The sequence below is a fragment of the Myotis daubentonii genome, chromosome 3 (assembly GCF_963259705.1).
Source record: "Myotis daubentonii chromosome 3, mMyoDau2.1, whole genome shotgun sequence".
Taxonomy (NCBI): domain Eukaryota; kingdom Metazoa; phylum Chordata; class Mammalia; order Chiroptera; family Vespertilionidae; genus Myotis; species Myotis daubentonii.
Genome location: NC_081842.1, coordinates 125,080,300 through 125,141,247, shown reverse-complemented (window position 1 = coordinate 125,141,247; position 60,948 = coordinate 125,080,300). Strand labels below are relative to the sequence as shown.

The 60,948-nt window shown below is 43.2% G+C and overlaps 3 protein-coding genes across 7 annotated transcripts; all 3 read left to right on the top strand.

Moving 5' to 3' along the window:
- The first annotated feature begins 4,337 nt into the window (after positions 1-4,337).
- Positions 4,338-29,328, top strand: LOC132230655 (leukocyte elastase inhibitor-like). 2 transcript variants are annotated; one of them, XM_059688430.1, is made up of 9 exons: positions 4,349-4,495; positions 5,043-5,116; positions 5,681-5,855; positions 9,010-9,147; positions 9,706-9,823; positions 13,643-13,785; positions 13,872-14,039; positions 15,482-15,904; positions 28,813-29,328. In XM_059688430.1, exons 3-8 carry the CDS (start codon positions 5,688-5,690, stop codon positions 15,884-15,886), a joined length of 1,140 nt encoding a protein of 379 aa, XP_059544413.1. In that variant the 5' UTR covers positions 4,349-4,495; positions 5,043-5,116; positions 5,681-5,687; the 3' UTR covers positions 15,887-15,904; positions 28,813-29,328. The 2 variants fall into 2 exon arrangements, with proteins under 2 accessions (XP_059544414.1, XP_059544413.1); XM_059688431.1 differs by lacking the exon at positions 5,043-5,116 and having other exon boundaries at positions 4,338-4,495.
- On the top strand, positions 20,573-28,893 carry LOC132230656 (leukocyte elastase inhibitor-like). 3 transcript variants are annotated; one of them, XM_059688432.1, is made up of 8 exons: positions 20,677-20,725; positions 21,274-21,347; positions 21,916-22,090; positions 23,767-23,904; positions 24,462-24,579; positions 26,551-26,693; positions 26,780-26,947; positions 28,393-28,893. In XM_059688432.1, exons 3-8 carry the CDS (start codon positions 21,923-21,925, stop codon positions 28,792-28,794), a joined length of 1,137 nt encoding a protein of 378 aa, XP_059544415.1. In that variant the 5' UTR covers positions 20,677-20,725; positions 21,274-21,347; positions 21,916-21,922; the 3' UTR covers positions 28,795-28,893. The 3 variants fall into 3 exon arrangements, with proteins under 3 accessions (XP_059544416.1, XP_059544415.1, XP_059544417.1); XM_059688433.1 differs by lacking the exon at positions 21,274-21,347 and having other exon boundaries at positions 20,573-20,725; XM_059688434.1 differs by lacking the exons at positions 20,677-20,725; positions 21,274-21,347 and having other exon boundaries at positions 21,896-22,090.
- An 11,136-nt stretch (positions 29,329-40,464) lies between the features above and the next one.
- Positions 40,465-50,012, top strand: LOC132230657 (leukocyte elastase inhibitor-like). Of its 2 annotated transcripts, none has more exons than XM_059688436.1 (7): positions 40,465-40,564; positions 41,726-41,900; positions 43,702-43,839; positions 44,380-44,497; positions 46,171-46,313; positions 46,400-46,567; positions 49,059-50,012. In XM_059688436.1, exons 2-7 carry the CDS (start codon positions 41,733-41,735, stop codon positions 49,458-49,460), a joined length of 1,137 nt encoding a protein of 378 aa, XP_059544419.1. In that variant the 5' UTR covers positions 40,465-40,564; positions 41,726-41,732; the 3' UTR covers positions 49,461-50,012. The 2 variants fall into 2 exon arrangements, with proteins under 2 accessions (XP_059544419.1, XP_059544418.1); XM_059688435.1 differs by lacking the exon at positions 40,465-40,564 and adding an exon at positions 41,139-41,157.
- The last annotated feature ends 10,936 nt before the right edge of the window (positions 50,013-60,948 follow it).

Sequence of the window (60,948 nt, the reverse complement as noted above, 5' to 3'; positions counted from 1 at the left end):
GTGCCACATCAACGGAAAGAAAGACAAATGGAAAACCAAAAACTCGTCAGTAAAAGGTTGCTTCAATGCCACGAAAGAAAGTCTTTTTTGCATCGAATTGTGACTGGCGATGAAAAGTGGATTTCTTTTGAGAATCCGAAATGCACAAAATCATGGGTTGATCCAGGGCAACCGTCAACATGGACTGCAAGGAGAAATCGCTTAGGAAAAAACACAATGCTCTGCCTTCGGTGGGATCAGGAAGGTGTGGTGTATTATGAGCTTCTAAAACCAGGTGAAACTGTTAATACTGATCGCTACCAACAACAAATAATCAATTCGAACCATGCTTTGATCATGAAATGACCAGAATGGGCCAGAAGACACGGCAAAGTAATTTGCTTCATGATAACGCACCATCACACACTTCAAAACCAGTTAAAGACACGTTAAAAGATCGTGCCTGGGGAGTATTAACCCGCCCGCCATTTTCACCAGAACTTGCTCCTTCAGATTACCACTTGTTCTGATCAATGGCACATGCACTTTCTGAGCAGCACTTCAAAACATATGCAGAAGTGGAAAATTGGGTCTCTGAATGGTTTGCCTCAAAACAAGATGAGTTCTATTGGGACGGTATCCACAAATTACCTGAAAGATGGGGGAAATGTTTAGCTAGTGATGGACATTACTTTGAATAAAGCACTGTTGATGTTTCTCTTCAAATTATTGTGCTTTCTTTGATTACAAAATCCTCATTATTAACTGATACAAATCCCTAGAAATCGGAAGCATTTGACACCACACCACACGGGACCTGGGAAGCACCCAGTCTGCCAGGAGGCACACAGGGGTGAAGGCGAAGCCTTCTGAAATTCTTACAGGAAGGAATGAGCAAGGCAGGATAGGTATATTATGATTAAATTAGACAGTTTAAATAATTTGGGGGCTGTGAGCTGGCTACAAAAGCAGTCTCAGGTTTTAACCAGTTTGCCTCAGTGGATAGAACATTGGCCTGCCAACTGAAGGGTCCCAGGTTTGATCTGGTCAAGGGCACATGACCAGGTTGTGGGCTCAACTCCCAGGAGGCAGCCGATCCATGATTCTTTCTCATCATTCATGGTTCTATCTCTCTTTCCCTCTACCCTTCCTCTCTGAAATCATTAAAAAAAATATTTTTTTAAAGCAGTCTCTAGTGGTTTAGTACCTGTGTGGGGGTAGTTTAGAGTAGGGGGACTATTGGCTGGGCCTGTCAGAGTTTGATAAAGGAGCTATTTGAGAGTGTGGTCACTGAATTTATATCAAAGGTACACTCCCAGGGGCATCAGGGGGCCATTCGCTGTCTCTGGGAAATAGCGCTGGTAGAAGCACTCTCTCTAGGATCAAGGCCCTGACTACCAGAACATGGAGAACACAGAAAATAAGAAAAACAGTCAGTACAATCCCCCTTGCTTTCCAAAGAGAACACTCCCCTGACTTCAAACCCTATAGCAGGAGTAGGGCAACCCCTGGCACGCCTGCCAAACATGGCACGCCAGTAACTTTTGCTGGCACGCGAAACCCTCTCTTATAATCTTCCATTTACAATTGTGAATCTTTGTTCTCAGTGATGAATTTTGTTAAGTCTCATAATACAAGTAGCCTGATGGATGAAAGTAGTAGCTCGTGCATATCTCTGAAGGTCATGAAATATAAACCTGATGTAAAATCTTTGTCATCAGTGATGCAGCAGCAAAAGTCCCACTGACAATATCAAACGGAGTCATAAAGTTTTCTGTCCGACTATCAGTGTACATGTATACATTAAAAAATAAATGTATTTTTCATCATCATATACTGTGTTTTTGTTGTTCAAATGAATTTTATTATTTCTTCAAGGTTCTTCACATTTCTTAAGAGATATCAAGTAGGCGTAACATTTTCTCCAAAAATTAGGGTTGGCACGCAGAAGAATTTCGAGTCAGAGATTGTACTGGCTTTGGCACGCACTCACAAAAAGGTTGCCCACCCCTGCCCTATAGGTTAATTCTGACTGTTTTGAACTTTCTATAACAAAACTACACAGCTTTCTGTGTCTGTTCTTTCATTCAAGAGTGCAGCTGTGAGCTGCATCCGTGTTGCTGTGAATTGCTGTAGTTTGCTCATTTTTCTTACTGTATATTATTCTGTTGTATTTATTAGTCTGTTCTTCTGCTGATGGGCATTTATGTGGTTTCCAAATGCGGGTCTAATACATAGCACGCTGCTATGCACATTCCTGTACATGTCTGCAGGTGCACGTGCTCACACACATTTCACTCTGGGGGAGATTCCTGGATGGGAGCTCGGGTAAGCTTGTGCTCATTTGGTAGATATAAGAAACACCGTACCTTCCTGAGTGTGTAAGTATCTCTGAGCTTTTATTGTGGCCATTTATATTTTAAATTCACAAGGAGAACACTCCAATGTTATTTGACAGAACAGTTACTTTGCCTCCACATTAGGGAGTAAATGTATTGCTTGATTGATGTATAATGATCAATTTTGTCTGAACCTTATATACAGTATACACATTGATTTAGGAAATGGATTTGTTTTCTATTTAACCCAGATTGCCTACTCCAGGTGAGCACAAATACAACATGGCAGGAGAAAAAATAAAATTCAGAAAACTTTTTCTTCAACTACTGTGTCTCATATTTTTATTTAACAACTTCTCAGAGCAGCCTCTCTTTCCTGACTTTCTCACATTGACCTCTTTGAAGAAACCAGTGAGTGGTGCTCTGGTTCTGTGAGAAATGGTGGAGAGCTTACCAGATCTGATCAAACCACTTGAATTTAGCAATAAGTGGCTTTCAATAAGTGTTGGTTTCTTTATTTAATATACTATAAATCAGTCTAAAATCTTCATTATTAAACTCTTCCTGCTTAAGAAAAAAACCTATGAGGAGTATTTTTATCACTCATTATTGGGCCTTCCTAGACCCTTTTCATGATGAACAAGTTCTCAGAGTAAATAACAAACAAACAAAAATCTACAATCCCTTTCACACTATATTATCCATACTAACACACACACACAAACACACACACACACACACACACACACACACGGGCTTTTTCTTGGTTGCTCTTTCATGTTGAGATTTGTAAGAAAACAGGGGACAAGTTCAATGAATGCAGAATTATTTCAGACCCTCAACCACTACAAATTTTGGTGAAGTTACATTCCCAGACATTTAAAGTGGGAAACCAACAAACGACCCACAGAAATAGTGGTGTTGCCATCACCTTGAGAAGAATATGGGCTAAATTCATTTTGGTTTTAAAGATAGTGACATCAAGGTTGTTGTTTGGAACTGGGGAACCTGAGAAAGAAGATACCTACCAAAGACTCTTGGTGGCTAAATAGACTCAAATTTATAGGACAGACCCTTGCAGCCATTTCTATAGGAGGAGAGGAGCAGGGGGTGTGCGGGCTCACCAGGAGGGCACTTCAAGGAGAAGATTGCACTGAGCTGCCTGCCTGCACTGTGTTCCTGCATCTGAGCCAGCCCTTAGAAAGGAGTCCTGAGAATATATTTCAATCTTTAAGACTGAGGCTTTCCCATTCAACTGGAACTGTGCACTTCTATCCTTATCAGCATTTTCACTAACCAATCAGAGCAGCTCCATTCTGACCAATCAGGACAGTGCTTTTTGGAGCAATGAAACTTTGAGAACTTGGAGTCTTCCTTTGCATGAGGATGGACCAATCAGAGACCAGGTGTGGGGACTTCTCTCTATTTAAGCCAGCTTCCTTCTGGCTCTGGGAGCACACTTTCTCTTTCCACTCAAGATTGTTTCCTGGAGAAACAGGAAGAGGGAGATGGGAATGGAGCAGGTGGAGCAGACCAGAGCAGAGCAGACCAGAGCAGAGCAGAGCTGGCTAGCCAGAGCCACCTTGCCACCTGCTGCTTCATGCTAGTAACTGAGCTGTATCACAATAGAACTGTTTGCACTGAATAACGTTTCCTTCTTCACTGCACCCTAAATTGGGGATTCCTGGTGACATTGAACTGGCACCAATGACCATCAGCTGACAAAACAGAAACACAGAAAACAAAACCGATTTGGAGTATATAGATGAGATTCAGAGGGGCTACTTTGCCCTGTAAGAGGGGATCCATTATGTCATCTCAGTGATTCACACTTAGGCAGGACCTAAGCCACAAGGTCCTTGCCAGACGTCTGAGTTCGCCCAGACTCGAAAAAGGTGCTCATCTCCCCCTGCTCACCCTCATCTAGGCTTCTACTGGCAGTGCCCAGACTCCTGCTGGGCCCGCCCTGCTCTTTCTGCAGCTCCGCCCCTGCTCCCAGCCACCCAGCACCGCCCTTCTCTCCCTCCCCTTTCCCCCTTCACCCAACCCCTGGGGCCACCGCCAGGTTCCTCCTCCCGCTGGCGCAGAGCTGCACCCACCTCAGGGACTATATAAGGGCGGTGCTTGAGCTGTGGGCATTGTCAGATCCCCAGCACCTCCCAGGCAGCGAGCAACGGGTGAGGTCCGGGCACCAGGCCCATTAGGGAAGTGGGACAGAGCCAGTGGGGCTTGCTCAGGACTGGGATATGCCAGCTGCCTACTCCTGGCTCCGCCCTGGCCTTCGGTGGCCTGGGTACCCGCCGCCCCTGCGCTTTTGCTGGGATTGCTGCCTGCACCTCTGGGACTGGTGTCTGCACTGCTCATCTGAGTGGGAGTCGACCCGGAAACAGCCCCCAACCAACACCCTAATCGGGGGCTCTAGGGCTGCCTCGCTTGCGAAATACTGGGCGCCGCCTTGTGGCTGAAAGCCAGAGCCAAGCCTGAGATCAAAATATTTTTATTCCTTTCTCAACTCCCTGCCTCCCTGAGCAGTTTGGGACAGTTTTTAGGCAGCACCAGGGGGCATAGCTTTTCAGTGCTGCAGAGGGGGAAGGGAAGGAAGGAGGGAGCGTAGAAGAGGGAGGAAAGGAGGGATGGAGGGAGGGAGGGAGGGAGGACAGGACGATGTGATCCTAGAGGTTACTTTCCAATAACAACAGTGATAATTCAATGTATTACTTACAGGGAAGCAGCTAGCACCACTATTATTCTTCCTTGCCCATCTCTGTGGAAACAAGCTCTGAGAGGAGTCAGGATTGGTAAGTGGGCTTCTGATCTGAGGTGGAAAGCCAGTCACCTGCCCCTGAGGGGTGGGTGTCAGAGAGGAATCTTGGCCCCTGCTCCTGGTGGGCTGCACCCCAACCCTAAGGCCTGTTCTGGGTTTTCAAACTCTCACATCATCTACCACCCTCAGGACTTGGGACACTTCACCTCTCTAAACGTTAGCAACTGAATCTTGAAAATGAGGAAAATTGATCACTGCTGAAATTTGCTTTAATGTGGAGTGGGTAGCTATGATTTTCTAATAGAAAATTATCATTTCAGGGAAAGGGTGGGAATGTGTGTGCTCCCCAACTAGTAGGAAAGGCCCAGTCCTGGCTGCTGAGTCTGCAAGTCAGAGCCCTCTCGGCTCCCTGGGTCCTGGCCCTGGGTCGCTGATGGATCCTTGTCCAGTTCCCACTTGTGTGCTCATGAGACAGTGCTCTTTCCTCCTGAGAAAAGAAAAGGAAGTACAAGTTTCCGGGTGTTTCAGGGTGAGGGAGACGTGGAGAAATGTCGCTGCCATATTTGCTGGTGTGCTAGGCCTCTGTCCTGTGTTGTAGCCTCACCATGGAGCAGCTGAGCTTGGCCAACACCCGGTTCGCAGTGGACCTCTTCCGCACCCTGAAGGACAGCAACCCCTCTGGGAACATCTTCATCTCCCCCATGGGCATTTCCTCAGCGCTGGCCATGGTCTTTCTGGGGGCCAGAGGCACTACCGAGGCACAGATGTCCAAGGTCAGCAGAAACTAACAAAAGGAGTCTGGGTTCCCTGCAAGTCCCTCCTAAAATGGTGTGCCTCTGAGCTCTTAAAGGGAGCTTTAACACTGTGCTTGTGTATTCCACAACTACACACGATGAGGCCAGACTTTCAGAAAAGCTCCAAGAGCAGTTCATTCATATGCAGGCTTTCACTCATGATTGAGCTTTTACTGAGCACGTACTATGCGCCAGGCACTGTTTTCTGTTTGGCTGAGGATACAGCGGTGAAGAAAGCTATGAGAGCCCTGGTGGTGTGCTGCTTCTCTTGCAGTGGGCAAATCTTTGAAGGCATCTCCTCTCACTTCAGATTTTTCACTTTCTGTTTTGCATGCAACTCGCTACTCATTAATAGATGCCTGCTATGTAATGTTACCTTTCAGCACAAAATAACACAGGGAATGCACCACACTGGAGAAGTTGGCGGTGTTTCCTTTTTGAGGGAACAGGCCCCCATGTGGTTATACACTGTTGAGACCTAACCCTGTGACTGGCACAAGTGCCTTTGTGGGTAGGAAGCACTGAAGCAGAGGAAAGAAGTGAGGTATGGGCACTGCAGGAGCAGGGCCAAGCCCTGGGTGGTATGGCAGGTCCCTGTTACAGGGAGAAGAAGCAATAATGCCTGGCCTTCCACCTGGTCTTCATGGGTACTGAGTGCATCACTTTGTTGAATTCTGAGAGGGCAACTCTAGCTCTCCTTGAAGTAGGGGAAAGATTACAAGGTGCCAGTAACTGGTCAAGGTCCGGCCTTGAATTCAAGTTTATCCATCTTTTCCAGCTGCAAATCTTTTATTTCAGCATTTTATGAATAATCAGTGGTCTTTACCGCTGCACACATGAAAGCACTTTTTTATTTCCCAAAACCCACTTTTTATCTTACCCCCTGGGAATAATGATTAGTTGCTTCTTGCAGGGCAATGTCAGCTTCTATTGTGAGGTTTATCCAGGGACTCTATTATCTCAGCAAAAAATAGTTTTAAGGGTTCCCATGCTTTTCCATTAAAGCAGATCTATCATCACAACTTTGCAAACATTCCCTATCTTGGTGAGTAACTGGACTTTATATATTGTGTAGGTTTATTCTTTGTGTGTTAAAATAAGGACCCAGCCCAGGACTCATAAAACCATGAAGGGATTCTTGATTTGTAATACGAAAAGTAAACTTTTGCTGAATGTTAAGTTTATAGATGTTATTTTTAAGTTACTGAAGCTGTTAGTGTAGTTTAAAAATCCCCTCAATTCTGTAATATCTTTGTGCTCCCACATAGGGGATGATTCTTAATTTTACTGTTTATTTCTGAGAACTTGCAGTAAAACACTAATTGATACAGAATTTATATATGAAGATACCAGTTATGATTTTCTTTGGAGTAAAAGCAGACATAGATAAATATTTAGCCTATTGACCACTTACATTCAAAGTAATCCTATCTAATAAAAGAGAAACATGGTAATTGACGTACAACCGCTACCCTTCCTATTGGCTAATCAGGGCGATATGCAAATTAACTGCCAGTCAAGATGGCGGCTGGCATCCAGGCAGATTAAACTGAACATGAGGCTTGCTTGCTTCAGTGACGGAGGACTGCAACAATCCACGCCTGCCTTGCCGGCCTCTAAGCCTGCAGTTTAAGAAACATAGTTACAAATATAGAAGCTAAACAAAACCCAAGAAACCAGCTTTCAGCGAGCTGGGATCTCAGAGCTGGAGTTGATACAGAGTTTCGATTATAGAACCTAAACTAACCAGATACCTGCTTTCAGCAACTGAGGCCTCAGAGCTGGATCCAGGCTAAAGCTGGCCCAGAATAAATTTAAAAAAAAAGAAAAAAAGGAACAGTTGGGAGCTTCTGTAACCCACCAGCCTGAAAACAGCCCTCAGCCCCTCACCCAGACTGGCCAGGCACCCCAGTGGGGACCCCCAACCTGATCCAGGACACCCTTCAGGGCAAACCAGCCAGCCCCACCCATGCACGAGGCCTCTATTCTATATAGTAAAAGGGTAATATGCCTCCCAGCACCGGGATCAGTGGAGCTGAGAGGCCTCCTGCTACCGGGATCAGCGATACGGGGTGCAGCGCCCAAACACCCTTAATTCCATGTGGCTCTGTGTGTGACAGGAGGCGGGGCCACAACCTCCCTATAGGCCCTGCTCTTTTTCCTGACAGGGGAAGGTGCCCCAACCCCCTGATCGGCCCTGCTCTGTGCCTGATAGGGGGGAGCTCCCCACATCCCTGATCGCCCTGCGGCTCTGTGTGTGACAGGGTGCGGCACCCCAACCCCCCCACCCCACGGGCCCTGCTCTGTGTGTGATGGGGTAGAGCCATAACCTCCCCATCGACCATGCCCTGAGTGTGACAGTGGCGGCACCCCAACCCCCTGATCGGCCCTGCTCTGTGTATGACAGGGGGCGGTGCCCCAACTCCCCTATCGGCCCTACTCTGTGAGTGACAGGGGGGAGCTCCCCAACCCCCTAATGGGCCCTGCTCTGTGCATGACAGCTGGGAGCTCCCCAACCCCCTGATTGGCCCTGCTCTGTGCGTGACAGGGGGTGGCGCCGCAACCTCCCCTTTGACCCTGCCTTGAGTGTGACATGGGGCGGTGCCCCAACCCCCGAATCGGCCCTACCCTGAGCGTGACTGAGGGTGGCATGGCAACCTCCCAATCCGCCCTGCTCTGTGCATGGTAGGGGGTGGCGCCCCAACTTCCCAATCGGCCCTGCTCTGAGCCCGACCAGGGGCTGCACCTAGGGATTAGTCCTGCCCTCTGCCACCCGGGAGCAGGCCTAAGCCAGCAGGTCGTTATCTCTTGAGGGGTCCTAGACTGCGAGAGGGCACAGGCCGGCCTGAGGGACCCCCGCCCCCTACCCCGAGTGCACAAATTTTTGTGCACCGGGCCTTTAGTATAATTATAAAAAGTGAAATAAAAAGAGCTTTTAATGTATTTATGTCTCACAAAGTGATACATTTTAGATTCTTTATTTTTTTGTTCTCCAATGAAAGTTTAATAAAATATTGGGCTGGGAATTATTGATAATTAGTAATAAAAGCATTAATTTAATTTGATAGAAGCAAATGTCAAGGAATTCGTTTCAAAATAAATGGCTATAGAAAGAATGCTTTCTCTATTTTAGACGCTTCACTTCGATGCAGTTAAGGAGATTCATTCAAGTTTTCAGAGTCTGAATGCTGATATCAACAAGCGCGGAGCTCCCCATATTCTGAAACTTGCTAATAGGTTGTACGGAGAGAAAACCTATGAGTTCCTCCCGGTGAGTACTTTACATTCACATTCTAAAACTGACGAAACAGTGCAGACATTTTCCAGCACAATCAAGTCACAGAAGTCAGTTTTTATTTTTATAAACATTCAGAAAAAGGTACAGAATTTAAACAGATGGCAGTATCTCCATTAATGATTTGATTTCATTTGATAGTCTTCACAGGAAAAGATTGACCCCGGCTCTGTTACCAACTCAAGAATGAATTCTGTAATTCACTTCCAAGAACAATCAGTGTATACTTATTTATGAAAATGTTAGGCAAAGGTCAGAAAAGAATTGGTAAATTTCTTTTCTGTACACCAAAACTACTGAACTGTACACTTAAAATGATTAAGGTGGTAAATTTAGTGTTATGTGTTTTTTTTACCATAATGTAAAAAGTATAAGGGTTAGAATATTTTTGTCACAATGAAATTTATGTCTTTTAGGACAATTTGTACTGCTGTTAAGGAATTTAGAAAACCATTTCTGTATGTAGTAGGAGTTACTCCTGTTTTGTGTTTTTTTTTTAAATGTTTTTTTTTTAACCTTCTTTATTTTAAACAGGAGTTCTTAGCTTCAACCCAGAAAATGTATGGTGCTGAACTGGCCAGTGTAGATTTTCAGCGAGCCTCTGAAGATGCAAGAAAGTTGATAAACGAGTGGGTCAAAGGGCAGACTGAAGGTGAGAGAGCGGGCCGAATGTAGGCATTCATTACACACTGGCTGTTCCTTTCCTCCTTCTACTTTCCCGGCCTGCAGATGATTCCCTGCCCTTTTCCTCTGCCCTCACCCTCTCGCTGGGGCTGAACTCTGCCACTGCCCAGTGCCAGACAGCCTTTAAATGTGGGAATTCCTCAAAGTAGGAACTTCAACATGCTTTCACTGAAGCAGCTAAATATTTTCCCATAATTTCACCAAACCACATTTTAAAATTAAAACTAACATTGAATGTAGGATAAAAAAGATAAAGCTTTGAGAAAAATCCATCCTGGCCCAGATTATGGAAAAGAATCCTATATAATAAAAGTATAATATGCTAAGTGTCGGGTCATCTGGTCAGTTGTCTGTTCAACCAATCAGAGGGCAATATACTACTGATATGCTAAGGCAACTCAACCACTCACTATGATGTGCACTGTTCACCAGGGGGCAGACAGTCAACCAGTCAACCAGTCACTATGATATGCACTGACCACCAGGGGGTAGACACTCCAGCCAGTAGGTTAGCTTGCTGCTGGGGTCTGGCCAATCTCGACTGAGCGAGATGGGACAGACATGTCCTGGCACCCTCCCACGGTCCCTTCCTGGCTGGCAAACCTCCCTCATCACTCCCGTCCGCGATCATGCACCAGTGGGGTCCCTTGCCCAGGCCTACACCCTCTCAGAATCTGGGATCACTCAGGGAATGTCGGAGAGCCACTTTTGGCGCGAGCCTGCTCAACCCAGGAGCTTCCCCTTGGTGGTCAGTGCACTCCAACAGGGGAAACACCCCTCAGCCAGAAGCCGGGCTCACAGCTGGCAAGCACAGCAGTGGTAGCAGGAGCCTCTTCCGCCTCCGCAGCAGTGCTAGGGATGTCCCACTGACGACTTAGGCTGGCTCCTCACTGAAAGTCGGTGGTCCCTAAGCCACCAGTCAGACATCCCCCAAGGGCTCCCAGACTATGAGAGGGTGCAGGCCGGGCTGAGGGCCCCCCCCACCTCGTGCACAAATTTCATGCACTGGACCTCTAGTCTATAAAAATAAAAGCATAATATGTAATTAGACTGGACACCTTCTAGACAATCTTCAGGACGAAACCGTGGTGGCTGAGGCTGAGCCCCTGGCACGAATTTCATACATCGGGCCTCTAATATTCTCATACTTGTGACACAAACTGCTGTGGCCATAAGTATTTTGGGAAATGCTTTGTCCAAGCTGTCAGGGGTGCCTCCATCTCAGGTGTTTCTCCACCCCACTGCTTCTAACCTTGTCTAGGTCTGAATCAAGGCACCTACCCAACACCTGTCTCCCATCCAAGGCATTATTCATGGCCCTGCTGTGGTCACAGGGGTACTGGCGTTTTGAGGATTAACTGTCCTAGTCTTTGGTTATCTGTTAAAATGTTTTCTGTGAGAGCAGCTTCCACTTTGAGGCTTTGAAGAAGTGACTTATTGAAAACTAGATGGCCAAGATAGGAAATTCGTGCACGGGGTGTAGGGTCCCTCAGCCCAGCCTACACCCTCATCAATCCAGGACCCCTCTGGGGATGTCCAACTGCCGGTTTAGCCAGATCCCTGCAGCAATCAGACATCCTTCTCACAATCAAGGACTACTGGCTCCTAACCGCTCACCTGCCTGCTGCCCTGATCGCCCTAACTGCTCTCCCCTGCTGGCCTGATCCCTCTAATTGCTCTCTCCTGCCTGCCTAATCCCCCAAACTTCTCTCCCCTGCCTCCCTGATCCCCTAACTGCTCTCCCAGGCCTGCCTGATAGCCACTAACTGCCTCTGCCTTGGCCCTGCCACCATGGTTTTGTCCCGAAGAACATCCTAAAGGTCATCCGGAAGATGTTCGGTCTAATTAGCATATTACCCTTTTATTAGTATAGACTAGAGGCCCGGTGCATGAAATTCGTGCACTGGAGGGTGGGATTCCCTCAGCCCAGCCTGCCCCTCTCACAGTCCATGAGCCCTCAGGGGATGTCCTACTGATGGCCACAGTCTGGCAGCAGAGGCTTGGAGCAGGTGTCCTGTGTGTGCGTGTTTGTGTCTGTCTGCTAGGGCCTGCCCCCAGCCATGCCAAGTAGGCTTGAAGCAGTTGCCGTGTGTGTGTGTGTGTGTGTGTGTGTGTGTGTGTGTGTGTGTCTGCTGGGGGCCTGTCCCCAGTCACACGATGGAGGCTTGGAGCAGGAGCCCCTCTGTGTTGATCTCTCCAGCTCCTGGCCTCCACTGCATGTTGTACTCTCCCTTGAGCTATGGCCAGGATGGGGGTGCTGCTTGCAAGCCGGGCTTTCTTGCTCCCAGATCGCCATAGTGACCCAGGAGCAGGCCCAGCTTGGAGCTTCCCACAGGCTGGGCTTGCTCTCCTGCCCCCAGATCCCCATGGCGACCAGGGAGCAGGTCCAGCTGGGGGCTGCCGGCAGGCCAGGCTTTCCTGCTCCCGGATCACCATGGCGACTGGGGAGCAGGGAAATTTGGGGGCTGCCCACAGACCGGGTTTGCTTTCCTGCTCCCGGATCAGGCCCAGCTGGAAGCTGCCCTTAGGCCAGGCTTGCTTTCCTGTCCCGGATCACCATGGCAACTGGGGAGCAGGCAAAGTTTGGGTATGCCTGCAGGCTTTTCTTGCTTTCCTGTTCCAGAATCAGGCGCAGCTAGGGGCTGCCTACAGGCTGCTCTTTTCTACTTACCAATGGTTGGATCATCACAGCGACCCAGGGCCCAGCAGCACTTTCCTGCTCTCCAATAGTCATAGGGTCCCAGCTGGGGGTGGGGCTTAGCAGTGTGGGGCTTAAGCAGCACGGGGGTCCCGGCTGGGGGCTCAGGTGGCACACAGGGGTCCCGGCTGGGGGCGGAGCTTATGCCCCACTGCCCAGGGCTGCACATGGGGCCTGGATGGCAGCTCGCACTGTCCCACCCTGCCTGTAGTATAAGATAGAGGCCAGGTGCACGGGCAGGGGCTGGCTGATTTGCCCTGAAAGTGTCCCGGATCAGGGTGGGGGTCCCCACTAGGGTACCTGGCCAGTCTGGGTGAGGGCCTGAGAGCCATTTTCAGGCTGGAGGGCAACTTAAACTCCCAGCCTCTCCTTTTTTTCTTTTCTTTTTTTTTTTTTTAATTCTGGGATTTATTTACCTTTTATAGCTGTCACTGGAGCTGAGAGCCAGCTCCAGCTCTGAGGGCTGAAAGCAGGTTTCTGGGTCTGTTTGGCTTCTATAATTGAAACTCTGTTGCCATCACAGTAGCTCTAAGCTCTGAGGCCAAAGTAAGCTGAAAGCAGGTCTCTGGAGCTTGTTTAGCTTCTATAGTTGCAACATAGTTGCTTAGAGTGCAAGCTCAGAGCCCAGCAGCGGCAGGGGGGGAACGTTGGCTTCCTCCATCACTGGTGCAAGCAAGCCTCCTGTTCGCTTCAGCTGCGTGGCGGCCGGCCGCCATCTTGGTTGGCAGTTAATTTGCATATCGCCCTGATTAGCCAATGGGAAGGGTGTCAGGGTTATGGTCAATTTGCATGTTTCTCTTTTATTAGATAGGATCATTTTCATGAAAAAATATCTTTTATGCCTGCCAAAGAATAGCCATTCAAAGAGAAGGCTCATTGTTTCTCATACAATGCAAAAAAGATTGTCCTGTTTTTAGCTTTTAAACCTTTTAGTTTTATTTACAGTCAAAACATACTGGTAGGGCTTCCCAAACTTAACACATTAATGGGTATTAAATAAAAAATATGAATTTGAATTGCATTTCAATGCAGTTCAAGAATGGGATGCTAATATGTGAATTTTTTAAAAAACTTACTTTATTTCTTTAGGGAAAATTCCAGAATTGTTGTCTGCAGGCATGGTTGATAATACAACCAAACTTGTGCTAGTTAATGCCATCTATTTCCAAGGAAACTGGGAGGAGACATTCAGTAAAGAGGCCACAACTGATACACCATTCAGATTGAATAAGGTGAGGTGATATAATTATAAAATTGCTCCTTGCTCTAAGAGAATGCAGATAATACTGTGAGTGACTTGGTTTTTTCAACTGTTCAGAAAGACACAAAAACAGTGAAAATGATGTATCAGAAAAGCAAATTTCCATTTGGCTACATCAAGGACCTTAAGTGCCGGGTGCTGGAGCTGCCTTACCAAGGCAGGGACCTCAGCATGGTCATCCTGCTGCCAGATGACATCGAGGACGAGGCCACAGGTCTGAAGAAGGTAACGGCTCCCACTCTCATGCTTCATGTTTCCTTCTAACAGGTCGGTTCAGACTGTGTGTATGTGGTGTGGTAGTAGGTCATCAATGTTTGCTACTCTGAAGCCCTAAGATTAACTTTCCAGGGACTGTCAGTGAACAGTTGTGGTGGAGACATAAGAATCTATATGAAATTTAACATGTCAGCAGCAGCTCACAGGAATTTTCTTAAATGAACTTTAGAGGAAAGTGCAGTAAAATTAGAATCGTTTTATTAAAACAAATTTATTAAAATTAAAAATCCCAAAACATTTATACTAGGTAGCTTCAACTTGTACAATGGGATCCCATTATTACACTGCTCCTTCTCATCACAATTCATATAGACTGTGAATTAAATTTCTAACGGCTACGTGGTAGAAAAGACCCATATGACACATTAGCTTGAAAGCTAAGCCTATTTTTTCATATGAACTTTGTATGATGTTTCTATTCTATTTCAGTTAAAGACAAAGTATTTCTTGTCAGGCTAGGACTAGGTAAAACTGTGAAGATTATGGTTTTTCTTTAGTGTCTCTAGCCTGCTGTGTGCTTTTTCTCTACCCTCTCCCTAACCAAACTTGTTATCAGGAAGAGGTCCAATATTAATTATTGGCATGTATAAAGTATCTAATAAAATCAGTATGATCCTTCCTTTAATTGTATTTTATTATTTGTCTCTTCTCTGATTATAAAGAGAAATTCTCCAGCCTCATAAAGGAGATAATCAGCATCAGTAGAACAAGGGGAATGATGGGCCCATTCTAGTCCAATAGTAGTAGTAATATGCTAATGATAATAGTTGACATTCTTGTGGCTCTTACTAGTACTCTGTGACAAGTGCTTTGCATACATTAAATCATTTATTGCTCACAACAAGGCTATAAGGAAGCTACTATTATTAACCCTCTCCCAATTTTAGATGAGGAACTAGTCCCTTTTCTTTTTTTAGCCAGAAGCTAAATCTATTAGAGATTACTTCAGCACAGTGAGTTCACATATAACCACAGTGATCAGTAGGGTTCAGAATAAAAGAAATAGAAGAAAAATTTTGAGTTTTACCTTGCATCAATCAACCAGTTAAAGCTTTAACAGCCATCATGGCCTACCACAGTAATCCAGTGTGGCAGGGGTTTAGGAAAGCCTGGGTGGATGGATGGTTGGGTGGGTGGATGGATGTGTATTAAAGCATCTGATGTCCAAAGTCCCTGTTTCTTGGGCCTTTGATGGCTTGGACCACAGCTCTGTTCTATTATCACCAATTGCTGAAAAGAAATGAAATCCTCCGAATGGAATCTATTTTGGCACAAAACATGAAGGACACTGATTAGGAACTGATAACATGAGTCCATTCATGTAAATAATGTGTATTGCCTTGCTTACGTGGAATAGTTCTCACCTCTTCTTTTGCCCTTTCTCCTTTCAGATCGAAAAACAATTGACTCTGAAAAAACTGCATAAGTGGACCAAACCTGATAATCTGCGTTCCATTGAAGTCAACGTGCACCTGCCCAGGTTCAAGCTGGAAGACACCTACAACCTCAACTCTCACCTGAAAAGCCTGGGTATAGAGGATCTCTTTAATCCCAAGGCTGATCTGTCTGGCATATCAAGAGCCAGAGATCTTTTTATATCAGAAATTATCCACAAGTCTTTTGTGGAAGTTAATGAGGAGGGCACAGAGGCAGCGGCTGCCACAGCCGTAATTGGATGCGGTTGTGCGCTTATGCCAAAAACTGAAAATTTTGTGGCCGACCATCCATTCATTTTTTTCATTCGACACAATCCCTCAGCTAACATCCTGTTCTTAGGCAGACTTTCTTCCCCTTAGAAACTGTGGAAACCCAAGGTCAAGCTCAGAGATGTATCTCTGGCCCTTTCAAAGATATATGAAAATTATATATCTTCTACAATAAATGTACCACCCCTCCCCCCCAAAAAATCTGTAACTTCCTTTCTAATGTCAGCTCTGTTGGCTGTTTACACCCATTAACTTTGGTATAGGTATCTATTTTCCTTTCTTTATATTGAAAAATTGAGTGATTGCTTTTGAATCCACCAAGCAGATATGTAGACTCTTGACACTATACTAAACGAAGAAACTGCTGTACTCTCGATAGCCATGAGAAAAATTACAGTACTGTAGTTTGTTTCACAGATAGACTTCTGGAAGCTATGATAGAGAGAGACTGTCATTGTTGAAGGGAGGCTTAAAAACAGACATTCAATTGAAATATAGGAGAGCAGCCCAATTAAGAGTTGGATTATGAAGATAAATTTGCCTTGGCCAGTGTTTCTGATCCTTTGTTTTACAGGACTAGTATTCTATTATAGCCCCTCTGATTTCAAATGATTAAAGAGCTTCTTTTCCTTTATCCACTTGGTTTGTAGTTTGTGTGGGGTCACAAGGAGTGAAGAAGTGTCTTATCTTAAAAGATGCCATGAAAGTACAAAAGAGAAGTGAAGTAGGAGGGACTGTTAAGCTAGACAGGGTGTAAAAATCATACTGTTACCTGTTTCTTGTGTGTGTTCTGATAAGAGCTCTTGATTTCCATCGTCTAGTCCAGATTGTGATAGCAATGGGATGGCTTTATGCAATACTGGATCGGGGAGGGTCTCTGTGATCATTACAAACCTTAATTAAATGCACTCCTTGGAATGGGGCTTGAAATGCTGCATTTTCTTGCTCCCACAAAGCTGGTGGGCTGGCTAATAATGTTTCCCAAGATTCTGCTAGCCAGACTGACCTCAGTCCTCTTCTTGTTTCTATCTGATCTCCGAAAAGAGAGGACTAATGGGGCTCTTGGACTGACAATACTGACATCCATGATGATAGTCAGTGACTCAATGAAAGAAAAAGAAGATTTTAGCAAATCTGTTAGCAAGCTTTCCTTCCTTTTTTCCTTTGAAATGCCCACTGGCACCTTCAATTTTGAAGGTTCTCTCATGTATAGGAAAAACAAGAAAAGCAAGTCACTGCATTCTGTAATCCTTCTCTTTAAAATCTTAGGCTAAAATCTACTCTGTGATTTAGAGTAAATTGTGCTAATCAGGTAGAAACTGAACTGCAGGGCCCCATGCAACTCTGCTCAAATCCTTTTCATATATAAGGGAGCAGGCTCATGGACTACAAATACATCATTGAAGGTTAAAACAAGTAGTAAATTTCAGAGCAGAAACTAGAATTCAATAAATATTTTATGTGGAGAACATCTAATTTTTTACTGCAATGTGAACTAGGTAACTCAGATCTTTTAACACACACACACACACACACACACACACACACACACACACACAAAACAAACCAAGCAAGCATGCGCTCAAAGGCAGGGGAGCTGCCATGATTATGAAGTACTCAGAAATCCTGAGGTGGTAGTTTAGAGTAGGGGCACTATTGGCTGGGCCTGTCCGAGTTTGATAAAGGAGCTATTTGAGAGTGTGGTCACTGAATTTATATCAAAGGTACACTCCCAGGGGCATCAGGGGGCCATTCGCTGTCTCTGGGAAATAGCGCTGGTAGAAGCACTCTCTCCAGGATCAAGGCCCCGACTACCAGAACATGGAGAACACAGAAAATAAGAAAAACAGTCAGTACAATCCCCCTTGCTTTCCAAAGAGAACACTCCCCTGACTTCAAACCCTATAGCAGGGGTAGGGCAACTCCTGGCACGCCTGCCAAACATGGCACGCCAGTAACTTTTGCTGGCACGCGAAACCCTCTCTTATAATCTTCCATTTACAATTGTGAATCTTTGTTCTCAGTGATGAATTTTGTTAAGTCTCATAATACAAGTAGCCTGATGGATGAAAGTAGTAGCTCGTGCATATCTCTGAAGGTCACGAAATATAAACCTGATGTAAAATCTTTGTCATCAGTGATGCAGCAGCAAAAGTCCCATTGACAATATCAAACGGAGTCAGAAAGTTTTCTGTCGGACTATCAGTGTACATGTATACATTAAAAAATAAACGTATTTTTTATCATCATATACTGTGTTTTTGTTGTTCAAATGAATTTTATTATTTCTTCAAGGTTCTTCACATTTCTTAAGAGATATCAAGTAGGCATAACATTTTCTCCAAAAATTAGGGTTGGCAACCAGAAGAATTTTGAGTCAGAGATTGTACTGGTTTTGGCACGCACTCACAGGTTGCCCACCCCTGCCCTATAGGTTAGTTCTGCCTGTTTTGAACTTTCTATAACCAAACTACACAGCTTTCTGTGTCTGTTCTTTCATTCAAGAGTGCAGCTGTGAGCTGCATCCGTGTTGCTGTGAATTGCTGTAGTTTGCTCATTTTTCTTACTGTATATTATTCTGTTGTATTTATTAGTCTGTTCTTCTGCTGATGGGCATTTATGTGGTTTCCAAATGCGGGTCTAATACATAGCATGTTGTTATGCACATTCCTGTACATGTCTGCAGGTGCACGTGCTCACATACATTTCATTCCTGGATGGGAGCTCGGGTAAGCTTGTGCTCATTTGGTAGATATACCAAACACTGTACCTTCCTGAGTGTGTAAGTATCTCTGAGCTTTTATTGTGGCCATTTATATTTTAAATTCACAAGGAGAACACTCCAATGTTATTTGACAGAACAGTTACTTTGCCTCCACATTAGGGAGTAAATGTATTGCTTGATTGATGTATAATGATTAATTTTGTCTGAACCTTATATACAGTATACACATTGACTTAGGAAATGGCTTTATTTTCTATTTAACCCAGATTGCCTACTCCAGGTGAGCACAAATACAACATGGCAGGAGAAAAAATAAAATTCAGAAAACTTTTTCTTCAACTACTGTGTCTCATATTTTTATTTAACAACTTCTCAGAGCAGCCTCTCTTTCCTGACTTTCTCACATTGACCTCTTTGAAGAAACCAGTGAGTGGTGCTCTGGTTCTGTGAGAAATGGTGGAGAGCTTACCAGATCTGACCAAACCACTTGAATTTAGCAATAAGTGGCTTTCAATAAGTGTTGGTTTCTTTATTTAATATACTATAAGTCAGTCTAAAATCTTCATTATTAAACTCTTCCTGCTTAAGAAAAAAACCTATGAGGAGTATTTTTATCACTCATTATTGGGCCTTCCTAGACCCTTTTCATGATGAACAAGTTCTCAGAGTAAATAACAAACAAACAAAAATCTACAATCCCTTTCACACTATATTATCCATACTAACACACACACACACACACACACACACACACACACACACACACACTAGGGCTTTTTCTTGGTTGCTCTTTCATGTTGAGATTTGTAAGAAAACAGGGGACAAGTTCAATGAATGCAGAATTATTTCAGACCCTCAACCACTACAAATTTTGGTGAAGTTACATTCCCAGACATTTAAAGTGGGAAACCAACAAACGACCCACAGAAATAGTGGTGTTGCCATCACTGTGAGAAGAATATGGGCTAAATTCATTTTGGTTTTAAAGATAGTGACATCAAGGTTGTTGTTTGGAACTGGGGAACCTGAGAAAGAAGATACCTACCAAAGACTCTTGGTGGCTAAATAGACTCAAATTTATAGGACAGACCCTTGCAGCCATTTCTATAGGAGGAGAGGAGCAGGGGGTGTGCGGGCTCACCAGGAGGGCACTTCAAGGAGAAGATTGCGCTGAGCTGCCTGCCTGCACTGTGTTCCTGCATCTGAGCCAGCCCTTAGAAAGGAGTCCTGAGAATATATTTCAATCTTTAAGACTGAGGCTTTCCCATTCAACTGGAACTGTGCACTTCTATCCTTATCAGCATTTTCACTAACCAATCAGAGCAGCTCCATTCTGACCAATCAGGACAGTGCTTCTCAGAGCAATGAAACTTTGAGAACTTGGAGTCTTCCTTTGCATGAGGATGGACCAACCAGAGACCAGGTGTGGGGACTTCTCTCTATTTAAGCCAGCTTCTTTCTGGCTCTGGGAGCACACTTTCTCTTTCCATTCAAGATTGTTTCCTGGAGAAACAGGAAGAGGGAGATGGGAATGGAGCAGGTGGAGCAGACCAGAGCAGAGCAGACCAGAGCGGAGCAGAGAGCAGAGCTGGCTAGCCAGAGGGCCACCTTGCCACCTGCTGCTTCATGCTAGTAACTGAGCTGTATCACAATTGAACTGTTTGCACTGAATAACGTTTCCTTCTTCACTGCACCCTAAATTGGGGATTTCTGGTGACATTGAACTGGCACCAATGACCATCAGCTGACAAAACAGAAACACAGAAAAACAAAACCGATTGGGAGTATATAGATGAGATTCAGAGGGGCTAGTTTGCCCTGTAAGAGGTGCTACATTACGTCATCTCAGTGATTCACACTTAGGCAGGACCTAAGCCACAAGGTCCTTGCCAGACGTCTGAGTTCGCCCAGACTCGAAAAAGGTGCTCATCTCCCCCTGCTCACCCTCATCTAGGCTTCTACTGGCAGTGCCCAGACTCCTGCTGGGCCCGCCCTGCTCTTTCTGCAGCTCCGCCCCTGCTCCCAGCCACCCAGCACCGCCCTTCTCTCCCTCCCCTTTCCCCCTTCACCCAACCCCTGGGGCCACCGCCAGGTTCCTCCTCCCGCTGGCGCAGAGCTGCACCCACCTCAGGGACTATATAAGGGCGGTGCTTGAGCTGTGGGCATTGTCAGATCCCCAGCACCTCCCAGGCAGCGAGCAACGGGTGAGGTCCGGGCACCAGGCCCATTAGGGAAGTGGGACAGAGCCGGTGGGGCTTGCTCAGGACTGGGATATGCCAGCTGCCTACTCCTGGCTCCGCCCTGGCCTTCGGTGGCCTGGGTACCCGCCGCCCCTGCGCTTTTGCTGGGATTGCTGCCTGCACCTCTGGGACTGGTGTCTGCACTGCTCATCTGAGTGGGAGTCGACCCGGAAACAGCCCCCAACCAACACCCTAATGGGGAGCTCTAGGGCTGCCTCGCTTGCGAAATACTGGGCGCCGCCTTGTGGCTGAAAGCCAGAGCCAAGCCTGAGATCAAAATATTTTTATTCCTTTCTCAACTCCCTGCCTCCCTGAGCAGTTTGGGACAGTTTTTAGGCAGCACCAGGGGGCATAGCTTTTCAGTGCTGCAGACGGGAAAGGGAAGGAAGGAGGGAGCGTAAAAGAGGGAGGAAGGGAGGGATGGAGGGAGGAAGGGAGGGAGGGACAGGACGATGGGATCCTAGAGGTTACTTTCCAATAACAACAGTGATAATTCAATGTATTACTTACAGGGAAGCAGCTAGCATCACTATTATTCTTCCTTGCCCATCTCTGTGGAAACAAGCTCTGAGAGGAGTCAGGATTGGTAAGTGGGCTTCTGATCTGAGGTGGAAGGCCAATCACCTGCCCCTGAGGGGTGGGTGTCAGAGAGGATGCTTGGCCCCTGCTCCTGGTGGGCTGCACCCCAACCCTAAGGCCTGTGCTGGGTTTTCAAACTCTCACATCCTATACCAGCCTCAGGAATTGGGACACTTCACCTCTCTAAAAGTTAGCAACTGAATCTTGAAAATGAGGAAAATCAACGACTTCACTGAAATTTGCTATAATGCGGAGTAGGCAACTACGATTTTCTAATAGAAAATTATCATTTCAGGTGAAGGGTGGGAAATGTGTGTGCTCCCCAAGTGAGTAGGAAAGGCCCAGTCCTGGCTGCAGAGTCTGCAAGTCAGAGCCGTCTCGGCTCCCTGGGTCCTGGCCCTGGGTCGCTGATGGATCCTTTTCCAATTCCCACCTGTGTGCTCATGAGACAGTGCTCTTTCCTCCTGAGAAAAGAAAAGGAAGTACAAGTTTCCGGGTGTTTCAGGGTGAGGGAGACGTGGAGAAATGTTGCTGCCATATTTGCTGGTGTGCTAGGCCTCTGTCCTGTGTTGTAGCCTCACCATGGAGCAGCTGAGCTTGGCCAACACCCGGTTCGCAGTGGACCTCTTCCGCACCCTGAAGGACAGCAACCCCTCTGGGAACATCTTCATCTCCCCCATGAGCATTTCCTCAGCGCTGGCCATGGTCTTCCTGGGGGCCAGAGGCACTACCGAGGCACAGATGTCCAAGGTCAGCAGAAACTAACAAAAGGAGTCTGGGTTCCCTGCAAGTCCCTCCTAAAATGGTGTGCCTCTGAGCTCTTACAGGGAGCTTTAAACACTGTGCTTGTGTGTTCCACAACTACACACGATGAGTCCAGACTTTCAGAAAAGCTCCAAGAGCAGTTCATTTATATGCAGGCTTTCACTCATGATTGAGCTTTTACTGAGCACGTACTATGCGCCAGGCACTGTTTTCTGTTTGGCTGAGGATACAGCGGTGAAGAAAGCTATGAGAGCCCTGGTGGTGTGCTGCTTCTCTTGCAGTGGGCAAATCTTTGAAGGCATCTCCTCTCACTTCAGATTTTTCACTTTCTGTTTTGCATGCAACTCGCTACTCATTAATAGATGCCTGCTATGTAATGTTACCTTTCAGTACAAAATGACACAGGAATGCACCACACTGGAGAAGTTGGCGGTGTTGCCTTTTTGAGGGAAGAGGCCCCCATGTGGTTATACACTGTTGAAACGTAGCCCTGTGCCTGGCACAAGTGCCTGTGTGGGTAGGAAGGCCTGGAGGAGAGGAAGGAAGTGAGGTATGGGCACTGCAGGAGCAGGGCCAAGCCCTGGGTGGTATGGCAGGTCCCTGTTACAGGGAGAAGAAGCAGTAATGCCTGGCCTTCCACCTGGCCTTCATGGGTACTGGGTGCATCACTTTGTTGAATTCTGAGAGGGCAACTCTAGCTCTCCTTGAAGTAGGGGGAAAGATTACAAGGTGCCAGTAACTGGTCAAGGTCCGGCCTTGAATTCAAGTTTATCCATCTCTTCCAGCTGCAAATCTTTTATTTCAGCATTTTATGAATAATCAGTGGTCTTTACCGCTGCACACATGAAAGCACTTTTTTATTTCCCAAAACCCACTTTTTATCTTACCCCCTGGGAATAATGATTAGTTGCTTCTTGCAGGGCAATGTCAGCTTCTATTGTGAGGTTTATCCAGGGACTCTATTATCTCAGCAAAAAATAGTTTTAAGGGTTCCCATGCTTTTCCATTAAAGCAGATCTATCATCACAACTTTGCAAACATTCCCTATCTTGGTGAGTAACTGGACTTTATATATTGTGTAGGTTTATTCTTTGTGTGTTAAAATAAGGAACCAGCCCAGGACTCATAAAACCATGAAGGGATTCTTGATTTGTAATACGAAAAGTAAACTTTTGCTGAATGTTAAGTTTATAGATGTTATTTTTAAGTTACTGAAGCTGTTAGTGTAGTTTAAAAATCCCCTCAATTCTGTAATATCTTTGTGTTCCCACGTAGGGGATGATTCTTAATTTTACTGTTTATTTCTGAGAACTTGCAGTAAAACACTAATTGATACAGAATTTATATATGAAGATACCAGTTATGATTTTCTTTGGAGTAAAAGCAGACATAGATAAATATTTAGCCTATTAACCACTTACATTCAAAGGAATATAATTATAAAAATTGAAATAAAAGAGCTTTTAATGTAATTATGTCTCACAAAGTGATACATTTTAGATTCTTTATTTTTTTGTTCTCCTATGAATGTTTAATAAAGCACTGGGCTGGGAATTATTGATAATTAGTAATAAATGCATTAATTTAATTTGATAGAAGCAAATGTCAAGGAATTCGTTTCAAAATAAATGGCTATAGAAAGAATGCTTTCTCTATTTTAGACGCTTCACTTCGATGCAGTTAAGGAGATTCATTCAAGTTTTCAGAGTCTGAATGCTGATATCAACAAGCGCGGAGCTCCCTATATTCTGAAACTTGCTAATAGGTTGTACGGAGAGAAAACCTATGAGTTCCTCCCGGTGAGTACTTTACATTCACATTCTAAAACTGACGAAACAGTGCAGACATTTTCCAGCACAATCAAGTCACAGAAGTCAGTTTTTATTTTTATAAACATTCAGAAAAAGATACAGAATTTGAACAGATGGCAGTATCCCCAGTAATGATTCAATTTCATTTGACCGTCTTCACAGGAAAATATTGTCCCTGTCTGTGTAACTAAAGCAAGAGTGAATTCCATAATTCACTTCCAGGAACAATCAGTGTATACTTATTTATGAAAATGTCAGCCGAAGGTCAGAAAAGAATTGGTAAATTTAATGTGACACCAAAACTACTGAACTGTACACTTAAAATGATTAAGGTGGTAAATTTAGTGTTATGTGTTTTTTTTACCATAATGTAAAAAGTATAAGGGTTAGAATATTTTTGTCACAATGAAATTTATGTCTTTTAGGACAATTTGTACTGCTGTTAAGGAATTTAGAAAACCATTTCTGTATGTAGTAGGAGTTACTCCTGTTTTGTGTGGTTTTTTTTTAATGTTTTTTTTTTTAACCTTCTTTATTTTAAACAGGAGTTCTTGGCTTCAACCCAGAAAATGTATGGTGCTGAACTGGCCAGTGTAGATTTTCAGCGAGCCTCTGAAGATGCAAGAAAGGTGATAAACGAGTGGGTCAAAGGGCACACTGAAGGTGAGAGAGCGGGCCGAATGTAGGCATTCATTACACACTGGCCGTTCCTTTTCTCCTTCCACTCTCCCGGCCTGCAGATGATTCCCTGCCCTTTTCCTCTGCCCTCACCTTCTCGCTGGGGCTAAACTCTGCCACTGCCCAGTGCCAGACAGCCTTTAAATGTGGGAATTCCTCAAAGTAGGAAGTTCAACATGCTTTCACTGAAGCAGCTAAATATTTTCCCCATAAATTCACAAAATCACATTTTAAAATTAAATCTAACATTGAATGTAGGATAAAAAGGATAAGCCTTTGAGGGAAATCCATCCTGGCCCAGATTATGGCCCAGATTATTATATTAATAAAAGGGTAATATGCTAATTCGACCAGATGTCTTCTGGACGTCCTTCCGGACTAAGCTGCAGTGGCTGTGAGGGCTGAGGAGGGCTGGCAGCCATGGCGGCTGTAGTAGCAGCCTCAGCAGCAGGGTTATGGGGGTGGCGCCTTTCCCTGATTGGCCTGGTTGCCTCCCACAGGAAGCGGGCCTAAGCCATCAGTAGGACAACCCCTGAGGGCTCCCGGACTGTGAGTGGGGGCAGGCTGGGCTGAGGGGACTGCCCAGTGCATGAATTTTCATGCACCAGGCCTCTAGTCCTATATAAAAGCCTAATATGCTAAGCGTTGGGTCATCAGGTCGGTCGTCTCTTCAACCAAAGCATAATATGCTAGTGATATGCTAAGGCCACCCAATTGCTCCTTATGCTATGCACTGTCCACCAGGGGGCAGACGCTATGACCAGAAAGTTAGCTTGCTGTTGGTGTATGGCCAATCAGGATTGAGCATAACAGGCTGGACACGCTCTGGTGCCTTCTCCTGGTCCCTTCCTGGCAGGCCAACCTCCCGCATCTCTCCCCTGCCCCAATCGTACACCTGTGGGGTCCCTCGGCCTTCCGTATGCCCTCTTACAATCCAGCACCCCTTGGGGGATGTTGGAGAGCTGGTTTTGGCCCGATCCCACTCAATGCAGGAGCTGCTCCATGGTGGTCAGTGCATTCCCACAGGGGGAGTGCCACTCAGCCAGAAGCCGAGCTCACAGCTAGCAGTGCTGCGGCGGTGGCAGGAGACTCTCCCGCCTCTGTGGCAGTGCTAGGGATGTCTGACTGACAGCTTAGTCCCACTCTCTGGATTGTGAGAAGGCGCTGGCCAGGCTGTGGGACACCACGTCCCTCCTGCCAGTGCACGAATTTTGTGCACGGGTTCTCTAGTCTATAATAATAAAAGCGTAATATGCTAATTAGACCAGATGACCTTCCAGATGAAGCTGCAGTGGCAGTCACCGAGGTAGCCGCGGCAGCAGGCACTGAGCCCCTTGCACGATTTTCGAGCATTAGGCCTCTACTATTCTCATACATGTGACACAAACTGCTGTGGCCATTAGTATTTTCGCAAATGTCTTGTCTAAGCTGTCAGGGGTGGCTCCATCTCAGCTGTTTCTCCATTACAACTTTCTCTAACCTTGTCAAGATCTGCTTCAAGGCACCTACCCAACACCTATCTCCCATCCAAGGCATTCTTCATGGCCATGCTGCGGTCACAGGGTAACTGGTGTTTCAGAGGACTAACTGTCCTAGCCTTCGGATATCTGTGAAAATATTTTCTGTGAGAGCAGCTTCCACTTAGAGGCTTTGAAGAAGTAATTTATTTAAAAATCATTTTCATCAAGAAATATTTTTTATGCCTCCTAAAGAATGGCCATTCAGAAAAGAAGGCTCATTGTTTCTCATACAATGCAGAAAAGATTGTCCTGTTTTTAACTTTTAAACCCTTTAGTTCGTTTACTTACAATCAAAACACACTGGAAGGGCTTCCCTAACTTAATACATTAATGGGAATTAAATAAAAACTATGAATTTAAATTGCATTTCAATGCAATTGAAAAATGGGATGCTGATATGTGAATTTAAAAAAAAAAACTTACTTTATTTCTTTAGGGAAAATTCCAGAATTGTTGGCTGCAGGCATGGTTGATGATATGACCAAACTTGTGCTAGTTAATGCCATCTATTTCAAAGGAAACTGGCAGGAGAAATTCAGTGAAGAGGCCACAACCGATACTCCTTTCAGATTGAATAAGGTGAGGTGATGTAATTATAAAATTGCTCCTTGCTCTAAGAGAATGCAGATAATACTGTGAGTGACTTGGTTTTTTCAACTGTTTAGAAAGACACAAAAACAGTGAAAATGATGTATCAGAAAAGCAAATTTCCATTTGGCTACATCGAGGACCTTAAGTGCCGGGTGCTGGAGCTGCCTTACCAAGGCAGGGACCTCAGCATGGTCATCCTGCTGCCAGATGACATCGAGGACGAGGCCACAGGTCTGAAGAAGGTAACGGCTCCCACACTCATGCTTCATGTTTCCTACTGATAGATGGATTCAGACTGTGTGTATGTGGTGTGGTAGTAGGTCATCAATGTTTGCTACTCTGAAGCCCTAAGATTAACTTTTGAGCCACTGTCAGTGTATGGTTGTGGTAGGGGATGTTTAAGGATCTATATTAAATGTAACATGTCAGTGGCAGCTCACAGGAATTTTCTTAAATGAACTTTAGAGGAAAGTGCATTAAAATTAGAATTATATTATTGAAACAAATTTATTAAAATTAAACATCCCAAAACATTTATACTAGGTAGCTTCAACTTGTAGAATGAGATCCCATTATTACACTGCTCATTCTTATCACAATTCATATAGACTGTGAATTAAATTTCCAACAGCTATGTGGTAGAAAAGACCCATATGACACACTAGCTTGAAAGCTAAGCCTATTTCCTCATATGAACTTTGTATGATGTTTCCATTTTATTTCAGTTAAAGGCGAAGACATTTCTTGTCAGGCTAGGACAAGGCAAAACTGTGAAGAATATGGTTTTCTTTAGTGTCTCTAGCCTGCTGTGTGGTTTTTCTCTACCCTCTCCCTAACCAAATTTGTTATCAGTAAGAGGTCCAATATTAATTATTGGCATGTATAAAGTATGTATTAAAATCAATATGCTCCTTCTTTTAATTGTATTTTCATCTTTGTCTCTTCTCTGATTATAAAAAAAATTCTCCAGTCCCATAAAAGAGATAATCAGCATCAGTAGAACAAGGGGAATGATGGGTCCATTCTAGTCCAATAGTAGTAGTAATATGTCAATGATAATAGCTGACATTCTTGTGGCTCTTACTAGTACTGTGTGCCAAGTGCTTTGCATACATTAAGTCATTTAATGCTCACAACAATGCTATAAGGAAGGTACTATTATTAACCCTCTCCCAATTTTAGAAGAAGAACTAGTCCCTTTTCTTTTTTTAGCCAGAAGCTAAATCTATTAGAGATTACTTCAGCACAGTGAGTTCACAGATAACCACAGTGCTCAGTAGGGTTCAGAATAGAAGAAATAGAAGGAAAATTTTGAGTTTTACCTTCTATCAATCAACCAGTTAAAGTAATGACAGCCATCATGGCCTATCACAGTAATCCAGTGTGGTAGGGGTTTAGGAAAGCCTGGGTGGATGGATGATTGGGTGGGTAGATGAATGGGTAGTTGAAGCCTCTGATGTCCAAAGTCCCTGTTACTTGGGCCCTTGATGGGTTGGACCACAGCTCTGTTCTATTATCACCAGTTGCTGAAAAGAAATGAAATCCTCCAAATGGAATCTATTTTGGTACAGAACGTGAAGGAAACTAATTAGCAACTGATAACATCAGTCCATTCATGTAAATAATGTGTATTGCCTTGCTTTTGTGGAATAGTTCTCACCTCTTCTTTTGCCCTTTCTCATTTCAGATCGAAGAACAATTGACCCTGGAAAAACTGCATGAGTGGACCAAACCTGAGAATCTGAGTTACATTGAAGTCAACGTCCACCTGCCCAAGTTCAAGCTAGAAGAGAGCTACAACCTCAACTCTCACCTGGCCAGTCTAGGTATAGAGGATCTCTTTAGTAGCAAGGCTGATCTGTCTGGCATGTCAAGAGCCAGAGATCTTTTTATATCAAAAATTGTCCACAAGTCATTTGTGGAAGTTAATGAGGAGGGCACAGAGGCAGCAGCTGCCACAGCCGGAATTGCCAACTTCTGCATGCTCATGCCAGAGGAAAATTTTGTGGCCGACCATCCATTCATTTTTTTCATTCGACACAATCCCTCAACTAACATCCTGTTCTTAGGCAGACTTTCTTCCCCTTAGAGACTGTGGAAATCCAAGGCCCAGCTCAGACTTTATTACTGGCCCTTCCAATAGTTATAGTTTTCATATATCTTCTACAATAAATCTACCACCCCAAAAGGAATCTCTAATTTCCTTTGTAATGTCAACTTTGTTGGCTGTTTACACCCATTAACTTTGGCATAAGTATCTATTTTCCTTTCTTTATACTGAAAAATTTAGTGATTGCTTTTGAATGCATCAATCAGATATGTAGATTCTTGACAGTGTAGGAAACTAAGAAACTGCTGTACTCTCTTGATAGCCATGAGGAAAATTATAGTACTGTAATTTATTTCACAGATAGACTTCTGGAAGCTATGATAGAGAGACAGTCATTGTTGAAGGGAGGCTTAAAAGCAGACATTAAATAGAAATATAGGAGAGCAGCCCAATTAAGGGTCGGATTATGAAGATAAATTTGCCTTGGCCAGAGTTTCTGACCCTTTGTTTCACAGGATTAGCATTCTGTTATAGCCCCTCTTATTTCAAACAATTAAAGAGCTTATTTTCCTTTATCTGCCTGGTTTATAGTTTGTGTGGGATCACAAGGAATAAAGAAGTAATTGTCTTATCTTAAAAGTTGACATGAAACTACAACAAGAGAAGTGAAGTAGGGGAGACTGTTAACCTAGAGGGGGTGCAAGGATCACACTGTTACCAGCTTCTTGTGTGTTTTCTGATAAGGGCTCTTGATTTCCATCATCTAGTCCAGATTGTGATAGCAATGGGATGGCTTTATGCAATGCTGGGTCGGGGAGGGGCTCTGTGATCAATATAAACCTTAGTCAAATGCACTCCTTGGAATGGGGCTTGAAATGCTGCATTTTCTTGCTCCCACAATGCTGGTGGGCTGGCCAATTATGTTTCCCAAGATTCTGCTAGCCAGACTGATCTCAGTCCTCTACTTGTTTCTATCTGATCTCAGAAAAGAGAGGACTAATAGGGTTCTTGGACTGACAATACTGACATCCATGATTATAGTCAGTGGCTCCATGAAAAAAGAAAGAAGATTTTAGCAAATTTGTTGACAAGCTTTCCTTCCTTTTTTTCTTAAAATACTTACTGTCACCTACAACATTTAATGTTCTCTTAGCTATAGGAAAAACAAGAAAAGCAAGTCACTGCATTCTGTAATCCTTCTCTTAGGGCTCTTATGCTAAAATCTACTCAGTGATTTAGAGTAAATTGTGTTAATCAGGTAGAAACTGAACTGCAAGGCCCCATGCAACTCTGCTCAAGTCCTTCTTTTTATATATGAGAGAACAGGCTCATGGACTGTAAATAAATTATTGAAGGTTAAAACAACTAGTAAATTTCAGAGCAGAACCTAGAATTCAATAAATATTTTTTGTGGAGAACATCTAATTCTTGTAATGGTGAACTAGATAACTCAGACCTTTTAACACAACCAAAAAACCAAACCAAGCAAGCCTGAGCCCAAAGGCAAGGGAGCTGCCATGGTTATGAAGTACTCAGCAATCCTGGGTAAATTGGTGACTATGGAAACTGGGGCCACTTTTTCCCAGTTCAAGGCCAGGCAGGCAGAATTTTGGCCTGTCAAGTATGGGGGTCCCATTGTGACCCTGTGCTTTCATTTGGCAACATTAGAACTACACTCTAGGAGTATGACTGAAACAGCACAGAATGCAGCCCTGATGTAAGTCCTTGGACAGTCCCCCAAATTCCAGTCCCTGGAACTGGATTACATCTATTCTGGTTTGCTACTATCCAGAGGCATATGGAAAAAGCAAACAAAAATCATCCCTATGGAAAGATTACCCATAAACCTCAAATCCTACATAATAGAAGCCTAATATGCAAATTGTCCCCTTGGGTGGTGTTTTGACTGGGAGTTCTCCTGGGAGACCAGTAGTTCGACTGATGGCTATGACGTGCGCTGACCACTAGGGGACAGCGCGGACATGGTGGTCGTTGGCCATGTGGTGCTGGCAGCAGGCAGCAGTGGAGGTGCTGCTGCTCTGATGGGCCTTGATGACAACAAGAGCAGGACCAAGGCAGGATAGTGGAGCAAGTGAGTGAGCGACACCAGGCCAAGGCAGGTTCAACCAGCTGAAATGACGGTGTGGGAGAGGGGGAGCACGAGGAGCCACCGCCCAGCTCCCAGGTGCTGAAGGTTTCTGAAAGGGCAAATAGCAATATTAAAATATTTCTTCTAATTATTCCCCTTTCTATGTTCATGAATCAGTGCACCAGGCAACTAGTTATTTTTATAATCAGCTTTGTAAGTACACTATTTAGCACATAATCAAAGATAAGTGGGATGGGTGAGGAGCTATGACAACATGAATAAAAATCAGCATGAAAAAACGGATAATGCAAACAAGTACAGGGGCTCTAAATATTGCAATAAGCACACACAAATTATAAAACAACATTGTTTTATCAAGTTGATAAAAACCAAGTTTAAACATTTCAGCAGATAACTAAAAATTTAAAAATACTGCATATTTAAATAAAAATGAAATAGAGCCCAGTCAGGTATGGCTCAGTGGTTGAGCACTGACCTATGAACCAGGAGGTTACGGTTTGATTCCCAGTCAGGGCACAAGCCTGGGTTATGGGCTCTACCCCCAGTTGGGGGTGTGCAGAAGGCAGACAACCAATGATTCTTTCTCATCACTGATGTTTCTATTTCTCCCTCCCTCTCCCACTTTCTCAGAAAAGAATTTTAAAATATTTTTTTAAAAAAGAACAAAAATGAAATAGAAATCCTAGAACTCAAATATAACACATGAAAAACTAAATAGATAAATTTACAAACAAATTAAACAGGAAAAAAAGTGGATTGTCAGACCAGAAAAAAATTACCCATAATTTCTCCCAGAAAGACAATTATAATGAATAAAGCCTAGAAAGACAAAAGAATGGAAAATATAAAAGAAAGGATAAGAATAGTTAAAATAGTCAGTAAGAAGATGTTTAACAGGAAAAGATAAGGCAAAAGACAATATGGTGCAGAATAGTATTTAAAGATCTAACATTCAAAATGTGTATTCTAAAACTTATATGCTAAAACATTAATTCACAGATTTTAGAAATCCTACTCACCCCCCAAGCAGGATACTACAAAGAAATCCATTTCTACTCACATTCCACTGAAACTACAGAAAACCGAAGAGATGATCATGAAAGATATAAAAACAGCCAAAGAAAAAAGACAAAGTACCCTCACAGGAGCAACAGTTAGAAGGACAACACATAAATCAACAGAAGTTATGAGAACCAGAGATTACAGACTGATTTAACATGCTGAAAAAGCATCACCTAAACTCCTGCCAATCCAGAATTATTCTATACCAGGAAAAATATTCCTTAAGATATAATCAGACAAACAAAAACTGAGACAAAAATAATTCTAGAGAATACTATTTATGCAAATGGAACATAAGAGTTATAAGAAAAGAACAAGAGCAAGAAAAAATTTAAATATAAATTTAAATAAATATTGACCATATACAACAAAAGTAATGTCTGCGGAATTTCAAACATACACAAAATTAAAATAAAGCATACCATAGATGCTGGGGAAGACAAATAGAGGTAACATTTCTGGAGTCCTTGCATTTTCTGTGAAGAGAATAAATGTACAATTACCATCACTAGCTGCTTAATGACAGTTTGGTCAACAGAGTGCATCTACCATGGTGGCCCCACAAGATCATAATGGAGCTGAAAATTTCCTATTGCCTGGTGATGTTATAGCCACCATAACACTATAGTGCAAGGCATTACTTACGTGTTTGTGGTGACGCTGGTGTAAACAAACCTACTGCACTGCCAGTCACAGAATAGTATACATATATAGTTATGCACAGTACATGATATTTGATAATGGTAGTAAATGTAGTTATTATACTATAACTTTTATCATTATTTTAGAATGGGTAATCTTTCTATTTATGAAAGAACAATGTGCTTAAAACAGTATGGAATGTTACAATGGCAGCAGCCGCATACATTCTGTGTTTATTGTGTTTCTTGATGGAATCATTTTCTCTTGTGCTGGACTTAATCTCATGCTGTTTTTTACTGGAACATGCTGTACAGAGTTTTAGCTTAGAAACAATAGGCTCACTACTTTGCTTAGGTCTAGAGTAGACTGTACTGTCTAGGTTTGTGTAAGTGCACTTTATGTTGTTTGCACTACAACAAACGTGCCTAACAACATGTTTCTTAAAACATATCCCAAAGGTAGGTAGCACATGTCTGTACAATTATGTTAGAATTTGATAAGTCGGGGTTGCATTTCGTACTGTCTAAGGTAACCAAAAGAAGAATAGTGAAAGGGTTTCTAACTTCCATAATAAACCAAAGAGAAAAAAGAAAAATAAATTACACAACCAATGCAAAAAGGGGAAAGAAAAAAGAGACACAGAACAGGAATGACAAATAGCGAAATATTACATTAAATCCTAAATATTTAAGTAATTATTTAAATGTGAAATGACTAGCCTTAGCTGGTTTGGCTCAGTGGATAGAGTGTTGGCCTGTGGACTGAAAGGTCCCAGGTTTGGTTCCTGTCAAGGACACTTGCCTGGGTTACAGGCTCCATCCCCATTAAGGGGCGTGCAGGAGGCAGCTGATCAATGATTCTCTCATCATTGGTGTTTCTCTCTCTCCCTCTCCCTTCCCTTCCTCTCTGAAATCAATATTTTTTAAAAAATGTGAAATGACTATATATTCCAGTTAAAAGGCAAAAATAGATAGGCTAGATTGAAAAAATATTGTATGGTGGCTACAGAAAATATATCTATAACATAAAAGTAAATGTAGCTGTGATTATTAAGTAAAGTAAGTTTTCCTGTAAAAGTGATAAAGACAGATACTTCATATGGCAAAAAGATTCAGATCACAAGGAAAATGTAACAATTCTAAATTTGTATGCGCCCAATAATAAGCCATCAAAATTATACAAAAAAAAGAGAAAAAAATTAAAGGAGAAATTCGTTGGCAATTTGACAAGATAAAAACGTATGTTGCCATCACTTATTCAGAATTTAATGAAGATCCTAGCTGATAGGGTAACTCCAGAAAATAAAATACATAATAATTTGAAAGTAAGAGCAAACCTTATAATATTTCAGATGAATACTTCCATCTAAAGTCTAAATTACTAGAATTTAAAAGTGAATTAAGTAAGGCATTGCTGGTTACAAGTACAATTTACACGGCTAATTTGTATTTCTACGAGTTATAAAGTTTTAAAAAATGTTTTAAAAAGAATTTATAATGATGTAAAAAAGTGTTCAAATGCCTAGGAATAAGTTCAATAAAATATGTTAAGAAATTCTATACAGAAAACTGTAATCATTATTGAGAGAAAATGAAGAAGCTCTAAATAAATGGAAAGCTATACCATGGTCATGATTCATTATTGAAATGTCAATTGATCTACATAATCAATGCAATTTCAATTAAAAAAACAGTTTTGCCCTAGCTGGTTTGGCTTGGTGGATAGAGCGTCGGCCTGCAGACTGAAGGGTCACGGGTTTGATTCCAGTTAAGGGCACATGCCTGGGTTGCAGGCACGATCCCCAGTGTAGGGCATGCAGGAGGCAGCCAATCAATGATTCTCTGTCAACATTGATGTTTCTATCGCTCTCTCCCTCTCCCTTCCTCTCTGAAATCAATAAAAATATATTTTAAGAAAACAGTTTTTATTTGTTTTGTATTTGGTGAAACATGGCAAGTGATTCTAATATTATATAACAAAGTAAAAGGCCAAGAATATCCAAGACAATCTTGAAGAATCAGATGACATACTAATAGAATAACAACTTATTCTAAAGCTGTGGATATAAGATAAACTGGGTTCTTGTGCAAAGATGGTTAGAAATGGAACAAAACAGAGAGCCCAGCAATATGAACCCTGCTTTCTGATGAGCATCATCCCAGTTTGCTCAAAACAGCCTGTTTAAGTCTCTTGTTCTACAGCAATAATTAGCAATGCCCTCTTTTACTCTCAAAATGTAATCAATTTGAATAATAAATCCTATGGCCATCATATTTCTGACAAATGTGGTACTTCAAAGTTGGAAGTGAAGGGAGGCAATTTTCAATAAATTGTTCTGGAACGTTTGAGAACCATATGGAAAAATGTTAAAGTTGATTTCTGCATTGAACCAGTCAGATGGATAGTAGACTTAATTGTGAAAGCAAAACAATAAAGCTTTTAGAAGAAAATATAAAAATATATCATCATGTACTTGTGGAGAGAATGATTTCTTAGCAGGACACACACACTAACACACACACACACACACACACACATACTTTTTGTTAGATTTGTTCCTAAACATTTGACATTTTTAATGTAAATTGAACCAAAAAAATTGTAAGAACTTCGAATAGATCATGAAGAGAATTGAAAGGCAAGCTTCAGGACAGTCAAGGTAGACCAGCACTCCAAGGAAGGGTGATATCCAAGACAATGTCCCAAAGGCAGGACTGCCATTCTAGAGCATTTCCCACTTTGTTATTTCCCAGGTGTGAAACCTGAGACAAAAGATACCTACTAAAAAGGGCTCAAATTAAAAAACAACAACAAAAGGAGCAAACAAGCGAGGAGCAGAGCAGAGCTGTCTACCTACAGGGAGAGGGCTGCCTGGCCCTTGCAGCTGTGCTCACTTCACAGAGTGCTGTGTCACAATAAAGCTTCCTTCTTCATTGCATCCAAATTCGAAATTCCTGCTGACATTGACTTGGCACCAATGCCCGTCAGTTGACACAGGCTACCACTAAAAAATACATATGGAAGGCAGCCAGACTTTGTGAAGTCACACTTTGGGAGAACTGGTTTCCAAAAATATTCAGATTTTTTATATACCAGAATCACAGCCTCAGGTTACCTACTAGGTGTATCAGTTAATAATGCAGATTTTTTTCAATAGGTGGAGTTACACATATGTTGATATGTGATATGTATGCTATTTTGTTGTATTGATAATAGGTGGAGTTACACATATGTTGATATGTGATATGTATGCTATTTTGTTGTATTGAAAGCAAGCTTCAAAACTTCACATGTCAAATTTGCTGAAGGTGTTAACATCATAGATATTTTTAAGCTTAAAAATATCAAATTTTGTGCCAAAAAAAGAGTATTTGTGGGGAGTCTTAATTTATTACTTTATTTTGAAGAAAAAGTTATCATACACTTCGGGAAGCTTATCGTGACATGTTCCATCTCAAGATACTTGTGAACGCTGGTTTAAATGCTTTAAAAGTGATTATTTCGATTTGAAAGACAAAGAACTCCCAGGTCAACCAAAAAAGTTTGAAGACCAATAATTGCAAACATTATTGGAAACTCAAAAACAACTTGCAGAAAGATGAAACATTGCTCAGCAAACAATTTCTGATCATTCACAAGCAATGGCAAAGATTTTGCAGCGGTTCTCAACCTGTGGTCGCGAACAATGAAAATACACCATGCATATAAGATATTTACATTTTGATTCATAACAGTAGCAAAATTACAGTTATGAAGTAGCAACAAAAATAATTTAATGGTTGGGGGTCACCACAACATGAGAAACTGTATTAAAGAGTCACGGCATTAGGAAGGTTGAGAACCAATTTAAAGGAAGGAAAATGGGAGCCACATCAACTGAACGAAAGACAAATGGAAAACCGAAAGTCATCAGTAAAAAGTTGCTTCAATGGCACGAAAGAAAGTCTTTTTTGCATCGAATTGTGACTGGTGATGAAAAGTGCATTTATTTTGAGAATCCCAAACACACAAAATCATGGATTGATCCAAGTCAAACATCAACATCGACTGCAAGGCCAAATCGCTTAGGAAAGAAGACAATGCTCTGCCTTTGGTGGGATCAGGATGGTGTGGTGTATTATGAGCTTCTAAAACCAAGTGAAACCATTAATACTGATCGCTACTGACAAAAAATAATCAATTTGAACCACGCTTTGATCCTGAAACGACCAGAATGGGCCAGAAGTCATGGCAAAGTAATTTTGCTTCATGATAACGCACCATCACACACTTCAAAACCAGTTAAAGAAACATTAAAAGATCGTGCCTGGGGAGTATTAACCCACCCGCCATTTTCACCAGACCTTGCTCCTTCAGATTACCACAGTTCTGATCAATGGCACATCCACTTTCTGAAGAGCACTTCAAAACATATGCAGAAGTGGAAAATTGGGTCTCTGAACAGTTTGCCTCAAAACAAGACGAGTTCTATTGGGATGGTATCCACAAATTACCTGAAAGATTGGGGAAATGTGTAGCTAGTGATGGGCATTACTTTGAATAAAGCATTTTTGATGTTTCTCTTGAAATTATGGTGTTTTCTTTCATTATAAAATCTGCATTATAAAAAAAAATCTGCATTAATAGCTGATACAGATCCCTAGAAATCGGAAGCATTTGACACCACACCACATGGGACCTGGGAAGCACCCAGTCTGCCAGGAGGCATGCAGGGGTGAAGGCAAAGCCTTCTGGAATTCTTGCAAGAAGGAATAAGCAATCAAAACAACAATGCGGTACCATCTCAGAATGGCTATCATCAACAAATCAACAAACAACAAGTGCTGACGAGGATGTGGAGAAAAAGGAACCTTTGTGCACTGCTAGTGCGAATGCAGACTGGTGCAGCCACTGTGGAGAACAGTATGGGGTTTCCTCAAAAAAGTAAAAATGGAACTCCCATTTGACCCAGTGATCCCACTTCTAGAAATATATCCCAAGAAAACTAGAAACACCAATCAGAAAGGATATATGCACCCCTATGTTCATAGCAGCACAATTCACCATAGCTAAGATTTGGAAACAGCCTAAGTGCCCATCAGCAGATGAGTGGGTTAAAAAACTGTGGTACATCTACACAATGGAATACTATGCGGTGGTAACAAAGAAGGAGTTCTTACCATTTGCAACAGCATGGATGGAACTGGAGAGCATTATACTAAGTGAAATAAGCCAGTCATAGAAAGATATGATATGATCACACTCATTTGTGGAATATAATGAACAACATAAACTGATGAACAAAAACAGATCCAGAGACAGCGAAGCCTCCATCAGACTGTCAAACCTCAGAGGGAAGGTAGGGGAGGGTTGGGTAAAGGGGAGAGATCAAGCAAAGGACTTATATGCTAGCATATAGGCCTAACCAATGGACACAGACAACAGGGGGGTGACGGCATGAGTTGGGGGGATGGGGGGTAATGTGGGGGTAAGGACACATATGTAATAACTTAATCAATAAAAAAAATTTAAAAAAGAAGGGATGGGCAAGGCAGGATAGGTACACCAGGTTTAAATTAGACAGTTTAAATAATGTGGGGGCTATGAGCTGGCTATAAAAGCAGTCTCTATTGGTTTAGTACCTGTGCGGGGGTAGTTTTGAGTAGGGGGACTATTGGCTTGGCCTGTAAGAGTTTGATAAAAGAGATATTTGAGAATGTGGTCACTGAATTTATATCAAAGGTACACTCTCAGGGGCAACAGGGGGGCATTTGTTATCTCTAGGAATTAGTGCTGGTAGAAGCATTCTCTCCAGGGTCAAGGCCCCAACTACCAGAGCATGGAAAACACAGAAAATAAGAAAATACAGTCAGTACAATCCCCCTTGCTCTCCAAAGAGAAAGAAGATACCTACCAAGAAGGACTCTTGGTGGCTAAATAGACTCAAATTTATAAGACAGACCCTTGTAGCCATTTTTATAGGAGGAGGTGGGGGGGGGGGTCTACAAGGAGGGCACTTCAAGGAAAAGACTGCAGTGAGCTGCCTGCCTGCACTGTGTTCCTGCATCTGAGCCAGCCCTTAGAAAGGAGTCCCGAGAATATGTTTTAATCTTTAAGACTGAGGCTTTCCCCATTCAATTGGAGCTGTGCACTTCTATCCTTACTAGTGTCCCGGTGCAAAAAATTCATGCACAGGGGAACAGGGAGTCCAGCCCAGCCTGCACCCTCTCCAATCAGGGACCCCTTGGGGGATGTTCAACTGCTGGTTTAGGCCAGATCCCTGTGGTCTAAAATCAGCAGTCGGATATCCGTCTCACAATCTGGGACTGTTGACTACTAACAGCTCACCTGTCTACCTGCCTAATTGCCCCTAACTGCCCTCCCTTGCTGGCCTGATCTCCCCCCAACTGCCCTCCCCTACCTGCCTGATCGCCTCCAACTGCCCTCCCCTGCCAGCTTGATCTCACTCCCAACTGCTCTCCCCAGCCCGCCTGATTGCCCTCACTACCTCTGCCTGCCTGATCATCCTTAACTGCCCACCCCTGCCCCCCCCCATCGCACCCCCAACTGCCTTCCCCTGCTGACCTATTTGTTTCTGATTGGTCGGTTTCTATGCCAGTCAGGGTGAAAAGCTCCACCTCCTAGGCAGCAATTGGCTCATTACAGTTCACCCAGATTTGGTTCTGATTGGTCGGTTTCTTTGCCAGTCAGCAGATTCGGGCCTATCTCAGGGCCTGATCAGAGAGGCAGGGCTGATCAGCAGTCCTGGTGGAGGCTCCAAGATAAAGAGAAAGAGGAGGACAGCTGCTGGCCAAGCTCGGAGAGAAAGAGAGGCAACAGCTGATCAACAGCTGCAACGGAAGCTGCGGATCAGACCCTGCGTCTCTCTCCTGGTCTCTCTCCCGGCCTGCTCGGCAGCCCCTTAAGCAGTCAGTGCTGGGTCGCTGTGCTCCAAACAGCACTGATTGCAGAACTGACTTCCGGTGTTTGGTGGAGCCTTCGGTTGCTCTTTACAGATCCTGGGTTTTTAAATATTAGGATCAGCATCTTCACTAACCAATCAGAGCAGCTCCATTCTGACCAATCAGGACAGTGCTTTTTGGAGTAATCAAACTTTGAGGACTAGGAGTCTTCCTTTGCATGAGGATGGACCAACCAGAGACCAGGGGTGGGGGACTTCTCTCTCTCTATTTAAGCCAGCTTCCTTCCGGCTCTGGGAGCACACTTTCTCTTTCCACTCAAGATTGTTTCATGGAGAAACAGGAAGAGGGAGATGGGAATGGAGCAGGTGGAGCAGACCAGAGCAGAGCAGAGCTGGCTAGCCAGAGAGGGCCACCTTGCCACCTGCTGTTTCATGGTAGTAACTGAGCTGTATCACAATTGAACTGTTTGCACTGAATAAAGTTTCCTTCTTCACTGCACCCTAAATTGGGGATTCCTGGTGGCATTGAACTGGCACCAATGACCATCAGCTGACAGGACTGTTTTACCTTATACTGGAGGTCCCTCCCCACCCCACAAAAAAACAAAAAACAAAAACAAAAACAAAACACAGGAAAACAAAACCAATTGGAACATATAGATGAGATTCAAAGGGGCTAGTTTGCCCTGTAAGAGGTGATACATTATGTCATCTCAGTGATTCACACTTAGGCAAGAGCTAGGCCATCAGGTTCTTGCCAGACATTTGAGTTCACCTAGACTCAAAAAGGTGCTCATCTCCTGAATAGGGCACTGCATGGAGTCCACCCTCATCTAGGCTTGTACTGGTAGTGCCTGGACTCCAGCTGTGCCTGCCCTGCTGCCACACCCAGCTCCTTCTGCAGCTCCACCCGAGCACCCAGCCTCCCAGCACCGCCTTTCTTTGCCCCCCTCTTCCCGCCCCAACCACCACCACCCACCCCATTCCGCCTCCTGCTGGTGCAGAGCTGCACCCACCTCAGGGACTATATAAGGGCGGTGCTTGCTCTGCAGGCATCTTCAGATCCAGAGCACCTCCCAGACAGCAAGCAACGGGTGAGTTCTGGGCACCAAGCCCATTAGGGAAGTGGGACAGAGCAAGCGGGGGCTGCCCGGGGCTGCCCAGGGCTGGGATTTGCCAGCTGCCTACTCCTGGGTCCGCCCTGACCTTCAGTGGCCTGGGTACGCACAGCCTCTGATCTTTTGCTGGGATTGCTGCCTGTACTGCTCATCTGAGAGGGATACAATCCCAGAAACACCCCCCAACCAACCAACTAATCCCAGGCGCCAGGGCAGGCCTGTGATGGACTGGCTTTGTGGCTGAAAACCAAAGGCAAGCCTGAGATCATAATATTTTTATTTATTTCTCAACTCCCTGCTTCCTAGTGCAGTTTGTGACAGTTTTTAGGCAGCCCAGGGGGTATAGTTTTTCATTGCTGCAGAGAGATGGAGGGAACTAGGGAAGAAAGGAGGGAGGGAGGGAGAGAAGAAAGGAGGGAGGAGGGAGGGGAGGCCAATGTGATCCTAGAGGTTACTTTCCAGTAACAACAGTGGTAATTTAATGTATTAGTTACAGGGAAGCAGCTAGCACCACTATTTTCTTCCTTGCCCATCTCTGTGGAAACAAGCTCTGAGAGGAGTCAGGATTGGTAAGGGGGCTTCTGAGCTGAGGTGGAAGGCCAGTCACTGGGACCTGAGGGGTGGGTGTCAGAGAGGATGCTTGGCCCCTGCTCCTGGTGGGCTGCACCACGACCCTAAGGCCTGTGCTGGGTTTTCAAACTCTCACATCCTATACCAGCCTCAGGTCTTGGGACACTTCACCTCTCTAAAAGTTAGCAACTGAATCTTGAAAATGAGGAAAATCAACGACTTCACTGAAATTTGCTATAATGCGGAGTAGGCAACTACGATTTTCTAATAGAAAATTATCATTTCAGGTGAAGGGTGGGAACTGTGTGTGCTCCCCAACTGGGTAGGAAAGGCCCAGTGATGGTTGCTGAGTCTGCAAGTCAGAGCCCTCTCGGCTCCCTGGGTCCTGGCCCTGGGTTGCTGATGGATCCTAGTCCAGTTCCCACCTGTGTGCTCATGAGACAGTGCTCTTTCCTCCTGAGAAAAGAAAAGGAAGTACAAGTTTCCGGGTGTTTCAGGGCGAGGGAGACGTGGAGAAATGTCGCTGCCATATTTGCTGGTGTGCTAGGCCTCTGTCCTGTGTTGTAGCCTCACCATGGAGCAGCTGAGCTTGGCCAACACCCGGTTCGCAGTGGACCTCTTCCGCACCCTGAAGGACAGCGACCCCTCTGGGAACATCTTCATCTCCCCCATGAGCATTTCCTCAGCGCTGGCCATGGTCTTCCTGGGGGCCAGAGGCACTACCGAGGCACAGATGTCCAAGGTCAGCAGAAACTAACAAAAGGAGTCTGGGTTCCCTGCAAGTCCCTCCTAAAATGGTGTGCCTCTGAGCTCTTACAGGGAGTTTTAAACACTGTGCTTGTGTGTTCCACAACTACACACGATGAGGCCAGACTTTCAGAAAAGTCCCAAGAACAGTTCATTCATATGCAGGCTTTCACTCATGATTGAGCTTTTACTGAGCACGTACTATGCGCCAGGCACTGTTTTCTGTTTGGCTGAGGATACAGCGGTGAAGAAAGCTATGAGAGCCCTGGTGGTGTGCTGCTTCTCTTGCAGTGGGCAAATCTTTGAAGGCATCTCCTCTCACTTCAGATTTTTCACTTTCTGTTTTGCATGCAACTCGCTACTCATTAATAGATGCCTGCTATGTAATGTTACCTTTCAGCACAAAATGACACAGGAATGCACCACACTGGAGAAGTTGGCGGTGTTGCCTTTTTGAGGGAACAGGCCACCATGTGGTTATACACTGTTGAGACTTAGCCCTGTGTCTGGCACAAGTGCCTTTGTGGGTAGGGGGGCCCTAAGGAGAGGAAGGAAGTGAGGTATGGCTGCTGTAGGAACAGGGCCAAGCCCTGGGTGGTATGGCAGGTCCCTGTTACAGGGAGAAGAAGCAATAATGCCTGGCCTTCCACCTGGCCTTCATGGGTGCAGGGCCCACCACTGTGCTGTGTGGTCTTTGTTGAATTCTGAGAGGGGAGCTCTAGGTCTCCTTGAAAGTAGGGGAAAGATTACACGGTGCCAGTAACTGGGGATGGTCCAGCCTTGGATTCAAGTTTCTCCATGTTTATTCAAGTTTCTCCATGTTTATTCAAGTTTCTCCATGTTTATTCAAGTTTCTCCATGTTTATTCAAGTTTCTCCATGTTTATTCAATTTTATCCTAGTTTTTTCAAGTGTTCCAGCTGCAAATCTTTTATTTCAGCATTTTATGAAAAACCAGTGGTCTTTACCACTGCAGACATGAAAGGACTTTTTTATTTCCCAAAACCCACTTTTTCTTTTACCCCCTGGTAGTAATGATTAGTTGCTTCTTGCAGGGCAATGTCAGCTTCTATTGTGAGGTTTATCCAGGGACTCTATTATCTCAGCAAAAAATAGTTTTAAGGGTTCCCCTGCTTTTCCATTAAAGTAGATCTATCATCACAACTTTGCAAACATTCCCTATCTTGGTGAGTAACTGGACATTGTACATTGTGTAGGTTTATTCTTTGTGTGTTAAAATAAGGACCCAGCCCAGGACTCATAAAACCACGAAGGGATTCTTGATTTGTAATATGAAAATTAAACTTTTGCTGAATGTTAAGTTTAGAGATGTTATTTGTAAGTTACTGATGCTGATAGTGTAGTTTAAAAATCACCTCAGTTCTGTAATATCTTTGTGCTCCCACATAGGGGATGATTCTTAATTTTATTGTTTATTTCTGAGAAATTGCACTAAAACTCTATTTGATACAGAATTTATATATGAATATACCAATTATGATTTTCTCTGGAGAAAAAGCAGACATAGATAAATATTTAGCCTATTAACCACTTACATTCTTTGGACTATAATAATAAAAAATGATATAAAAAGAGCTTCTAATGTAATTATGTCTCACCTAGCTATAACTTTTAGATTCTCTATGCTTTTGTTCTCCAATGAAAGTTTAATAAAGTACTGGGCTGGGAATTATTGATAATTAGTAATAAAAGCATTAATTTAATTTGATAGAAGCTAATGTCAAGGAATCCGTTTCAAAATAAATGGCTATAAAAAGACTGTTTTCTCTATTTTAGACTCTTCACTTCGATGCAGTTAAGGAGATTCATTCAAGTTTTCAGAGTCTTTATGCTGATATCAACAAGCGTGGAGCTCCCTATATTCTGAAACTTGCTAATAGGTTGTACGGAGAGAAAACCTATGAGTTCCTCCCGGTGAGTACTTTACATTCACATTCTAAAACTGACGAAACAGTGCAGACATTTTCCAGCACAATCAAGTCACAGAAGTCAGTTTTTATTTTTATAAACATTCAGAAAAAGATACAGAATTCAAACAGATGGCAGTATCCCCAGTAATGATTCAATTTCATTTGACAGTCTTCACAGGAAAAGATAGCCCCTGGCTGTGTTACTAAAGCAAGAGTGAATTCCATAATTCACTTCCAGGAACAATCAGTGTATACTTATTTATGAAAATGTCAGCCGAAGGTCAGAAAAGAATTGGTAAATTTTATGGGACACCAAAACTACTGAACTGTACACTTAAAATGATTAAGGGGTAAATTTAGTGTTATGTGCTTTTTTTACCATAATGTAAAAAGTATAAGGGTTAGAATTTTTTTGTTACAATGAAATTTATGTCTTTTAGGACAATTTCTATTGCTTTTAAGCATATTAGAAAACCATTTCTATATGTAATTGGAGTTATTCATGTTTGTTTGCTTATTTTTTTACCTTTTTTTTCTTAAACAGGAGTTCTTATCTTCAACCCAGAAAATGTATGGTGCTGAACTGGCCAGTGTAGATTTTCAGCGAGCCTCTGAAGATGCAAGAAAGGTGATAAACGAGTGGGTCAAAGGGCAGACTGAAGGTGAGAGAGTGGGCCGAATGTAGGCATTCATTACACACTGGCCGTTCCTTTCCTCCGTCCACTTTCCCAGCCTGCAGATGATTCCCTGCCCTTTTCCTCTTCCCTCACCCTCTTGCTGGGGCTGAACTCTGCCACTGCCAGTGCCAGACAGCCTTTAAATGTGGGAATTCCTCAAAGTAGGAAGTTCAACATGCTTTCACTGAAGCAGCTAAATATTTTCCCCATAAATTCACAAAACCACATTTTAAAATTAAAAGTAACATTGAATGTAGGATAAAAAGGATAAAGCTTTAAGGAAAATCCATCCTGGCCCCGATTATGGAAGAGTCCTATATAATAAAAGCCTAATATGCTAAGTGCTGTGTTATCTGTTCAGTCATCTGTTCAACCAATCAAAGCATAATGATATGCTAAAGCCACTCAACTGCTCACTATAACATGCACTGACCATCAGGGGGCAGACGCCCCAACCTGTTGGTTAGCTTGCTGCTGGGGTCTGGCCATTCGGAAATGAGCAAGATGGGCCGGCCAGGCCCTGGTGCCCTCCTGCGATTCCTCCCTGCCTGGCCAACATTCCACATCCATCTCCAACTCCGAGAGTGCATCAATGGGGTCTTTTGGCCTGGCCTATGCCCTCTCACAATCCAGGACCCCTCGGGGGGATGTTGGAAAGCTGAGTTTGGCCCAATTCCACTCAATGCAGGAGCTGCTCTTTAGTGATCAGCCCGAAGCCTGGCTCACAGCTGGCGAGTGCAGTGGCAGTGGTGGGAGCCTCTCCCGCCTCCACAGTAGCGCTAGAGATGTCCCACTGAAGCATTATTGCTAATTACGTCCCAGGAAAATTCAGGGTTCCCTAAGCTGGCAGTCAGACATCCACTGAGGGCTCCAGGACTGTGAGAGGGCACAGACTGGGCTGAGGAACCCTCTGTCCCTGGAGTGCACGAATTTTGTGCACCGGCTCCTAGTCTTCTATAATAATAAAAGCGTAATATGCTAACTAGACTGGATGACCTTCAAGACGAAGCTGTGGTGGCGGATGCTGAGCCCTTTGCACGAATTTCCTGCATTGGGCCTCTAGCATTCTCATACTTGTGACACAAACTGCTGTGGCCATTAGTATTTTGGCAAATGTCTTGTCTAAGCTGTCAGGGGTGGCTCCATCTCAGCTGTTTCTCCATTACAACTCTCTCTAACCTTGTCAAGGTCTGCTTCAAGGCACCTACCAAACACCTATCTCCCATCCAAGGCATTCTTCATGGCCATGCTGCGGTCACAGGGTAACTGGTGTTTCAGAGGACTAACTGTCCTAGCCTTCGGATATCTGTGAAAATATTTTCTGTGAGAGCAGCTTCCACTTAGAGGCTTTGAAGAAGTAATTTATTTAAAAATCATTTTCATCAAGAAATATTTTTTATGCCTCCTAAAGAATGGCCATTCAGAAAAGAAGGCTCATTGTTTCTCATACAATGCAGAAAAGATTGTCCTGTTTTTAACTTTTAAACCCTTTGGTTCATTTATTTATAATCAAATCACACTGGAAGGGCTTCCCTAACTTAATACATTAATGGGAATTAAATAAAAACTATGAATTTAAATTGCATTTCAATGCAATTGAAAAATGGGATGCTGATATGTGAATAAAAAAAAAAAAAAAACTTACTTTATTTCTTTAGGGAAAATTCCAGAATTGTTGGCTGCAGGCATGGTTGATGATATGACCAAACTTGTGCTAGTTAATGCCATCTATTTCAAAGGAAACTGGCAGGAGAAATTCAGTAAAGAGGCCACAACCGATACTCCTTTCAGATTGAATAAGGTGAGGTGATGTAATTATAAAATTGCTCTTTGCTCTAAGAGAATGCAGATAATACTGTGAGTGACTTGGTTTTTTCAATTGTTTAGAAAGACACAAAAACAGTGAAAATGATGTATCAGAAGAGCAAATTTCCATTTGGCTACATCGAGGACCTTAAGTGCCGGGTGCTGGAGCTGCCTTACCAAGGCAGGGACCTCAGCATGGTCATCCTGCTGCCAGATGACATCGAGGACGAGGCCACAGGTCTGAAGAAGGTAACGGCTCCCACTCTCATGCTTCATGTTTCCTTCTAACAGGTCGGTTCAGACTGTGTGTATGTGGTGTGGTAGTAGGTCATCAATGTCTGCTACTCTGAATCCCTATGATTAACTTTTCGGGGACTGTCAGTGAACAGTTGTGGTGGGGACATAAGAATCTATATGAAATTTAACATGTCAGCAGCAGCTCACAGGAATTTTCTTAAATGAACTTTAGAGGAAAGTGCAGTAAAATTAGAATTGTTTTATTGAAACAAATTTATTAAAATTAAAAATCCCAAAACATTTATACTAGGTAGCTTCAACTTGTAGAATGAGATCCCATTATTACACTGCTCATTCTTATCACAATTCATATAGATTGTGAATTAAATTTCTCACAGCTACGTGGTAGAAAAGACCCATATGACACACTACCTTGAAAGCTAAGCCTATTTTCTCATATGAACTTTGTATGATGTTTCCATTTTATTTCAGTTAAAGGCGAAGACATTTCTTGTCAGACTAGGACTAGGCAAAACTGTGAAGATTATGGTTTTTCTTTAGTATCTCTAGCCTGTTGTATGTTTTTCCTCTACCCTCTCCCTAACCAAATTTGTTATCAGGAAGAGGTTCAATATTAATTATTGGCATGTATAAAGTATGTATTAAAATCAGTATGTTCCTTCTTTTAATTCTATTTTCATATTTGTCTCTTCTCTAATTATAAAGAGAATGTCTCCAGCCTCATAAAAGAGATAATCCGCATCAGTAGAACAAGGGGAATGATGGGTCCATTCTAGTCCAATAGTAGTAGTAATATGTCAGTGATAATAGCTGGCATTCTTGTGGCTCTTACTAGTACTGTGTGCCAAGTGCTTTGCATACATTAAGTCATTTAATGCTCACAACAATGCTATAAGGAAGGTACTATTATTAACCCTCTCCCAATTTTAGATGAGGGACTAGTCCCTTTTCTTTTTTTACCCACAAGCTAAATCTATTAGACATTACTTCAGCACAGTGAATTCACAGATAACTACAGTGCTCAGTAGGGTTCAGAATAGAAGAAATAGAAGAAAAATTTTGAGTTTTACCTTGTGTCAATCAACCAGTTAAAGTAAAAGCAGCTATCATGGCCTATCACAGTAATCCAGTGTGGTAGGGGTTTAGGAAAGCCTGGGTGGATGGATGGTTGGTGGGTGGATGGATGGGTAGTTGAAGCATCTGAGTTCCAAAATCCCTATTACTTGGGTCCTTCCTGGTAGGAACACAGCTCTGTTCTATTATCACCAGTTCCTGAAAAGAAATGAATCCTCCAAATGGAACCTATTTTGCCACAAAACTGCCGGGAGCCGGTCCATCCTTGCTGTTTCAAAGGACCTGGCATATATGGCATACTGTTCTTAAAATGTTTGCTCACCTTCTTGGCACTATTTGTTTTAACCAAGGTCTCCTCTCTGAGAAAGGTTGTTTCCCCAGGTAGGGATTTTCCCCTGAAGTTAGGGAGGGAATAAAACCCCTCAACTAAGTGCCAGGCGGGTAATTAATCACTTTAACTATGAACAATCATGCTTAAGCTACATAATCTTTACTCCCTGGAATGGAGATAAGAAATGCCCTAACCTTTGTAATAGAGATTGATAGGATTGAATCAACTGGTATAAATACAGATGTAACAAGACAGAATTCAGAAGACAGAACTTAGAAGAGAGCCAAGACGACAGAACTTCAGACACACAACTTAGAGACAGAATTCAGAACACAGAACCTACACAGAACGTTCTCTAGGGACAGAAGAACTTCACTGGCGAGAGCATGCCGGAGGATCCTGGACAGGGACTGGCCTCGGAGCCTGGAGGCGGAGCCTGGCGAGAGAGCATGGCAGGGGATCCTGGACTGAACCTGACTGCGGAGATTGGCAGGAGAGCCTGACTAGAACCTGGTGACTGGACCTGACTGGAGTACCTGGACAGAACCTGGCTGGAGAGCCTGGACGGAGCCTGGCTGGAGAGCCTAGCGAGAGAACATGGCTACACAACCTCGCTGGAGATCCGAAGCAGAACTTCGCTGGAGATCCAGACCAGAACTTGGCTGGAGATCCTGGCTAGGCTGCTGATCACCTGAACGCTGTCTCCGTGTCATTCCTTCTTCGCCGACTCCATCTACGCCTTTGGGGACCCCTGGACCTGCTGGGGTTGGACCCCGGCACAAAACATGAAGGAAACTACACTGAGTGGCCAGATTATTATGACCACCCCATCAGTACAATGAAGTGAATTAGTTATTCAAATAATAATATTAATAAAATCTTGAGAGAATTTGCTTAGGAAGTTTTCAATATTCAGTATTTTTGGAAGTGTCAATGAAATACTGCTGGTGGTCATAATAATCTGGCCACTCAGTGTAATTAGCAACTGATAACATGAGTCCATTCACATAAATAATGTTTATTGCCTTGCTTATGTGAAATAGTTCTCACCTCTTCTTTTGCCCTTTCTCATTTCAGATTGAAGAACAATTGACCCTGGAAAAACTTCATGAGTGGACCAAACCTGAGAATCTGCGTTCCATTGAAGTCGAAGTCCACCTGCCCAGGTTCAAGCTTGAAGAGAGCTACGACCTCAATTCTCACCTGAAAAGCCTGGGCACAGAGGATCTCTTTCATCCCAAAGCTGATCTGTCTGGCATGGCAAGAGCCAGCGATCTTTTTGTATCAAAAATTGTCCACAAGTCTTTTGTGGAAGTAAATGAGGAGGGCACAGAGGCAGCAGCTGCCACAGCCGCCATTATTGCCAACTGCATGTACATCCCAGCGGAAAATTTTGTGGCCGACCATCCATTCATTTTTTTCATTCGACACAATCCCTCAGCTAACATCCTGTTCTTAGGCAGACTTTCTTCCCCTTAGAGAGTGTGGAAAACCAAGGTCGAGCTCAGAGCTGTATCACTGGCCCTTTCAAAGATGCATGAAAAGTATATATCTTCTGCAATAAATCTACCACCCCAAAAAAATCTCTAACTTCTTTTGTAATGTCAGTTCTGTTGGCTGTTTACACCCATTAACTTTGGCATAGGTATCTATATTCCTTTCTTTATATTGAAAAATTCAGTGATTGTTTTTGAATGCATCAATCAGACATGTAGATTCTTGACAGATATGTAGATTCTTAATATGTAAATTAAAAAACTGCTGTACTCTCTTGAAAACCATGAGAAAAATTATAGTACTGTAATTTATTTCACAGATAGACTTCTGGAAGCTATGATAGAGAGATAGTCATTGTTGAAGGGAGGCTTAAAAGCAGACATTCAATAGAAATATAGGAGAGCAGCCCAATTAAGGGTCGGATTATGAAGATAAATTTGCCTTGGCCAGTGTTTCTGACCCTTTGTTCTATATGATTAGTGTTCTGTTATAGCCCCTCTGATTTCAAAGGATTAAAGAGCTTTTTTTCCTTTATCTGCCTGGTTCGTAGTTTGTGTGGGGTCACAAGGAGTGAAGAAGTAAGTGTCTTACATTAAAAGATGCCAGGAAACTACAACAAGAGAAGTGTTTTTGGGGAGACTGTTAAGCAAGAGGGGGTGCAAGGATCACACTGTTAACCAGCTTGTGTGTTTTCTGATAAGGGCTCTTGATTTCCATCATCTAGTCCAGATTGTGATAGCAATGGGATGGCTTTATGCAATGCTGGGTGGGGTAGGGGCTCTGTGATCATTATAAACCTTAGTCAAATGCACTCCTTGGAATGGGGCTTGAAATGCTGCATATTCTTGCTCCCACAAAGCTGGTGGGCTGGCTAATTACGTTTCCTAAGATTCTGCTAGCCAGACTGATCTCAGTCCTCTACTTGTTTCTATCTGATCTCAGAAAAAACAGGACGAATGGGGTTCTTGGACTGACAATACTGACATCCATGATGATAGTCAGTGGCTCCATGAAAGAAAAAGAACATTTTAGCAAATCTGACGGCAAGCTTTCCATCCTTTTTTTCTTAAAATACTGGCGCCTACAACATTTAATGTTCTCTTAGCTATAGAAAAAACAAGAAAAGCAAGTCACTGCATTCTGTAATCCTTCTCTTAGGGCTCTTATGCTAAAATCTACTCAGTGATTTAGAGTAAATTGTGTTAATCAGGTAGAAACTGAACTGCAAGGCCCCATGCAACTCTGCTCAAGTCCTTCTTTTTATATATGAGAGAACAGGCTCATGGACTATAAATAAATTATTGAAGGTTAAAAAACTAGTAAATTTCAGAGCAGAAACTAGAATTCAATAAATATTTTTTGTGGAGAACATCTAATTCTTGTAATGGTGACCTAGGTAACTCAGACCATTTACCAAAAAAAACAAAAAACCAAACCAAGCAAGCATGAGCCCAAAGGCAAGGGAGCTGCCATAATTATGAAGTACTCAGCAATCCTGGGTAAATTGGTGACTATGGAAACTGGGGCTACTTTTACTCCAGGTGCATTTTCCAGTCCAACAGAGGTAAAGGGGCATGAAGCAGGGATTTTGATGAGGTTCAAGGCTATGTAGGCAGAATTTTGGCCTGTCTAGTATCGGGACCCCTTGTGACCCTGTGCTTTCATTTGGCAACATAAGAACTACACTCTAGGAGTATGACTGAAGCAGCGCAGAATGCAGCCCTGATGTGAGTCCTTGGACAGTCCCCCAAATTCCAGTCCCTGGGATTGGATTACATCTATTCTGGTTTGCTACTATCCAGAGGCATATGGAAGAAGCAAACAAAAATCATCCCTATGGAAAGATTACCCATAAACCTCAAATCCTACATAATAAAAGTCAAATATGCAAATTGTCCCCTTGGGTGGATGTTGGACTGTGAGTACTCCCGTGAGACCAGGAGTTCAACCATTTGCTATGACCTGGGATGACCACCAAGGGGTGGTGGGAACATGGTGGGCATCGGCCATGTGGTGCTGGCAGCAGGCAGCAGTGGAGGTGCTGCTGCTCTGATGAACCTTGGTGAGAGTGAAAGCAGGACATCGACAGGATGGTGGAGCAGGTGAGTGGGCAGAACCAGGCCAAGGGTGGTGCAACCAGCTGAAGTGGGGGGTTAGGGGCGGCGGATGCCTTGCTCCCAGGTGCTGAGGGTGAAAGGACAAATAGCAATATTAAAATTTTTCTTTTCATTATTTCCCTTTTAATGTGCATAAATGTGTTCACCGGGCCACTAGTTATTTTTATAATCAGCTTTTCTAAATACACTACTTAGCACATAATCACAGATAAGTGGGATGTGTGAAGAGCTATGACAACATGAATAAAAATCAGCACGAAAAAACAGATAATGCAAACAGAAGTACAAGGGCTCTAAATATTGGAATAATCAAACACAAATTATAAAACAACACGGTTTAATCAAGTTGATGAAAAACAAGATTAAACATTTCAGCAGATAACTAAAAATTTAAAAGATACTGCATTTTTTAATAAAAATGAAATAGAGCCCAGCCAGGTACGGCTCAGTGGTTGAGCGTTGACCTATGAACCAGGAGGTTACAGTTTGATTCCCAGTCAGGGCACATGCCTGGATCATGGGCTCAACTCCCAGTTGGGGGTGTGCAGAAGGCAGCCAACCAATGATTCTTTCTCATGATTGATGTTTCTATTTCTCTTTCCTTCTCCCTTACTCTCTGAAATTAATTTAAAAATATTTTTAAAAAAAGAACAAAAATGAAATAGAAATCCTAGAACTCAAAATATAACACATGGAAAACTAAATAGATAAACTTATCAACAAATTAAACAGAAAAAAAGTGAATTGTCAGGCCATAAAAAATTACTCATAATTTCTTCCAGAAAGACAACTATAAGGAGTAAAGCCTAGAAAGAAAAAAGAATGGAAAATATAAAAGGAAGGATAAGAATAGTTAAAATAGTAGGAAGATTTTTAACAGGAAAGGATAAGGCAAGAAACAATATGGTGCAGAATAATATTTAAAGATCTAAAATTCAAAATGTGTATTCTAAACCTTATTTGTTAAAACATCAATTCACAGATTTTAGAAATCCTACTCACCCCCCAAGCAGGATACTACAAAGAAATTAATCTCTACTCGCACTCCAGTGAAACTACAGAAAACCAAAGAGATGATCATGAAAGAAAGAAAAACAGTCAAAGAAAACAGAAAAAGTACTCTCAGAGGAGCAACAGTTAGAAGGACAACACATAAATCAACAGAAGTTATGAGAACCAGAGATTACAGACTGATTTAACATGCTGAACAAACACCACCCAAAACTCCTGCCAATCCAGAATTATTCTATACCCAGGAAAAATATTCCTTAAGATATAATCAGTCAAACAAAAACTGAGAGAGACTTAAAAAAAATTCTAGAGAATTTTATTTATGCAAAAGGAACATAAGAGTTTTATGAAAAGAAAAGACCAAGAAAACATTTAAATATAAATTTAAATAAATATTGACCATATAAAACAATAGTAATAATGTCTGCAGAATTTCAAACATACACAAAATTAAAATAAATGATACCATAGATGTTGGGGAAGAAAAAAGAGGTAACATTTGAGGAGTCCTTGCATTTTCTGTGAAGAGAATAAAAGTACAATTATCATCACTAGCTGCTTAATGACAGTTTGGTTAACAACAGAGTGCATCTACCATGGTGGTCCCACAAGATCATAATGGAGCTGAAAATTTCTTATTGCCTGGTGATTATAGACACTACTAGAGGCCCGGTGCACAAAAATTTGTGCACTCGGGCGGGAGAGGGGGTCCCTCAGCCCGGCCTGTGCCCTCTCGCAGTCTGGGACCTCTCGGGAGATAATGACCTGCTGGCTTAGGCCTGCTCCCGGGTGGCAGAGGGCAGGACCAATCCCTAGGTCCAGACCCTGGTCGGGCTCAGAGAAGGGCCAATTGGGGAGTGGGGGGGCTGCCCCCTATCATGCACAGAGCAGGGTGGATTGGGAGGTTGCGATGCCACCCTCAGTCACGCTCAGGGTAGGGCCGATTGGGGGGTTGGGGCACCGCCCCCTGTCACACTCAAGGCAGGGTCGATGGGGAGGTTGCGGCGCCACCCCCTGTCACGCACAGAGCAGGGCCCATCAGGGGGTTGGGGAGCTCCCCCCTGTCACTCACAGAGCAGGGCCCATCAGGGGAGTTGGGGATCTGTACCCTCTCATGCACAGAGCAGGGTCGATCAGGGGGTTGGGGAGCTCCCTCCTGTCAAGCACAGAGCAGGGCCCATCAGGGGGTTGAGGAGCTCCCCCCTGTCACTCACAGAGTAGGGCCAATAGGGCAGTTGGGGCACCGCCCCCTGTCACACACAGAGCCGCAGGGTGATCGGGGGTTGGGGAGCTCCCCCCTATTTGGCACAGAGCAGAGCTGATCAGGGGATGGGGAGCCTTCCCCTGTCATGAACAGAGCAGGGTGGATAGGGAGGTTGTGGCCCCACCTTCTGTCACACACAGACACGCAGGGCGATCAGGGGGTTTGGGCGCTGCCCCCTGTCACTCTGATCCCAGTGCCAGGAGGCCTTGCGGCTCCGCTGATCCCGGTACTGGGAGGCATATTACTATATAGGATAGAGGCCTGGTGCACTGGTGGGGTTCGACTGGTTTGCCCTGAAGAGTGTCCTGGATCAGGGTGGGGGTCCCGCTTGGGTGCCTGGCCAACCTGGGTGAGGGACTGATGGCTGTTTGCAGCTGGTCACACACCTTTCAGGGTGGGGGTCCCCACTGGGGTGCCTGGCCAGCCTGGATGAGAGGATGATCGCTGTTTGCAGGTGGTAAAACCCCCTTCAGGGTGGGGTGCCTGGCCAGTCTGGGTGAGGGGCTGAGGGCTGTTTTCAGGCTGGCGGGTGACTGAAGCTCCCAACCACTTCTTTTTTTCTTTTTCTTTTTTATTCTGGGCCAGCTTTAGCTCTGAGGCTTGGCTCCAGCTCTGAGGCCTTGGCTGCTGAAAACAGGTATCTGGTTTGTTTGGGTTCTATAATAGAAACACTGTTTCAACTCCAGCTCTGAGATCCTGGCTGGCTGAAAGCAGGTTTCTGGGGGTTTGTTTAGCTTCTATATTTGTAACAATGTTTCAAACTGCAAGCTTTGAGGCCGGCAGCGGCAGGCGGGGAATGTTGGCTTCCTCCGTCACTGAAGCAAGCAGGCCTCCTGTTTGTTTCAAGAAGCCTGGCTGCCAGCCGCCATCTTGGCTGGTAGTTAATTTGCATATCGCCCTGATTAGCCAATGGGAAGGGTAGCGGAGGTACGGCTAATTACGATGTTTCTCTTTTATTAGATAGGATTTTGATAAGTCAAGGATGCATTTCGTATTAAGATAACTAAAAGAAGAATAGTGAAAGGGTTTCTAACTTCCATAATAAACCAAAAAGAAAAAAAAATTACACAATCAATCCAAAAAGGGCGGGGGGAGGCGAACAAACACAGAACAGGAATGACAAATAGCAAAATGTCACATTAAATCCCAAATATTTAAGTAATCATATAAATGTGAAATGACTAGCCTTAGCTGGTTTGGTTCAGTGGATAGAGTGTTGGCCTGTGGTGAAAGGTCCCAGGTTTGGTTCCAGTCAAGGGCACTTGCCTGGGTTGCAGGCTCTATCCCCACTAGGGGATCTTCAGGAGGCAGCTGATCAATGATTTTCTCATCATTGATGTTTCTAGCTCTCTATCCCACTCCCTCTCCCTTCAACTCTGAAATCAATGAAGATATATTTTAAAAATAAATGTGAAATGACTAAATATTCCAGTTAAAAGATGAAAAGGATTAGGGTAGATTGAATAAATATTGTATGGTGTCTACAGAAAATATATCTACACTAATAAAAGAGAAACATGCAAATTTGTGTCACTCTGCTACACCCACCAGCCAATCAGATGAGTATGCAAATTAACCCAACAAAGATGGTGGTTAATTTGCATACGCAGGCACAGAGTGAAGACTAAAGACAATGTAGAAGGAAGCCAAGTGCTGCAGAAGGGAGCAAAACTGCGGAGAAGCAAGCAGGGTGGCAGAGAAGGGAGGGAAGCAAGAGGACGGTGTAGACAGGAGGGAAGCAAGCAGGGTGTCAGAGGTGGGAGGGAAGCAAGTGGGGTGGCAGAGGCCAGAGGGAAGCCCACCTCAGTGAGTTTTGCTCCCTTCTCTGCTTCTCTCCGGCCACAGGAAGCCCTATTCTTGCAGGAATCTTCCTGCAATGGGCCTCTAGTCTATAACGTAAAAAAATGGAATTAGAAAAAAAGAATGGAAAGATATATGATGTAAATACTAACCATAAAAGTAGATGAAGCTGTGATTATTAGGTAAAGTAGGTTTTCCTGTTCTAGTGATAAAGACAGACTCTTCATATAGTAAAAAGATTCAGATCACTAAGAAAATATAACAATTCTAAATTTGTATGCACCCAATAATAAGCTCTCAAAATTATACAAGAAACATAGAAAAAAATTAAAGGAAAAATTAGTTGGCGATTTGACAAGATAAGTATGCATGTTGCTATCACTTATTCAAAATTTAATGAAGATCCTAGCTGATATGGTAACTCAAGAAAAACAAAATATATGAAAATTTGAAATATATAATATTGAAATATATAATATTTCAGATGAATATTTTCATCTAAAGTCTAAATTATTAGAATTTAAAAGTGAGTTAAGTAAGGCGTTGCTGGTTACAAGTACAATTTACACAGCTAATTTGTATTTCTATGAGCTATAAAGTTTTAAGAAATGTTTTAAAAAGCATTTATAATGGTGTAAAAAATGTTCAAATGCCTAGGAATAAATTCAACAAAATATGTTAAGAAATTCTTACAGAAAACTATAATCATTATTGAGAGAAAATAAAGAAGCTCTAAATAAGCAGAAAGCTATACCATAGTCATGATTCATTATTGTGCAAACATGGTTAGAAACGGAATAAAACAGAGAGGCCAGGAGTATAAACCCTGCTTTCTGATGAGCATCATCCCAGTTTGCTCAAAACAGCCTGTTTAAGTCTCTTGTTCTACAGCAATAATTAGCAATGCCCTCTTTTACTCTCAAAATGTAATCAATTTGAATAATAAATCCTATGGCCATCATATTTCTGACAAATGTGGTACTTCAAAGTTGGAAGTGAAGGGAGGCAATTTTCAATAAATTGTTCTGGAACGTTTGAGAACCATATGGAAAAATATTAAAGTTGATTTCTGCATTAAACCAGTCAGATGGATAGTAGACTTAATTGTGAAAGCAAAACAATAAAGCTTTTAGAAGAAAATATAAAAATATATCATCATGTACTTGTGGAGAGAATGATTTCTTAGCAGGATACACACACACACACACACACACACACACACACACATACTTTTTGTTAGATTTGTTCCTAAACATTTGACATTTTTAATGTAAATTGAACCAAAAAAATTTAAGAACTTCAGTTCTACAGAACAGATCGTGAAGAGAATGGAAAGGCAAGCTTCAGGACAGTCGAGGTAGACCAGCCCCCCAAGGAAGGGTGACATCCAAGACAATGTCCCCAAAGGCAGGACTGCCATTCTAGAGCATTTCCCACTGTGTTATTTCCCAGATGTGAAACCTGAGACAAAAGATACCTACTAAAAAGGGCTCAAATTAAAAACAACAACAAAAGGAGCAAATAAGCAAGGAGCAGAGCAGAGCTGTCTACCTACAGGGAGAGGGCTGCCTGGCCCTTGCAGCTGTGCTCACTTCACAGCGTGCTGTGTCACAATAAAGCTTCCTTCTTCACTTCACCCAAATCGGACAATCCTGTTGGCGTTGACTTGGCACCAATGCCTGTCAGTTGACACAGGCTACCACTGAAAAATACATATGGAAGGCAGCCAGACCTTGTGAAGTCACAGTTTGGGAGAACTGGTTTCCAAACATTTTCAGAATTTTTGTATACCGGAAACACCGCATTAGGTTACCTAGAGAAAGTGGCAGCCCATCTTGAGGAGGGAAAAATGGTGAATCCGGCTGGGTATCACAAAATGAAGACTGCTTTAAAAATCACCCAAATTTAGTCAAATGTGCTGTGTGGTTCTGCACTGGTCTGTTTCTCTACACAGAAATTCTGCCGTGTTTTTGCCATCCCAAAGTTTTCCTTACTCAAAATAAGCCACAACATGGTAACTAGAGTTCTTGTCTCACCATAGTTAGGCTTCCAGCTCAGGACAGGGAGAGACTCGCAGAAACTTAATGATGAATTGAAAGGGGGCAGAAATAGAATATTGGGGAACCAACTAATATTGTAAGAAATATTAATCATGCTCTGTTAACCATGATTCTGATTAAAGAAGGCACATTCTACCCTGGCTGGAGCTGACCTGCAGATGCAGTCTTTTGAAGACCCCCAGCCCTTTTGCATACCTGCAGGCCTTTGCAAAGCTCCAGCCTGCTTACCAGTTAGTTTTGGCACTCCCTTTGGCTATTTCCCCATGTAACCCCAGCCCTTGCATATCACTCAGCCCTTTGAAGACCTCTAGTCTTTTTGCATATCTGAAAACTATCCTTTTGCCTACTTTTCCTTTGAAATTCTACCTATATAAGCAGCTGGCTAATGGTGGGCTACAGAGCAGACTTTTGTGGATGACCTGCTGCTCTCCCATGCTGCCAGCAGTATTGGAATAAACACTCATATATGATTCAACCCTGTCTCTGCTTCATTGGCTCAAGTAGTGACAGGCGGCACTGACCCATTGTTTGTTCAGTTACAGGATGACACTGAGACAGCTCTGGAGCGCCATACGTGACATTTGTATTAACATCAACCTCATGAAATAGGAGGTATTGTCTTCATTCTATAAATGAGAATAGGTAACCTGCCTTGGATCTCAGAGAAGAATGGGGACTCCTGCCTCAAAGCTTTGCAGAGACCGCCCTGGTTCATCATAAACTGAAGTCCGTGAGGCTCACCATTTAGTTACATGCAGAGGGCTGAGAAATGCATTCTAAGCTTTTCTAAGAGATTTGTGTCATGGTCTCACTCTCAGCTGCCAATTTCAGCCAATTAAAGTGAAATCTTCAATAATTTTTAAATATCAAAATAAACTTGCTTTTGAAAGGGCAGAATGTAACCAGAAATTGCAGGAGTTAAATGGAATTTCAGTAGAACCTGCTGGGTCATCATTTTTCCATAGCACAAGTTTAGCTCTCTGTTCCCTGTCAATGTCACTGCCAAGAACTGAGATCTCTACAAAAAAAAAGTGTACATCTGGTTAGGGATAAGAAATAAACTAGAGGACAAATTTGTCATTTTAGAAAATAATCCAGGACTAAGACTGGATCTGTTATCTTTCAACCTTGGAGAGGTCAGTGACTCATAAATATGTACAGATTATAAAGTATAAAAGCATTTCTTCATCTAAACTGTCAGAGTTCTAATTACATATACAGAATCTCAAAGGCAGACACTTCCTTATCTGAAAAGAACACACACCAAAAAAAACAGTCAGTAACCACTATGATAAGGGTCCAATCTATGGGGTGTGGGATAGAGTGGTATGGAGTGAATGAATCACTATAAATTGTTCTGCCAAAGGATGACTTATAGTGTAAAACTGTCATCTGTGTCAGGGACCAAAGGTGATTTTCTAGTACACAGGAGAGTCAATTGAAAAAAAAAAAAAAAGGCAATGCATAGCAAGAACAAGAGGATGTTATTGAAAGAGGTCTTTAAAGATTTATTACACCAGCACTTTCCTTGTTTTGTAAATCAATGCTGAAAAATCCCGATAATAAGGTACTTTGCTTCAGAATACAAATAAAAATTTTTCTATAAATTAAAACTTTAAGTTTTTAAATTTTTATTGCACAATATTTTTATTTTATTTATTTTTTTAATTAAATCTTTATTGTTCAGATTATTACATTTGTTCCTCTTTTTTCCCCCCATAACTCCCCTCCTCCCAGTTCCCACACCACCCTCCGCCCTCACTCCCCACCCACTGTCCTCATCCATAGGTGCACGATTTTTGTCTCTAGTCTCTTCCCGCATCCCCCACACCCCTGGATAAAGTAATCTTGGTTGTAGGTTCTTGGCATTCAACACTTTGAATATTTCTTGACTTGTAAGTCTATTTCTTTCACCAGGTAGGGGAAGTTTTCTGTCATTATTTCTTCTAATAGGTTTTCAATATCTTGCTCTCTCTCTTCTTCTGGCAGCCCTATAATTCTGATGTTGGTATGCTTGAAGCTGTCCCAGAGGCTCCTTACGCTATCTTCGTATTTTTGGATTCTTTTTTCATTTTGCTTTTCCGGTTGGGTGTTTTTTGCTTCTTCGTATTTCAAATCGTTGACTTGATTCTTGTCATCCTCTAGTCTGCTGTTGGGAGTCTGTATAATATCCTTTATTTCAGTCAGTGTATGCTTAATTAATTTCTAGTTGGTCCTTTATCATAACCTCGAGGGTCTGACTAGATTTCTTGAGGATCTCACTACATTTATCGGCAGTCTCACCAGTCTTTTTGAGAGTATCACTAAATTTATGGGCGACTTCTAGACTAGCCGTGGGCAAACTACGGCCCGCAGGCTGGATCCGGCCCGTTTGAAATGAATAAAACTAAAAAAAAAAAAAAAGACCGTACCCATTTATGTAATGATGTTTACTTTGAATTTATATTAGTTCACACAAACACTCCATCCATACTTTTGTTCTGGCCCTCTGGTCCAGTTTAAGAACCCATTGTGGCCCTCGAGTCAAAAAGTTTGCCCACCCCTGTTCTAGACAGTTCTTGAAAAACCTTAAAAGTGTGGTTTCAAACTCTATATCCAGTAGTTTGCTTTCCTCCATTTCTGTCATTTGTGTCCTGTTTTTTTGTCTCCGCATTTTTTTATGCTTCCCTGTGTTTATAAAGTGGTTTTCTGTGCTAGGTGTCCTGTAGGGCCCAGTGGTTCAGCCTCCCCAATTACCTGAGGAGGACATTCTTTGTGCACCCCCTTGTGGTCTTTGTGCACAGTCTTGTTGCAGTTAAGCCTTGATTGTTGTAGTTATCACTGGGAGGGATTGACTTCTAGGCCAATTGGCTGTGAGAATCAGCTGTGTCTGCAGTGGGAGAACTTCTGTGCTGGAGACACCCCTCCGGGGCAAGACTTGTTTCAATGGGGCTTTGGTGCTCACTGAGTCTGCCCCCTGAGTGTGTCCTTTATGGATCCAAGGGGCTGCAAACTGGATGGTCCCACTCTGACCACTGGGCACACTGGCTCCTTGATCTCTAAGGAGGTGCTAATCTAGCCTCTGCCTAAGGCTATCCAACAAAAGCCTCCATGCAGGGCTTGGGTGGGGTGGGTCCCACGGGATCAACAGGGCGGAGCGAGCAGTTATGGTTGCTCTCAGTCCTGCCCTCAGGGGCCCCGCTTCTCAGTTTCCTGGCAATCGCAATTGCTGCAAGCAC

What these genes read in the sequence shown, in the direction of transcription:
- LOC132230655 (XM_059688431.1), top strand. Translation starts at nt 5,688, where the DNA reads ATGGAGCAGCTGAGCTTGGCCAACACCCGGTTCGCAGTGGACCTCTTC. An exon ending in AAACCTATGAGTTCCTCCCG is followed by an intron (nt 9,148 to 9,705) that starts GTGAGTACTTTA and finishes TATTTTAAACAG; the next exon opens with GAGTTCTTAGCTTCAACCCA. An exon ending in AGGCCACAGGTCTGAAGAAG is followed by an intron (nt 14,040 to 15,481) that starts GTAACGGCTCCC and finishes TTCTCCTTTCAG; the next exon opens with ATCGAAAAACAATTGACTCT.
- LOC132230656 (XM_059688433.1), top strand. Translation starts at nt 21,923, where the DNA reads ATGGAGCAGCTGAGCTTGGCCAACACCCGGTTCGCAGTGGACCTCTTC. An exon ending in CCGAGGCACAGATGTCCAAG is followed by an intron (nt 22,091 to 23,766) that starts GTCAGCAGAAAC and finishes TCTCTATTTTAG; the next exon opens with ACGCTTCACTTCGATGCAGT. An exon ending in AGGCCACAGGTCTGAAGAAG is followed by an intron (nt 26,948 to 28,392) that starts GTAACGGCTCCC and finishes TTCTCATTTCAG; the next exon opens with ATCGAAGAACAATTGACCCT.
- LOC132230657 (XM_059688436.1), top strand. Translation starts at nt 41,733, where the DNA reads ATGGAGCAGCTGAGCTTGGCCAACACCCGGTTCGCAGTGGACCTCTTC. An exon ending in GGTCAAAGGGCAGACTGAAG is followed by an intron (nt 44,498 to 46,170) that starts GTGAGAGAGTGG and finishes TTATTTCTTTAG; the next exon opens with GGAAAATTCCAGAATTGTTG. An exon ending in CTCCTTTCAGATTGAATAAG is followed by an intron (nt 46,314 to 46,399) that starts GTGAGGTGATGT and finishes TCAATTGTTTAG; the next exon opens with AAAGACACAAAAACAGTGAA.